Source organism: Anastrepha ludens, chromosome 5, assembly GCF_028408465.1.
Source record: "Anastrepha ludens isolate Willacy chromosome 5, idAnaLude1.1, whole genome shotgun sequence".
Classification (NCBI taxonomy): Eukaryota; Metazoa; Arthropoda; class Insecta; order Diptera; family Tephritidae; genus Anastrepha; species Anastrepha ludens.
Window position 1 is genome coordinate 104,682,472 of NC_071501.1, and position 51,079 is coordinate 104,733,550.

Genomic DNA, 51,079 nt, shown 5'->3' on the forward strand with positions numbered 1-51,079 from the left:
ATTCAGCAAATCACACCACAACTGGTTATGGTTATCCTTATCCTTATCAATTATTGGTGCCACAGCTATAAACAGCTGATATTTACATATACCATCACATTTGTGCAGCTCGAAGTGCAGAAACTAAAGAAAAGTTAACAGCAAGTATACCACGATGCAACACAACTCAACACCATGCAACTGGTTATGGTCACGGCGAAAAACCAAAATTCAATTGGTCTATATCGTTGTGGTTATGACTACGGAATTGTGGCATGGCACCTCTAATCGTTTACAGTGTTGCCCATAGGTTGGTTCGATCAGCAAATTTATGGCGTTATGGTTATGGCGCCTCTACTTTGGGTTTTAATTTAGCCGCCGTAGCCGAATGCGTTGATGCGTGACTACCATTCGGAACTCGGTGTACGTAGGTTCGAATCTGCGTGAAATACAAATTTGAAGAAAAAGTTTTTTCTAATAGCGGTCGCTCCTCGGCAGGCAATGGCAAACCTCCGAGTGTGTTTCAGTCATGAAAAAGCTCCTCATAAAAAATATCTGCCGTTCAGAGTCGGCTTAAAACTGCATTTGTGGAACAACATCAAGACCAAGACGCACGCCACAAACAGGAGGAGGAGCTCGGGCAAACACCCAAAAAGGGTGTAAGTGCCAATTATATATATAACCTAATAACAACTTATATAAAGCACTTTTATACATAAGTTGTATATATTTTCATATAACGCAAAAATCTAACGATTGAAGAAACTTTGTTCTTAAGAAAAATATATCCGTTAAGAATAGAATATCGAAGAATAACAAATTACAAAAGGATTCGATGCTCCCTTTATAGTTGATTATGAATGAATTTTATTTACCTACCGCAAAATCATGACAAAAAAAGAGGTTGTCTGTAAAGTCGGTTTACTGACGATAGTTTAACGTGACAACGTCATAAGAAAATACTGATGGAATGGTTGCATTTTTCAAAAGAAAATTTTAATTTGATTTGGTTGATAGATATTTTGGATGGATATAGAGAAGAAGGTAAATGGAATCGCAATAGAATTGATCACATTACATTTACACAAACGTGAAAAAATTCGGAAACATTTATTAAATTCATGAAAGATATGTTCAATTTCGATTGTGCATCAGACGTTAATAAGTCAACAACACTAAGAGGCACCATCATCGATTTGCCTTTTTCAAGACACATTGCACTCGAAACACCCTCTTTCATTTCCTACTTTTCCTATCATCGTCCTATTCTCAACAGAGAAATGGTTCATTACCATGCACACAGGAAGAAGGCATATGCAAATACAAATATGTGAATTTATATACAAATGCGCATATACATACATATATATGCTCACTCAAGTAGGACAGAGCCAGATGTCGGACGTTGCCGAACGCGGGGGCCGATTGTGCTCTTTGTCGCTCGTTCCGCGCTCTCGCTTGTAGTTCAAGCAAGGTAACGCCACATGAGCAAGATAACGCCGCATGAGCAAGGTAACGCCTCATTTTTTGGTGCGTGCAGCCGGCTACATCGAATTATAAGACGTAATCACGTCAAAATATTTTTTGCATGCTGCAATATAAACACAACATCAAAGAAAGCATTTAAAGTTCCTATTTTGCCCGTATGCTGAAACTTATCTATGGCTGAAATTCGCCTTGGTTTGCGCTGTCCGTTGTGGAGTAAGAGTCACATATATAAATTATGAAGACTGCAAAGAGAGGACGGCACTCTCTCATATATGATACAAGCAATGCTTTTGTGTGTGCGCATGTGTATGAATTCACGACAGCAAGAGAAGTGCTTTTATCAGTTCTTTTAAATGAGTGAGTATTAGATGTCCATGAGTGTGTCTATCAGATTTTAAAAGTCCTGTAAATCGTTTTCTAAAAAAACACCTATCCACTTTTTTAGGCATCAACAATGTGGCCGTTGAAAAATATTTATGGTATGCTGAATATTTCACAATTTCATGTCCGTCTGTCCTGTACAAAAATGTAGCCAAAAATGACACTTCAAATTGTGTAATTAAGTATAGAAGTATATATAATGTTCCTCGTACAGTAATCTTTATTATACTTTAATTGCAATTACATATATTTTAAAAAGTATAATTTCCTACATTTTCCTTATCTGTTTTTTTGCTAAGTTCCGGGTGTTTCTTTCGCCACATTTTGTTCTCGTCGGCGCATTTTGTGGTTATGGCAGCACGTACTTCCTTTGCAGACACTCCACTCCTAGTTGTGACCGCAAATATAATATCGTCTACAATTAGGGGATCTAGCGCTTCTTTAAGTGGTTTGTCTTTAAAAGCGGGCGATCTCCTTCCGGTCAATGAGTGCGTAGCTAATGTTTCACGATCAAAACAGATCACTAATAGTTTTCGAGTTGCCACTGAAGCATTAGTAAAATCAATTGATTCGTAATATTTTTGTGGTACGAGAGTTTTGTTAGGACCAATCGATACGTAAGCCACTTTGTCATTTGTGTTATTGGCATCTATTTGCAATGGTTGGAGTGGGCACTGTGACACTTCTTGGGATAGTCCAGGTCTTATCCATCTGCATCTACGCTTACTACTTTGAGGAGTGGGCCGTTTTGTAGCGACTGCCCTTTTTGAATGTGGTTGAACTCTTACGTGCTCCTGTGAACCATTTTGCTCTGTATCACTCTCATATTCCATAACATTTGCTTTCCGTTTCTGTTCGTCCGGAAAATATATCGCCATGTCTCCGGCAGCTACGGAGCAAAGCAAGTCTAGATTATTTCCCTGAAAAGCCTCTCCTATTTCTGGATGTCCGTCGTTTGTACAATTTGCATGGCGCGGTGTTTCCTCTTCGGCACGAATTGTTGCAATAGTATTACGAACTTCCTCTTCAGACACTCCACTCCTAGTTGCGACCGTAAATATAATATCCTTTAGAATATTTTCATCTCGCACTTTCTCATGTGGTTGTTTTTTTAAAGCTCGCGATTTCTTTCGGGCCATTGAGTTTGTTTGATTATTGATGATTGTTTCAGAATTTATAATGCGCGGTTCTGTCACTTCTGCGATGTTTTCGCCCATATTCGAGTTTGCTGGAACAGTATGGTATTTTTGAGGTGATGCCTGTATATCTCCATGCACTTTTTGTGCCATATACTGAACGTGCGTATTATTGGGCTCCAGGTGTTGTTCCGGTTGTCCTTGCAGGTCGCTATGCAGGCAAGTGACCTCTTCGCGTTGCTGAGTATTTTTTGGACTTAGCACATGATATGACTGCATTTGAGGTGGCGTGTCTTGTTGGTGGAAGTTATCCTCCTGCTGGGAATGACGCTGTTGTGGGAAATAATGTTGCTGCTTACTACGCCTATCCTTATTCTTCAATTTCAGTATCACTTTTGTTTGGTCGTTTAGTTGTTTTTCAAGCTCAGCAACTTTTTGCTCACATTCTTTGTAGCTAAAAATCATTTCACTCAGTTCTTTATTAAGGTAAATATTATTTTGCTTAAGCTCAGCATTATTTTGTTTAAGCTCAGCATAATTTTGTTTACTTTCTTTGTTTATAATACTCATTTCATGCAGTTTTTTAACAAGGAAAAAATTATTTTGCTCAAGCTCAGCATAATTTTGTTTACTTTCTTTGTTGATTATAATCATTTCACTCAGTTTTTTATTAAGGTAAAAATTATATTGCTTAAGTCCAGTAATTTTTTGCTTATTTTCTTTGTCGCTAATATTCATTTCATTTACTTTTTCAGAAAGGTAAAAATTATCTTGTTCAAGCTTAGCACATTTTTGCTCAATGACATTCTGCGTACAAGCCATAAACACCTCTTTGTTTTGCTCATTTTTACATGATGAAGTGGGCTAAAATAGGAAATAGAAGAGATAAGTTCTCAGTTAATATTGATACAAATTGAGTGTTTCATTTAAATTTTTATATAATTGTATAATTTTAAAAAATCACTTGGTCATCTATAGCCATACCATTTACAAATAGCTTTACCCTTTATTAATCGCTTTAATTTTGATCACAAGTAAAACACATTGAAAGGCATTGCTTTTCTTAAAGCGAACCCATTTACAAAAGCAAAGTTTCTTCTCTTAACTTACCAATTGTTTATTATCCATATTTCGCCAAACATTACTTGAGATAATATTAATAAAATTTTACAAATAGTACTTCGAGCTGCTTCTACTGGTTCGTCCTGATAGATCTTTCTGACAATAATAGTCCTTGCTCAGACGGTTAGTTGGTATTTATAAGAATGTCTCTCGTACTCTGAAATACGGGAAGGTAAGAGTTAATTCTAATGCAGTGCGACCTCCTCTCTTTGCGACCTCATATACACACATACGTACACACATAAGTGTACAGATGAAACCAAACTCTCACAACAACAATACACATCAAATACAATGCTAGAAATACCTAGCCAAGTGATAACACACATACAGTGCACTCGCGATAACTCGAACTAATTAAAACAGGCGCTGTTCGATTTATCGAATTGGTTCGACTTATCAATTGAGTGTGCTATGTTAAAAAAACAGTCATCGATATCGATTTTTCGATCGATTGTTGAAAATGGAAGCCAGTAGAAAATTTCTGTAGTATAGTTTCGTTATACGAATTACATTTTGGTCCATTGGCTGGATCAATGGTGTCACATTCGGCGGCATAAACATAGTTAAAATTAAACCATCCTCGGACTTTAATTCGATTTCGTTGGGATGTGATGGGGCATTATCAATTAGAAGAAGAGCCTTCTCAGGTAGTCCCCCATCTTTCAAATATTTTCTTACCTAAATATTAAAGTCATTTAACTTGGTTAAAAAAATTGCTTTAATGAATCTGGATTTTACCTGCGGCACGAACGAATTATGAAACCAGTCTTTGAAAATCGCCGAAGTCATCCAGGCTGATTTGGAATTTTTGTACTCCACCGGACAGTTAAAATTTTTGAAAACACGAGGATTTCTTGCTTTGTCAATAACGAGAAGTTTAAGCTTATGGTTGCCGGTAGCGTTAGTGCAAGCCATAAATTGCCTTATCTTTCTTTTTTATAAGACTTATGGTGGACTTGGCTACCCCATATTCCTTCGCTAGAGAAGTAACACTACGTCCACGTTTAATTTTGTTAAGGACTTCAGCCCTCTCTTTTAATGTTAAACACTTCAACCTTTTACAATCCATTACTCACGTGCACTGATACACTACAAATGACAAATTTAAAGCAATTTGGTCAATGCAAGATGTTGTTCCCAGAAAACTAACGGGATATTAACGCCGAAATATTCATATGGACAATACACTAGTATACATATAATTTATATACATATACTATTACATATGTATCTATGTACAAAATGTACATGTTTGAAAAGAATGTGTGTACAAATAAATTTGTTTTTTTGTTCGAGTTATAGCGCTTTCTTATTGTTCGAGTTACAAAGAAGTCAATAGGGGAAAAAATGTGTTCGAGTTAGCACGTCGTTCGACTTAGCGGCTATTCGAGTTACCGCGAGTGCACTGTATTTATGTATATAAGCCAACGTTCCTGTTCCACTTGGAATGAGGTGGGCAAAATTGACTTTGAGAGTGTGTTGGTGAGCACAATTTAAAAAGACCAACAATGAAAAATTAATACTATTGCTCTCCACTATAATATTCACTTACGGACAAAATTATTCACACAAAAACTAATTTTTCATTCGATAAGCTGTATCTTGAGAAAAAAATGTTGTCCTAGGAAAAATGCACAAATTTATTGTTTATTTAAAACTAACATAAACTTAACAAAACTTTACTCCATGAGTGAAAAATTAACGAAAATTAATAACGCGAAAGCAATACTTGGAATGACAAAAAATTTGAGTTTCGAATGATCATATTCATAACGGGACTTAGTGCAAAGCATAGGTCGCTTTTTTCGAAAAAGGAAATGAGTTAAAATTTAAAATTCATACTTTGTGTGAATAATTTTTTCCCTTGGAAGCATAAGGAATCGTATGATTTTCGTCGTCTGCAGCCTACTTAACGAGAAAAACTTACTCGTATTGGGGCTCTTCTTTTCGCCAAAACTTAGCAAGTGGCGAACAGATGAAGCAAATGGTACAAATGAACATACATATGTCGGCAAAGCGGGAAAAGGACTGCCTTAAATGACATGTGCGGGTAAGGCGGCTCAATTTTACTTTAATATTTCTTTATTACTAAACTCTCTATTGATATTCTTGTTTTTTACTATGTCTTTTAAATCAGGTTGAATAAAGCACTGAAAATTGCTGGAAGGCTTGGTATGGAGTTCTAGTTTAAACATTTTTACAGTAGGAATTATTAGCTTCCACTTCAGGACAACTTTCACCTTGCGCTCTCAATTTCCCCTACATTGTAAATCCTTTGCAAATGCTAACGCCAAAACCTAATTGTTGTCATAATTTTCAATAATAATCAGGTAATCTTTCCATGAATTTCAAAACAAAAAAAGGACGAAGCGCGAAAGTTTGTTCGAGCATTGTAATGCAATTCATGGTAACATTTACTCAGATCAGATAAAGAAATTCACGATGAGGTCACTCTCAAGGACAATAGAATACCCCATAAGCTAACGCCAAACCCCAATTTTTGTCTTCATTTTCAATAATAAGCAGGTAACATTTTCATGAATTTCAATATAAAAAAAGGACGAAGGCCGAAAATCTGTTCTTCAATTGTATTACAATTTATGGGAATATTTGCTCAGATAGAAATCGTGAATATTTGCTTACAAGGAAATTTACGATGAGACCCAATAGGTGCAGTCTCAATGACAATAGAATACCCCATAAGCTAACGTCAAAACCTAATTGTTGTCATAATTTTCAATAATAATCAGGTAATCTTTCCATGAATTTCAAAACAAAAAAAGGACGAAGCGCGAAAGTTTGTTCGAGCATTGTAATGCAATTTATGCTAACATTTACTCAGATCAGATAAAGAAATTCACGATGAGGTCACTCTCAAGGACAATAGAATACCCCATAAGCTAACGCCAAACCCTAATTTTTGTCTTCATTTTCAATAATAAGCAGGTAACATTTTCATGAATTTCAATATAAAAAAAGGACGAAGGCCGAAAATCTGTTCTTCAATTGTATTACAATTTATGGGAATATTTGCTCAGATAGAAATCGTGAATATTTGCTTACAAGGAAATTTACGATGAGACCCCATAGGTGCAGTCTCAATGACAATAGAATACCCCATAAGCTAACGTCAAAACCTAATTGTTGTCATAATTTTCAATAATAATCAGGTAATCTTTCCATGAATTTCAAAACAAAAAAAGGACGAAGCGCGAAAGTTTGTTCGAGCATTGTAATGCAATTTATGCTAACATTTACTCAGATCAGATAAAGAAATTCACGATGAGGTCACTCTCAAGGACAATAGAATACCCCATAAGCTAACGCCAAACCCTAATTTTTGTCTTCATTTTCAATAATAAGCAGGTAACATTTTCATGAATTTCAATATAAAAAAAGGACGAAGGCCGAAAATCTGTTCTTCAATTGTATTACAATTTATGGGAATATTTGCTCAGATAGAAATCGTGAATATTTGCTTACAAGGAAATTTACGATGAGACCCAATAGGTGCAGTCTCAATGACAATAGAATACCCCATAAGCTAACGTCAAAACCTAATTGTTGTCATAATTTTCAATAATAATCAGGTAATCTTTCCATGAATTTCAAAACAAAAAAAGGACGAAGCGCGAAAGTTTGTTCGAGCATTGTAATGCAATTTATGCTAACATTTACTCAGATCAGATAAAGAAATTCACGATGAGGTCACTCTCAAGGACAATAGAATACCCCATAAGCTAACGCCAAACCCCAATTTTTGTCTTCATTTTCAATAATAAGCAGGTAACATTTTCATGAATTTCAATATAAAAAAAGGACGAAGGCCGAAAATCTGTTCTTCAATTGTATTACAATTTATGGGAATATTTGCTCAGATAGAAATCGTGAATATTTGCTTACAAGGAAATTTACGATGAGACCCAATAGGTGCAGTCTCAATGACAATAGAAAACTCCATAAGCTAACGTCAAAACCTAATTGTTGTCATAATTTTCAATAATAATCAGGTAATCTTTCCATGAATTTCAAAACAAAAAAAGGACGAAGCGCGAAAGTTTGTTCGAGCATTGTAATGCAATTTATGCTAACATTTACTCAGATCAGATAAAGAAATTCACGATGAGGTCACTCTCAAGGACAATAGAATACCCCATAAGCTAACGCCAAACCCTAATTTTTGTCTTCATTTTCAATAATAAGCAGGTAACATTTTCATGAATTTCAATATAAAAAAGGACGAAGGCATCACAAAAAATTATAAAGCCAATAAAGATGCAGAAATAATCGGAAAAGAGTTTCAATTAAATGAAATATCATTGGAAAGTCTTATGAACGAAACGCAAAACATATTTATTAAAAATTGGTTTGCTTCGAATTAATGGCCACCAATACAAATTTTATAACGCGGCTTACAAAATACATACATATAAAGAAATAAAATGCGATAAATGAAATAACACGCAAGAAAAATATGAAACTTTAAGTACTAACTACAATATGTACGCGTAATGCAGTTTATAAAATGAAATAAAAATAAATTTAAACATTTTAAGGAAATTTAAACTTAAGTTATAGCTTTTGAATGATCAATGGAAGATTGCACTTGCTACGTGAAAATAATTTTAAAGGAACCAAATATTTGCAATAAAGTTTTTGAAATAACTTATGATAATGGATTGCAATCTTACTTATTCGCCGAATTGATGAGTGGTTTTCTTCCTGATGAGTGGTTTCCTTCGAGCCATTCGCAAGCCATACCCGGCACGTTTCAAAGCCCTGCGAACTGTTTTCGGACGGATTTCTTTATTAATCCCTTCAAGTACTTCTGCTACCACTTGCGTTGATGTAATTTTTGATTCATTTTATTTTTCTTATTAGATGGCGTTCATCACTGAGGGTCAATTTGCGAGGTCTTCCCGTATGATCTCGGCTCTTAAGATTTGTTTCCTCTTTGAAGCGTTTTGTTATGTTATAAATAGTAAAACAACTGCGATTCGCCGTTTGCCCTCATTATGCATATGCGAAATTATTCTTCTTTCAGCTACAGTAGTGTCGGTTTGTTTCCGACCCAAGATGTATTAATAACGCGAACGCAATCTCCAAACCATAACGTCGCCACCATTTATATGGTCTACTTAGATGGTCTCGCGCAAACTGCAATCTCTTACTTCTATTCTTTGCACTATTCTGCCATTTAAGTTTCTGCCAGTTTCTGGATGGCAAGTCTTACGTAAATCCTTTTCGGCCATTTCAGTTAACTTTGGAGCGCTTGTTGCTGGATTTTTCTTCATATGCCGTACGCACCACTGCCACTCTTTCGCTGTGAAAGTTTTATTTGGCACTGTCGCGCCTTATTTACAACACGATTTTCATGCATAAAGCGATAAATAATGCACAATTTCAGCTATTTTACGACACCACTTCCTTTTTCGAAATGCTCCAAAACTAAGTCACGCTTTTCTGTCGAAGTACGCGGACCCATGGTTACATAAAATTTAATATTGCTTTATGTCAAACTCATTCTGTAAGTGCAAATTCTCGCATACCAAAGATACGATTTCGGATGGTGAAAATGCGCCGGGAATAGCAGTTCTTTTAACTGCATCATTGAAGCTGCGGCGCGAGTTTTCTGTATGTTTTTCTTTTTTATATTACAATGAAATGAGTGAACACGTTTTTGTATTTTATGTTGGGAAATGAAATAAAATAAAATATAAAAAAATCGTATCTGTATCAAATAAGGTGGGACTGGCTGTATGTACATGCAGATATGCAACAGCAATAATATTAAGATTCTCCCAAATCCGCAAGAAATTCGTTTTTTCGTCAACAAATTTGTTGCATGTAATTCTCTGATACAAATTTTTAGGTTTTTACTATGAATTGTTACATTATTATTTGGTATTTGAATTGTTATATTAAAGACGAAATATTTGTATGTATTAAAGCTTTGAAATAAAAGGTGATTTGGTCCCTGTTGTTATGAACACTACTGTGTGTGAATACAACTCACAGAAGCTTCAACGATTTCATCAATATTAAATATTTGGTACTTTGGGCTACATCCGAAGGCTGAATGTATGTACAGTAACATCCAAATAAGTCGCACTCCTCTTTCAGAGTAATTTTCTAACTTTGGGGCAATATACTCATATGTATGTACATATGTTTTTGTGCACTTTTTATTAATTGAGAGCTTTCGTAAATGGATGTACGAGTACTGTAGAGCATTTAGAAGGCATGTTTACATACATACATATATGAATGCATCATATCACAGTTCACCAAATGCTCAATCTGCACGGATATGGAAAAATATGTCGATCACGTCTTGTTCCAATGCCCACGCTATACTCCCGAAACCCTCAAAATTTTAAGCGGAGAAAATATTGTGGATTTTATGCGGAAATTATTGACTATTTTCGAATGGACAACATTTCGGCATCTTCCCAATTAAAGGGTGATATATCCATAACAGGTAAAAATCCCACACAACTTAGGGCACCCGATTTCAATACTCTAGATAAGCCCGAATGAGAGCTGTGGTGATAGCCACGGTATACAGTAAGATTAATATTGTTGAGAATTCGTTACGTTTTTATTCAAATAAAATCTCTCACAATAATTGCTCTAAGTTCGATAACTGGATTACTAAACCAGAGTCTTAAACATTGTTTACTCGCTTACGCGTTTAACTTACGACTGAATACCCTAAGCATTTCTAGCATTTTATTTGTTGTGACGGTCGATGGTTTTACTGTAAATTTATGTACATTTATATATATATGTACATATATGAAACGCGAAACGAAAAGGCAGAACTGTATTAGAATTAATTTTTAGCTACTGTTATTTCAGAGTACGATAAATATTCTTAAAAATATTAACTAACAGTTCAACAAGACGAACGAGTGAAAGCAGCTCGCAATACTTTTTATAGACTTTTATCAAATTATTTTATCTCAAATCATGGATAATAAACAATTGGTAAGTTTACAGAAGAAAATAGGCTCGCTTTAGTAAAGGCAGTGCCTTTCAGTGTGCCTTACTTGTGATCAAAATTAAGAAAAGCGTGATTAATATAGGGTAAAGCTATTTGTAAAGGGTATGGCTACAGATGACCAAGTGATTTATAAAAAATTATACAATTATATAAAAATTTAAATGCAATATTCATTTTGTATCAATATTAACTCAGACCTTATCTCTTCTATTTCCTATTTTAGCCCACTTCATCAGACAATCGTCATTCCCAGCAGCAACTGGCCGTAAATGCCGCAGAAGCGACAAAACCGCGCAATCTAAATTGCACAACAACCATGAACAATCAACCATCAGCTCCACACGCAACAACTGAAGAGGAATCGCCGCCTTTTGAGGAAGAACCACATGAGAAAGTGCTGGATGAAGATATTATAAACGATATTATATTTGCGGTCACAACCAGGAGTGGAGTGTCTGAAGAGGAAGTTCGTAATACTATCGCCGCAGTTTGCGCCGAACAGAGAAAATTGTGGGAAGAAGAAAATAAGGGAAATAAGGACTAGAAGATAGTGAAATGGGTACCAAAAACGAAAAAAAACTATCAAAAGTTAAAATTATATATTTTAAAATACAAGTAACTGCAATTAAAGTATAATAAAAATTAATGTACGAGGAACATTATTTATATTTCTTCTACTTAATTATATAATTTGAAGTACCATTTTTGGCTACATTTTGGTACAAGAAAGACGGACATGAAATTGTGAAATTTTCAGCATAAATATCTTTCAACGGCCACAGTGTTGGTGCAAAAAAACAAAAAAAAGAATGGATAGGTGTTTTTAGAAAATGAGATACAGGACTATTGAAATCTGGTAGACACACTCATGGACATCTAACATACACTCATTTAACTCATTCGAGGCAGCACATATTTTTGTCGATCATCCCCAGAAGTTAACACGACACACGCCACAAATAGGAGGAGGAGTTCGGCCACACACCTAAAAGGGGTGTAAGCGCCAATTAATTATATGTTGCACATATATACCCAGAATCCAAAATTTGTTTTTGCTTTATATTGGCCATTTGTGAAAAAAAAACGTATTTGCAATAGTTCTTTGTAAGAGGTAGAGTCTATGAATATTTTTGTGACGAGGGAAGGATTGGATTCATTTTACAGAAAAAAAAAACGATCGCGCTGGTAGAGCGGCAGCAGAGTTTCGTTTGGAGTTGTGGGAGGGAAAGCTGCCGACATGATAGTAGAAATGGTAACAATAACGGAGTTTTACGGATTTCCTCCAACTGTTTATTACTAGCAGCCATTTGCGTAATTAAATTAGTTATTCCTTCTCCTTCTAAATCAGCTGTCGTTAATAATAGTTAGACAAACCAAAAACACTGAAATATTCCACCAAAGCAATTCCTATGTAGAAAAACCTTTCACAACAGTATTGACAGCTGATTGTCAATTTTGCAGATAATCTGCCATATGTGAACGAGTAGATTAAATTTGTGGTTTTATTGCTAATTGCTGCATATGTGAACGTACTTTAAGAAAGCAATAAGGCAGAGAATGCATTGGGTTAAGAAGTGGACTAAAAATACAATGGTGTAGAATGGATTCTTCCTAAATGTTTGCCCCTCGTCTATTAAGATTAGCTTGCCTTTTATCTATTAAAAATTGGTCCAGAAAAAACTGACAGCTTTTGCTGAATGCGCTCAAAAGACATTATTCGCATTTGGCACCGCTAGAATCAATTCATTATAATGATGAGCTCTCGGCGTATACTACAGGGTGACCGACGGGAATCTCACGTTTTTGGGATGGCTAGTACTCTGCCGGTGAGAGGAGTAGGGAGGCGAATTACAAGCCAGTAATCTCGCCATTCGATGCCGTTTCAGTAGCTATGGAGCGGTGGACGGTTGAACATTGCATGTTTCCGTATTACGCATTTGTGCAGAATGGCGGGTCTGTTATTACCGTGCAGCGACTTTTTCGCGTGCGTTTCAATCGTGGGCGTCGTGGAACCGTTCCAAGCCGCAACACGATTCTCAGTTGGGTTCATAATCTACGAACAACAGGATCTATTATGAAAAAGAAGCCACCAGGTCCGACTAAGACAGCAAGAACACCAGACAACATCGAGCGTGTGAGAGCCGCGCTGACTCGTAGCCCTGGGCGCTCTGCACGTAAACACGCGCGTGGGGGTATCTCAAATCACGTGTATACTCTCACAGAGCCCTCACATTGGCAGAACTGAAAGAGGCAATCAGGAAAGAAGTGGCTACAATTGATGTTGAACTGATGACTCGTGTGATGGTCAATTTTTGGAGAAGGCTGGAAAACTGCATTCAGGAGGATGGGCACCACTTACCCGACGTAATTTTTCACAAATAATATTAATCTTCAAATGGCATGTCATGACAAAGAATTTTGTGTATTAAAATAAAATATTTCATTTAAAATAACTGTGTACTGTTCATTTCAAAAACGTCAGATTCCCATCGGTCACCCTGTATAAGCTTATTTTTAGAGCTAGAGGTGGCTTACTAAAGCTTAACGCTCAACTTGTACTGTTTGCATTAAATGTCGTTGAAGATACGTTCCATTTTATCGGTGTGTGTCCTATTTCTTCAAATAATCGAATGAGAAAGTTTTGGATCTACCGCAGGTGTTGAATATCTTAAGAGAGAGTTCGCTTAGTTTTAAATTTGAAGTGCTTTGCAGACATACAGCATCAAATGCTAAATGCCTATGATTTTATTTATCCTACTCTATTTTTCATATGAATTTCCAATATTGTTAATTATATTAAAAGTATCGAATAAAAAAATATAGTAATACTACTACTATTAAAAGGTTTAGCTATTGGGATAGATTTGAAAGTTGAATGCAGTTTAAAAGAAATGGCAGCAAGACCCTCATGAACCAAACTATTACCATTTTTCAGATTAGCGATTGCGAGTTTGATATCCTCCACCGTGTCGCCGTAAAACTCTCAAGGATTTCCAATGACAACAGTTCAATTGTATGGTTATTATTTGAGTCATACTTATCGTACACTTTTTGATACAAATTTGCGAATAGATTGCAAGATTCAATGGGATTGTGCGATGCAATATTTCCATAGACAAAACTAGTTGGATAACCGTTTGCTTTACGCTTGGAGTTGATTCTAAATTTATCAAATGCTACTGAAATAAAGAAATTCTTCTCTTAATCGAAGAAAGTTGAGATGGTCAATATCTAGCGTATTATGATGAAATGTTTTATTTGATATAGGAGCTATGCATTCCTTAACTCGGCAGAAATAAATACTAAATCCAAGATTTTATTTCCATTACGGACGACAGAGTTAATTTGGTTAAAGCCATGTGACAATGGCCTAATAGAAAAGCAAGTTAAGATCAGACTTTAAATTTGATGGCAATAAAACATTATTATTATTCACCCAAGTAATATTAATATACCATGATTAAAATCACCAATATAAAGTACTTCTTCGGTGTTATTTGCGCTTTAACTTACATCTATCAAATTACGCAAATATTTTTCATATATGTAGTTAACAGAGGAACTTTGTTATGAAATACACTTGGAGGTTTGCCATTGCCTGCCGAGGGGCGACCGCTATTAGAAAAAACTTGTTCTTCATCTTGGTATTGCACAGATATTCGAACCTACGTGCTCCGAATTCCGAATGGCAGTCACCAACCAACCCATCGGCTATGGCGGTCGCCAATTTCATCAAGAATAGTTAATGGTATAAGCAAATTGGTGAGATGCTTTCAGTTTCCTTCTCAAATTGCCATTGAGTATGAGGCGCCTTAAGCAGTTGTTGTACTGGCTAAACTTGACAAAACTAAGTCACGCTTTTCTGTCGAAGTACGCGGACCCATGGTTACATAAAATTTAATATTGCTTTATGTCAAACTCATTCTGTAAGTGCAAATTCTCGCATACCAAAGATACGATTTCGGATGGTGAAAATGCGCCGGGAATAGCAGTTCTTTTAACTGCATCATTGAAGCTGCGGCGCGAGTTTTCTGTATGTTTTTCTTTTTTATATTGCAATGAAATGAGTGAACACGTTTTTGTATTTTATGTTGGGAAATGAAATAAAATAAAATATAAAAAAATCGTATCTGTATCAAATAAGGTGGGACTGGCTGTATGTACATGCAGATATGCAACAGCAATAATATTAAGATTCTCCCAAATCCGCAAGAAATTCGTTTTTTCGTCAACAAATTTGTTGCATGTAATTCTCTGATACAAATTTTTAGGTTTTTACTATGAATTGTTACATTATTATTTGGTATTTGAATTGTTATATTAAAGACGAAATATTTGTATGTATTAAAGCTTTGAAATAAAAGGTGATTTGGTCCCTGTTGTTATGAACACTACTGTGTGTGAATACAACTCACAGAAGCTTCAACGATTTCATCAATATTAAATATTTGGTACTTTGGGCTACATCCGAAGGCTGAATGTATGTACAGTAACATCCAAATAAGTCGCACTCCTCTTTCAGAGTAATTTTCTAACTTTGGGGCAATATACTCATATGTATGTACATATGTTTTTGTGCACTTTTTATTAATTGAGAGCTTTCGTAAATGGATGTACGAGTACTGTAGAGCATTTAGAAGGCATGTTTACATACATACATATATGAATGCATCATATCACAGTTCACCAAATGCTCAATCTGCACGGATATGGAAAAATATGTCGATCACGTCTTGTTCCAATGCCCACGCTATACTCCCGAAACCCTCAAAATTTTAAGCGGAGAAAATATTGTGGATTTTATGCGGAAATTATTGACTATTTTCGAATGGACAACATTTCGGCATCTTCCCAATTAAAGGGTGATATATCCATAACAGGTAAAAATCCCACACAACTTAGGGCACCCGATTTCAATACTCTAGATAAGCCCGAATGAGAGCTGTGGTGATAGCCACGGTATACAGTAAGATTAATATTGTTGAGAATTCGTTACGTTTTTATTCAAATAAAATCTCTCACAATAATTGCTCTAAGTTCGATAACTGGATTACTAAACCAGAGTCTTAAACATTGTTTACTCGCTTACGCGTTTAACTTACGACTGAATACCCTAAGCATTTCTAGCATTTTATTTGTTGTGACGGTCGATGGTTTTACTGTAAATTTATGTACATTTATATATATATGTACATATATGAAACGCGAAAGGAAAAGGCAGAACTGTATTAGAATTAATTTTTAGCTACTGTTATTTCAGAGTACGATAAATATTCTTAAAAATATTAACTAACAGTTCAACAAGACGAACGAGTGAAAGCAGCTCGCAATACTTTTTATAGACTTTTATCAAATTATTTTATCTCAAATCATGGATAATAAACAATTGGTAAGTTTACAGAAGAAAATAGGCTCGCTTTAGTAAAGGCAGTGCCTTTCAGTGTGCCTTACTTGTGATCAAAATTAAGAAAAGCGTGATTAATATAGGGTAAAGCTATTTGTAAAGGGTATGGCTATAGATGACCAAGTGATTTATAAAAAATTATACAATTATATAAAAATTTAAATGCAATATTCATTTTGTATCAATATTAACTCAGACCTTATCTCTTCTATTTCCTATTTTAGCCCACTTCATCAGACAATCGTCATTCCCAGCAGCAACTGGCCGTAAATGCCGCAGAAGCGACAAAACCGCGCAATCTAAATTGCACAACAACCATGAACAATCAACCATCAGCTCCACACGCAACAACTGAAGAGGAATCGCCGCCTTTTGAGGAAGAACCACATGAGAAAGTGCTGGATGAAGATATTATAAACGATATTATATTTGCGGTCACAACCAGGAGTGGAGTGTCTGAAGAGGAAGTTCGTAATACTATCGCCGCAGTTTGCGCCGAACAGAGAAAATTGTGGGAAGAAGAAAATAAGGGAAATAAGGACTAGAAGATAGTGAAATGGGTACCAAAAACGAAAAAAAACTATCAAAAGTTAAAATTATATATTTTAAAATACAAGTAACTGCAATTAAAGTATAATAAAAATTAATGTACGAGGAACATTATTTATATTTCTTCTACTTAATTATATAATTTGAAGTACCATTTTTGGCTACATTTTGGTACAAGAAAGACGGACATGAAATTGTGAAATTTTCAGCATAAATATCTTTCAACGGCCACAGTGTTGGTGCAAAAAAACAAAAAAAAGAATGGATAGGTGTTTTTAGAAAATGAGATACAGGACTATTGAAATCTGGTAGACACACTCATGGACATCTAACATACACTCATTTAACTCATTCGAGGCAGCACATATTTTTGTCGATCATCCCCAGAAGTTAACACGACACACGCCACAAATAGGAGGAGGAGTTCGGCCACACACCTAAAAGGGGTGTAAGCGCCAATTAATTATATGTTGCACATATATACCCAGAATCCAAAATTTGTTTTTGCTTTATATTGGCCATTTGTGAAAAAAAAACGTATTTGCAATAGTTCTTTGTAAGAGGTAGAGTCTATGAATATTTTTGTGACGAGGGAAGGATTGGATTCATTTTACAGAAAAAAAAAACGATCGCGCTGGTAGAGCGGCAGCAGAGTTTCGTTTGGAGTTGTGGGAGGGAAAGCTGCCGACATGATAGTAGAAATGGTAACAATAACGGAGTTTTACGGATTTCCTCCAACTGTTTATTACTAGCAGCCATTTGCGTAATTAAATTAGTTATTCCTTCTCCTTCTAAATCAGCTGTCGTTAATAATAGTTAGACAAACCAAAAACACTGAAATATTCCACCAAAGCAATTCCTATGTAGAAAAACCTTTCACAACAGTATTGACAGCTGATTGTCAATTTTGCAGATAATCTGCCATATGTGAACGAGTAGATTAAATTTGTGGTTTTATTGCTAATTGCTGCATATGTGAACGTACTTTAAGAAAGCAATAAGGCAGAGAATGCATTGGGTTAAGAAGTGGACTAAAAATACAATGGTGTAGAATGGATTCTTCCTAAATGTTTGCCCCTCGTCTATTAAGATTAGCTTGCCTTTTATCTATTAAAAATTGGTCCAGAAAAAACTGACAGCTTTTGCTGAATGCGCTCAAAAGACATTATTCGCATTTGGCACCGCTAGAATCAATTCATTATAATGATGAGCTCTCGGCGTATACTACAGGGTGACCGACGGGAATCTCACGTTTTTGGGATGGCTAGTACTCTGCCGGTGAGAGGAGTAGGGAGGCGAATTACAAGCCAGTAATCTCGCCATTCGATGCCGTTTCAGTAGCTATGGAGCGGTGGACGGTTGAACATTGCATGTTTCCGTATTACGCATTTGTGCAGAATGGCGGGTCTGTTATTACCGTGCAGCGACTTTTTCGCGTGCGTTTCAATCGTGGGCGTCGTGGAACCGTTCCAAGCCGCAACACGATTCTCAGTTGGGTTCATAATCTACGAACAACAGGATCTATTACGAAAAAGAAGCCACCAGGTCCGACTAAGACAGCAAGAACACCAGACAACATCGAGCGTGTGAGAGCCGCGCTGACTCGTAGCCCTGGGCGCTCTGCACGTAAACACGCGCGTGGGGGTATCTCAAATCACGTGTATACTCTCACAGAGCCCTCACATTGGCAGAACTGAAAGAGGCAATCAGGAAAGAAGTGGCTACAATTGATGTTGAACTGATGACTCGTGTGATGGTCAATTTTTGGAGAAGGCTGGAAAACTGCATTCAGGAGGATGGGCACCACTTACCCGACGTAATTTTTCACAAATAATATTAATCTTCAAATGGCATGTCATGACAAAGAATTTTGTGTATTAAAATAAAATATTTCATTTAAAATAACTGTGTACTGTTCATTTCAAAAACGTCAGATTCCCATCGGTCACCCTGTATAAGCTTATTTTTAGAGCTAGAGGTGGCTTACTAAAGCTTAACGCTCAACTTGTACTGTTTGCATTAAATGTCGTTGAAGATACGTTCCATTTTATCGGTGTGTGTCCTATTTCTTCAAATAATCGAATGAGAAAGTTTTGGATCTACCGCAGGTGTTGAATATCTTAAGAGAGAGTTCGCTTAGTTTTAAATTTGAAGTGCTTTGCAGACATACAGCATCAAATGCTAAATGCCTATGATTTTATTTATCCTACTCTATTTTTCATATGAATTTCCAATATTGTTAATTATATTAAAAGTATCGAATAAAAAAATATAGTAATACTACTACTATTAAAAGGTTTAGCTATTGGGATAGATTTGAAAGTTGAATGCAGTTTAAAAGAAATGGCAGCAAGACCCTCATGAACCAAACTATTACCATTTTTCAGATTAGCGATTGCGAGTTTGATATCCTCTACCGTGTCGCCGTAAAACTCTCAAGGATTTCCAATGACAACAGTTCAATTGTATGGTTATTATTTGAGTCATACTTATCGTACACTTTTTGATACAAATTTGCGAATAGATTGCAAGATTCAATGGGATTGTGCGATGCAATATTTCCATAGACAAAACTAGTTGGATAACCGTTTGCTTTACGCTTGGAGTTGATTCTAAATTTATCAAATGCTACTGAAATAAAGAAATTCTTCTCTTAATCGAAGAAAGTTGAGATGGTCAATATCTAGCGTATTATGATGAAATGTTTTATTTGATATAGGAGCTATGCATTCCTCAACTCGGCAGAAATAAATACTAAATCCAAGATTTTATTTCCATTACGGACGACAGAGTTAATTTGGTTAAAGCCATGTGACAATGGCCTAATAGAAAAGCAAGTTAAGATCAGACTTTAAATTTGATGGCAATAAAACATTATTATTATTCACCCAAGTAATATTAATATACCATGATTAAAATCACCAATATAAAGTACTTCTTCGGTGTTATTTGCGCTTTAACTTACATCTATCAAATTACGCAAATATTTTTCATATATGTAGTTAACAGAGGAACTTTGTTATGAAATACACTTGGAGGTTTGCCATTGCCTGCCGAGGGGCGACCGCTATTAGAAAAAACTTGTTCTTCATCTTGGTATTGCACAGATATTCGAACCTACGTGCTCCGAATTCCGAATGGCAGTCACCAACCAACCCATCGGCTATGGCGGTCGCCAATTTCATCAAGAATAGTTAATGGTATAAGCAAATTGGTGAGATGCTTTCAGTTTCCTTCTCAAATTGCCATTGAGTATGAGGCGCCTTAAGCAGTTGTTGTACTGGCTAAACTTGACAAAACTAAGTCACGCTTTTCTGTCGAAGTACGCGGACCCATGGTTACATAAAATTTAATATTGCTTTATGTCAAACTCATTCTGTAAGTGCAAATTCTCGCATACCAAAGATACGATTTCGGATGGTGAAAATGCGCCGGGAATAGCAGTTCTTTTAACTGCATCATTGAAGCTGCGGCGCGAGTTTTCTGTATGTTTTTCTTTTTTATATTGCAATGAAATGAGTGAACACGTTTTTGTATTTTATGTTGGGAAATGAAATAAAATAAAATATAAAAAAATCGTATCTGTATCAAATAAGGTGGGACTGGCTGTATGTACATGCAGATATGCAACAGCAATAATATTAAGATTCTCCCAAATCCGCAAGAAATTCGTTTTTTCGTCAACAAATTTGTTGCATGTAATTCTCTGATACAAATTTTTAGGTTTTTACTATGAATTGTTACATTATTATTTGGTATTTGAATTGTTATATTAAAGACGAAATATTTGTATGTATTAAAGCTTTGAAATAAAAGGTGATTTGGTCCCTGTTGTTATGAACACTACTGTGTGTGAATACAACTCACAGAAGCTTCAACGATTTCATCAATATTAAATATTTGGTACTTTGGGCTACATCCGAAGGCTGAATGTATGTACAGTAACATCCAAATAAGTCGCACTCCTCTTTCAGAGTAATTTTCTAACTTTGGGGCAATATACTCATATGTATGTACATATGTTTTTGTGCACTTTTTATTAATTGAGAGCTTTCGTAAATGGATGTACGAGTACTGTAGAGCATTTAGAAGGCATGTTTACATACATACATATATGAATGCATCATATCACAGTTCACCAAATGCTCAATCTGCACGGATATGGAAAAATATGTCGATCACGTCTTGTTCCAATGCCCACGCTATACTCCCGAAACCCTCAAAATTTTAAGCGGAGAAAATATTGTGGATTTTATGCGGAAATTATTGACTATTTTCGAATGGACAACATTTCGGCATCTTCCCAATTAAAGGGTGATATATCCATAACAGGTAAAAATCCCACACAACTTAGGGCACCCGATTTCAATACTCTAGATAAGCCCGAATGAGAGCTGTGGTGATAGCCACGGTATACAGTAAGATTAATATTGTTGAGAATTCGTTACGTTTTTATTCAAATAAAATCTCTCACAATAATTGCTCTAAGTTCGATAACTGGATTACTAAACCAGAGTCTTAAACATTGTTTACTCGCTTACGCGTTTAACTTACGACTGAATACCCTAAGCATTTCTAGCATTTTATTTGTTGTGACGGTCGATGGTTTTACTGTAAATTTATGTACATTTATATATATATGTACATATATGAAACGCGAAAGGAAAAGGCAGAACTGTATTAGAATTAATTTTTAGCTACTGTTATTTCAGAGTACGATAAATATTCTTAAAAATATTAACTAACAGTTCAACAAGACGAACGAGTGAAAGCAGCTCGCAATACTTTTTATAGACTTTTATCAAATTATTTTATCTCAAATCATGGATAATAAACAATTGGTAAGTTTACAGAAGAAAATAGGCTCGCTTTAGTAAAGGCAGTGCCTTTCAGTGTGCCTTACTTGTGATCAAAATTAAGAAAAGCGTGATTAATATAGGGTAAAGCTATTTGTAAAGGGTATGGCTATAGATGACCAAGTGATTTATAAAAAATTATACAATTATATAAAAATTTAAATGCAATATTCATTTTGTATCAATATTAACTCAGACCTTATCTCTTCTATTTCCTATTTTAGCCCACTTCATCAGACAATCGTCATTCCCAGCAGCAACTGGCCGTAAATGCCGCAGAAGCGACAAAACCGCGCAATCTAAATTGCACAACAACCATGAACAATCAACCATCAGCTCCACACGCAACAACTGAAGAGGAATCGCCGCCTTTTGAGGAAGAACCACATGAGAAAGTGCTGGATGAAGATATTATAAACGATATTATATTTGCGGTCACAACCAGGAGTGGAGTGTCTGAAGAGGAAGTTCGTAATACTATCGCCGCAGTTTGCGCCGAACAGAGAAAATTGTGGGAAGAAGAAAATAAGGGAAATAAGGACTAGAAGATAGTGAAATGGGTACCAAAAACGAAAAAAAACTATCAAAAGTTAAAATTATATATTTTAAAATACAAGTAACTGCAATTAAAGTATAATAAAGATTAATGTACGAGGAACATTATTTATATTTCTTCTACTTAATTATATAATTTGAAGTACCATTTTTGGCTACATTTTGGTACAAGAAAGACGGACATGAAATTGTGAAATTTTCAGCATAAATATCTTTCAACGGCCACAGTGTTGGTGCAAAAAAACAAAAAAAAGAATGGATAGGTGTTTTTAGAAAATGAGATACAGGAGTATTGAAATCTGGTAGACACACTCATGGACATCTAACATACACTCATTTAACTCATTCGAGGCAGCACATATTTTTGTCGATCATCCCCAGAAGTTAACACGACACACGCCACAAATAGGAGGAGGAGTTCGGCCACACACCTAAAAGGGGTGTAAGCGCCAATTAATTATATGTTGCACATATATACCCAGAATCCAAAATTTGTTTTTGCTTTATATTGGCCATTTGTGAAAAAAAAACGTATTTGCAATAGTTCTTTGTAAGAGGTAGAGTCTATGAATATTTTTATGACGAGGGAAGGATTGGATTCATTTTACAGAAAAAAAAACGATCGCGCTGGTAGAGCGGCAGCAGAGTTTCGTTTGGAGTTGTGGGAGGGAAAGCTGCCGACATGATAGTAGAAATGGTAACAATAACGGAGTTTTACGGACTTCCTCCAACTGTTTATTACTAGCAGCCATTTGCGCAATTAAATTAGCTATTCCTTCTCCTTCTAAATCAGCTGTCGTTAATAATAGTTAGACAAACCAAAAACACTGAAATATTCCACCAAAGCAATTCCTATGTAGAAAAACCTTTCACAACAGTATTGACAGCTGATTGTCAATTTTGCAGATAATCTGCCATATGTGAACGAGTAGATTAAATTTGTGGTTTTATTGCTAATTGCTGCATATGTGAACGTACTTTAAGAAAGCAATAAGGCAGAGAATGCATTGGGTTAAGAAGTGGACTAAAAATACAATGGTGTAGAATGGAGTCTTCCTAAATGTTTGCCCCTCGTCTATTAAGATTAGCTTGCCTTTTATCTATTAAAAATTGGTCCAGAAAAAACTGACAGCTTTTGCTGAATGCGCTCAAAAGACATTATTCGCATTTGGCACCGCTAGAATCAATTCATTATAATGATGAGCTCTCGGCGTATACTACAGGGTGACCGACGGGAATCTCACGTTTTTGGGATGGCTAGTACTCTGCCGGTGAGAGGAGTAGGGAGGCGAATTACAAGCCAGTAATCTCGCCATTCGATGCCGTTTCAGTAGCTATGGAGCGGTGGACGGTTGAACATTGCATGTTTCCGTATTACGCATTTGTGCAGAATGGCGGGTCTGTTATTACCGTGCAGCGACTTTTTCGCGTGCGTTTCAATCGTGGGCGTCGTGGAACCGTTCCAAGCCGCAACACGATTCTCAGTTGGGTTCATAATCTACGAACAACAGGATCTATTATGAAAAAGAAGCCACCAGGTCCGACTAAGACAGCAAGAACACCAGACAACATCGAGCGTGTGAGAGCCGCGCTGACTCGTAGCCCTGGGCGCTCTGCACGTAAACACGCGCGTGGGGGTATCTCAAATCACGTGTATACTCTCACAGAGCCCTCACATTGGCAGAACTGAAAGAGGCAATCAGGAAAGAAGTGGCTACAATTGATGTTGAACTGATGACTCGTGTGATGGTCAATTTTTGGAGAAGGCTGGAAAACTGCATTCAGGAGGATGGGCACCACTTACCCGACGTAATTTTTCACAAATAATATTAATCTTCAAATGGCATGTCATGACAAAGAATTTTGTGTATTAAAATAAAATATTTCATTTAAAATAACTGTGTACTGTTCATTTCAAAAACGTCAGATTCCCATCGGTCACCCTGTATAAGCTTATTTTTAGAGCTAGAGGTGGCTTACTAAAGCTTAACGCTCAACTTGTACTGTTTGCATTAAATGTCGTTGAAGATACGTTCCATTTTATCGGTGTGTGTCCTATTTCTTCAAATAATCGAATGAGAAAGTTTTGGACCTACCGCAGGTGTTGAATATCTTAAGAGAGAGTTCGCTTAGTTTTAAATTTGAAGTGCTTTGCAGACATACAGCATCAAATGCTAAATGCCTATGATTTTATTTATCCTACTCTATTTTTCATATGAATTTCCAATATTGTTAATTATATTAAAAGTATCGAATAAAAAAATATAGTAATACTACTACTAATAAAAGGTTTAGCTATTGGGATAGATTTGAAAGTTGAATGCAGTTTAAAAGAAATGGCAGCAAGACCCTCATGAACCAAACTATTACCATTTTTCAGATTAGCGATTGCGAGTTTGATATCCTCTACCGTGTCGCCGTAAAACTCTCAAGGATTTCCAATGACAACAGTTCAATTGTATGGTTATTATTTGAGTCATACTTATCGTACACTTTTTGATACAAATTTGCGAATAGATTGCAAGATTCAATGGGATTGTGCGATGCAATATTTCCATAGACAAAACTAGTTGGATAACCGTTTGCTTTACGCTTGGAGTTGATTCTAAATTTATCAAATGCTACTGAAATAAAGAAATTCTTCTCTTAATCGAAGAAAGTTGAGATGGTCAATATCTAGCGTATTATGATGAAATGTTTTATTTGATATAGGAGCTATGCATTCCTCAACTCGGCAGAAATAAATACTAAATCCAAGATTTTATTTCCATTACGGACGACAGAGTTAATTTGGTTAAAGCCATGTGACAATGGCCTAATAGAAAAGCAAGTTAAGATCAGACTTTAAATTTGATGGCAATAAAACATTATTATTATTCACCCAAGTAATATTACCATGATTAAAATCACCAATATAAAGTACTTCTTCGGTGTTATTTGCGCTTTAACTTACATCTATCAAATTACGCAAATATTTTTCATATATGTAGTTAACAGAGGAACTTTGTTATGAAATACACTTGGAGGTTTGCCATTGCCTGCCGAGGGGCGACCGCTATTAGAAAAAACTTGTTCTTCATCTTGGTATTGCACAGATATTCGAACCTACGTGCTCCGAATTCCGAATGGCAGTCACCAACCAACCCATCGGCTATGGCGGTCGCCAATTTCATCAAGAATAGTTAATGGTATAAGCAAATTGGTGAGATGCTTTCAGTTTCCTTCTCAAATTGCCATTGAGTATGAGGCGCCTTAAGCAGTTGTTGTACTGGCTAAACTTGACAAAACTAAGTCACGCTTTTCTGTCGAAGTACGCGGACCCATGGTTACATAAATTCTCGCATACCAAAGATACGATTTCGGATGGTGAAAATGCGCCGGGAATAGCAGTTCTTTTAACTGCATCATTGAAGCTGCGGCGCGAGTTTTCTGTATGTTTTTCTTTTTTATATTGCAATGAAATGAGTGAACACGTTTTTGTATTTTATGTTGGGAAATGAAATAAAATAAAATATAAAAAAATCGTATCTGTATCAAATAAGGTGGGACTGGCTGTATGTACATGCAGATATGCAACAGCAATAATATTAAGATTCTCCCAAATCCGCAAGAAATTCGTTTTTTCGTCAACAAAATTGTTGCATGTAATTCTCTGATACAAATTTTTAGGTTTTTACTATGAATTGTTACATTATTATTTGAAGACGAAATATTTGTATGTATTAAAGCTTTGAAATAAAAGGTGATTTGGTCCCTGTTGTTATGAACACTACTGTGTGTGAATACAACTCACAGAAGCTTCAACGATTTCATCAATATTAAATATTTGGTACTTTGGGCTACATCCGAAGGCTGAATGTATGTACAGTAACATCCAAATAAGTCGCACTCCTCTTTCAGAGTAATTTTCTAACTTTGGGGCAATATACTCATATGTATGTACATATGTTTTTGTGCACTTTTTATTAATTGAGAGCTTTCGTAAATGGATGTACGAGTACTGTAGAGCATTTAGAAGGCATGTTTACATACATACATATATGAATGCATCATATCACAGTTCACCAAATGCTCAATCTGCACGGATATGGAAAAATATGTCGATCACGTCTTGTTCCAATGCCCACGCTATACTCCCGAAACCCTCAAAATTTTAAGCGGAGAAAATATTGTGGATTTTATGCGGAAATTATTGACTATTTTCGAATGGACAACATTTCGGCATCTTCCCAATTAAAGGGTGATATATCCATAACAGGTAAAAATCCCACACAACTTAGGGCACCCGATTTCAATACTCTAGATAAGCCCGAATGAGAGCTGTGGTGATAGCCACGGTATACAGTAAGATTAATATTGTTGAGAATTCGTTACGTTTTTATTCAAATAAAATCTCTCACAATAATTGCTCTAAGTTCGATAACTGGATTACTAAACCAGAGTCTTAAACATTGTTTACTCGCTTACGCGTTTAACTTACGACTGAATACCCTAAGCATTTCTAGCATTTTATTTGTTGTGACGGTCGATGGTTTTACTGTAAATTTATGTACATTTATATATATATGTACATATATGAAACGCGAAACGAAAAGGCAGAACTGTATTAGAATTAATTTTTAGCTACTGTTATTTCAGAGTACGATAAATATTCTTAAAAATATTAACTAACAGTTCAACAAGACGAACGAGTGAAAGCAGCTCGCAATACTTTTTATAGACTTTTATCAAATTATTTTATCTCAAATCATGGATAATAAACAATTGGTAAGTTTACAGAAGAAAATAGGCTCGCTTTAGTAAAGGCAGTGCCTTTCAGTGTGCCTTACTTGTGATCAAAATTAAGAAAAGCGTGATTAATATAGGGTAAAGCTATTTGTAAAGGGTATGGCTATAGATGACCAAGTGATTTATAAAAAATTATACAATTATATAAAAATTTAAATGCAATATTCATTTTGTATCAATATTAACTCAGACCTTATCTCTTCTATTTCCTATTTTAGCCCACTTCATCAGACAATCGTCATTCCCAGCAGCAACTGGCCGTAAATGCCGCAGAAGCGACAAAACCGCGCAATCTAAATTGCACAACAACCATGAACAATCAACCATCAGCTCCACACGCAACAACTGAAGAGGAATCGCCGCCTTTTGAGGAAGAACCACATGAGAAAGTGCTGGATGAAGATATTATAAACGATATTATATTTGCGGTCACAACCAGGAGTGGAGTGTCTGAAGAGGAAGTTCGTAATACTATCGCCGCAGTTTGCGCCGAACAGAGAAAATTGTGGGAAGAAGAAAATAAGGGAAATAAGGACTAGAAGATAGTGAAATGGGTACCAAAAACGAAAAAAAACTATCAAAAGTTAAAATTATATATTTTAAAATACAAGTAACTGCAATTAAAGTATAATAAAGATTAATGTACGAGGAACATTATTTATATTTCTTCTACTTAATTATATAATTTGAAGTACCATTTTTGGCTACATTTTGGTACAAGAAAGACGGACATGAAATTGTGAAATTTTCAGCATAAATATCTTTCAACGGCCACAGTGTTGGTGCAAAAAAACAAAAAAAAGAATGGATAGGTGTTTTTAGAAAATGAGATACAGGAGTATTGAAATCTGGTAGACACACTCATGGACATCTAACATACACTCATTTAACTCATTCGAGGCAGCACATATTTTTGTCGATCATCCCCAGAAGTTAACACGACACACGCCACAAATAGGAGGAGGAGTTCGGCCACACACCTAAAAGGGGTGTAAGCGCCAATTAATTATATGTTGCACATATATACCCAGAATCCAAAATTTGTTTTTGCTTTATATTGGCCATTTGTGAAAAAAAAACGTATTTGCAATAGTTCTTTGTAAGAGGTAGAGTCTATGAATATTTTTATGACGAGGGAAGGATTGGATTCATTTTACAGAAAAAAAAACGATCGCGCTGGTAGAGCGGCAGCAGAGTTTCGTTTGGAGTTGTGGGAGGGAAAGCTGCCGACATGATAGTAGAAATGGTAACAATAACGGAGTTTTACGGACTTCCTCCAACTGTTTATTACTAGCAGCCATTTGCGCAATTAAATTAGCTATTCCTTCTCCTTCTAAATCAGCTGTCGTTAATAATAGTTAGACAAACCAAAAACACTGAAATATTCCACCAAAGCAATTCCTATGTAGAAAAACCTTTCACAACAGTATTGACAGCTGATTGTCAATTTTGCAGATAATCTGCCATATGTGAACGAGTAGATTAAATTTGTGGTTTTATTGCTAATTGCTGCATATGTGAACGTACTTTAAGAAAGCAATAAGGCAGAGAATGCATTGGGTTAAGAAGTGGACTAAAAATACAATGGTGTAGAATGGAGTCTTCCTAAATGTTTGCCCCTCGTCTATTAAGATTAGCTTGCCTTTTATCTATTAAAAATTGGTCCAGAAAAAACTGACAGCTTTTGCTGAATGCGCTCAAAAGACATTATTCGCATTTGGCACCGCTAGAATCAATTCATTATAATGATGAGCTCTCGGCGTATACTACAGGGTGACCGACGGGAATCTCACGTTTTTGGGATGGCTAGTACTCTGCCGGTGAGAGGAGTAGGGAGGCGAATTACAAGCCAGTAATCTCGCCATTCGATGCCGTTTCAGTAGCTATGGAGCGGTGGACGGTTGAACATTGCATGTTTCCGTATTACGCATTTGTGCAGAATGGCGGGTCTGTTATTACCGTGCAGCGACTTTTTCGCGTGCGTTTCAATCGTGGGCGTCGTGGAACCGTTCCAAGCCGCAACACGATTCTCAGTTGGGTTCATAATCTACGAACAACAGGATCTATTATGAAAAAGAAGCCACCAGGTCCGACTAAGACAGCAAGAACACCAGACAACATCGAGCGTGTGAGAGCCGCGCTGACTCGTAGCCCTGGGCGCTCTGCACGTAAACACGCGCGTGGGGGTATCTCAAATCACGTGTATACTCTCACAGAGCCCTCACATTGGCAGAACTGAAAGAGGCAATCAGGAAAGAAGTGGCTACAATTGATGTTGAACTGATGACTCGTGTGATGGTCAATTTTTGGAGAAGGCTGGAAAACTGCATTCAGGAGGATGGGCACCACTTACCCGACGTAATTTTTCACAAATAATATTAATCTTCAAATGGCATGTCATGACAAAGAATTTTGTGTATTAAAATAAAATATTTCATTTAAAATAACTGTGTACTGTTCATTTCAAAAACGTCAGATTCCCATCGGTCACCCTGTATAAGCTTATTTTTAGAGCTAGAGGTGGCTTACTAAAGCTTAACGCTCAACTTGTACTGTTTGCATTAAATGTCGTTGAAGATACGTTCCATTTTATCGGTGTGTGTCCTATTTCTTCAAATAATCGAATGAGAAAGTTTTGGACCTACCGCAGGTGTTGAATATCTTAAGAGAGAGTTCGCTTAGTTTTAAATTTGAAGTGCTTTGCAGACATACAGCATCAAATGCTAAATGCCTATGATTTTATTTATCCTACTCTATTTTTCATATGAATTTCCAATATTGTTAATTATATTAAAAGTATCGAATAAAAAAATATAGTAATACTACTACTATTAAAAGGTTTAGCTATTGGGATAGATTTGAAAGTTGAATGCAGTTTAAAAGAAATGGCAGCAAGACCCTCATGAACCAAACTATTACCATTTTTCAGATTAGCGATTGCGAGTTTGATATCCTCTACCGTGTCGCCGTAAAACTCTCAAGGATTTCCAATGACAACAGTTCAATTGTATGGTTATTATTTGAGTCATACTTATCGTACACTTTTTGATACAAATTTGCGAATAGATTGCAAGATTCAATGGGATTGTGCGATGCAATATTTCCATAGACAAAACTAGTTGGATAACCGTTTGCTTTACGCTTGGAGTTGATTCTAAATTTATCAAATGCTACTGAAATAAAGAAATTCTTCTCTTAATCGAAGAAAGTTGAGATGGTCAATATCTAGCGTATTATGATGAAATGTTTTATTTGATATAGGAGCTATGCATTCCTCAACTCGGCAGAAATAAATACTAAATCCAAGATTTTATTTCCATTACGGACGACAGAGTTAATTTGGTTAAAGCCATGTGACAATGGCCTAATAGAAAAGCAAGTTAAGATCAGACTTTAAATTTGATGGCAATAAAACATTATTATTATTCACCCAAGTAATATTACCATGATTAAAATCACCAATATAAAGTACTTCTTCGGTGTTATTTGCGCTTTAACTTACATCTATCAAATTACGCAAATATTTTTCATATATGTAGTTAACAGAGGAACTTTGTTATGAAATACACTTGGAGGTTTGCCATTGCCTGCCGAGGGGCGACCGCTATTAGAAAAAACTTGTTCTTCATCTTGGTATTGCACAGATATTCGAACCTACGTGCTCCGAATTCCGAATGGCAGTCACCAACCAACCCATCGGCTATGGCGGTCGCCAATTTCATCAAGAATAGTTAATGGTATAAGCAAATTGGTGAGATGCTTTCAGTTTCCTTCTCAAATTGCCATTGAGTATGAGGCGCCTTAAGCAGTTGTTGTACTGGCTAAACTTGACAAAACTAAGTCACGCTTTTCTGTCGAAGTACGCGGACCCATGGTTACATAAATTCTCGCATACCAAAGATACGATTTCGGATGGTGAAAATGCGCCGGGAATAGCAGTTCTTTTAACTGCATCATTGAAGCTGCGGCGCGAGTTTTCTGTATGTTTTTCTTTTTTATATTGCAATGAAATGAGTGAACACGTTTTTGTATTTTATGTTGGGAAATGAAATAAAATAAAATATAAAAAAATCGTATCTGTATCAAATAAGGTGGGACTGGCTGTATGTACATGCAGATATGCAACAGCAATAATATTAAGATTCTCCCAAATCCGCAAGAAATTCGTTTTTTCGTCAACAAAATTGTTGCATGTAATTCTCTGATACAAATTTTTAGGTTTTTACTATGAATTGTTACATTATTATTTGGTATTTGAATTGTTATATTAAAGACGAAATATTTGTATGTATTAAAGCTTTGAAATAAAAGGTGATTTGGTCCCTGTTGTTATGAACACTACTGTGTGTGAATACAACTCACAGAAGCTTCAACGATTTCATCAATATTAAATATTTGGTACTTTGGGCTACATCCGAAGGCTGAATGTATGTACAGTAACATCCAAATAAGTCGCACTCCTCTTTCAGAGTAATTTTCTAACTTTGGGGCAATATACTCATATGTATGTACATATGTTTTTGTGCACTTTTTATTAATTGAGAGCTTTCGTAAATGGATGTACGAGTACTGTAGAGCATTTAGAAGGCATGTTTACATACATACATATATGAATGCATCATATCACAGTTCACCAAATGCTCAATCTGCACGGATATGGAAAAATATGTCGATCACGTCTTGTTCCAATGCCCACGCTATACTCCCGAAACCCTCAAAATTTTAAGCGGAGAAAATATTGTGGATTTTATGCGGAAATTATTGACTATTTTCGAATGGACAACATTTCGGCATCTTCCCAATTAAAGGGTGATATATCCATAACAGGTAAAAATCCCACACAACTTAGGGCACCCGATTTCAATACTCTAGATAAGCCCGAATGAGAGCTGTGGTGATAGCCACGGTATACAGTAAGATTAATATTGTTGAGAATTCGTTACGTTTTTATTCAAATAAAATCTCTCACAATAATTGCTCTAAGTTCGATAACTGGATTACTAAACCAGAGTCTTAAACATTGTTTACTCGCTTACGCGTTTAACTTACGACTGAATACCCTAAGCATTTCTAGCATTTTATTTGTTGTGACGGTCGATGGTTTTACTGTAAATTTATGTACATTTATATATATATGTACATATATGAAACGCGAAACGAAAAGGCAGAACTGTATTAGAATTAATTTTTAGCTACTGTTATTTCAGAGTACGATAAATATTCTTAAAAATATTAACTAACAGTTCAACAAGACGAACGAGTGAAAGCAGCTCGCAATACTTTTTATAGACTTTTATCAAATTATTTTATCTCAAATCATGGATAATAAACAATTGGTAAGTTTACAGAAGAAAATAGGCTCGCTTTAGTAAAGGCAGTGCCTTTCAGTGTGCCTTACTTGTGATCAAAATTAAGAAAAGCGTGATTAATATAGGGTAAAGCTATTTGTAAAGGGTATGGCTATAGATGACCAAGTGATTTATAAAAAATTATACAATTATATAAAAATTTAAATGCAATATTCATTTTGTATCAATATTAACTCAGACCTTATCTCTTCTATTTCCTATTTTAGCCCACTTCATCAGACAATCGTCATTCCCAGCAGCAACTGGCCGTAAATGCCGCAGAAGCGACAAAACCGCGCAATCTAAATTGCACAACAACCATGAACAATCAACCATCAGCTCCACACGCAACAACTGAAGAGGAATCGCCGCCTTTTGAGGAAGAACCACATGAGAAAGTGCTGGATGAAGATATTATAAACGATATTATATTTGCGGTCACAACCAGGAGTGGAGTGTCTGAAGAGGAAGTTCGTAATACTATCGCCGCAGTTTGCGCCGAACAGAGAAAATTGTGGGAAGAAGAAAATAAGGGAAATAAGGACTAGAAGATAGTGAAATGGGTACCAAAAACGAAAAAAAACTATCAAAAGTTAAAATTATATATTTTAAAATACAAGTAACTGCAATTAAAGTATAATAAAGATTAATGTACGAGGAACATTATTTATATTTCTTCTACTTAATTATATAATTTGAAGTACCATTTTTGGCTACATTTTGGTACAAGAAAGACGGACATGAAATTGTGAAATTTTCAGCATAAATATCTTTCAACGGCCACAGTGTTGGTGCAAAAAAACAAAAAAAAGAATGGATAGGTGTTTTTAGAAAATGAGATACAGGAGTATTGAAATCTGGTAGACACACTCATGGACATCTAACATACACTCATTTAACTCATTCGAGGCAGCACATATTTTTGTCGATCATCCCCAGAAGTTAACACGACACACGCCACAAATAGGAGGAGGAGTTCGGCCACACACCTAAAAGGGGTGTAAGCGCCAATTAATTATATGTTGCACATATATACCCAGAATCCAAAATTTGTTTTTGCTTTATATTGGCCATTTGTGAAAAAAAAACGTATTTGCAATAGTTCTTTGTAAGAGGTAGAGTCTATGAATATTTTTATGACGAGGGAAGGATTGGATTCATTTTACAGAAAAAAAAACGATCGCGCTGGTAGAGCGGCAGCAGAGTTTCGTTTGGAGTTGTGGGAGGGAAAGCTGCCGACATGATAGTAGAAATGGTAACAATAACGGAGTTTTACGGACTTCCTCCAACTGTTTATTACTAGCAGCCATTTGCGCAATTAAATTAGCTATTCCTTCTCCTTCTAAATCAGCTGTCGTTAATAATAGTTAGACAAACCAAAAACACTGAAATATTCCACCAAAGCAATTCCTATGTAGAAAAACCTTTCACAACAGTATTGACAGCTGATTGTCAATTTTGCAGATAATCTGCCATATGTGAACGAGTAGATTAAATTTGTGGTTTTATTGCTAATTGCTGCATATGTGAACGTACTTTAAGAAAGCAATAAGGCAGAGAATGCATTGGGTTAAGAAGTGGACTAAAAATACAATGGTGTAGAATGGAGTCTTCCTAAATGTTTGCCCCTCGTCTATTAAGATTAGCTTGCCTTTTATCTATTAAAAATTGGTCCAGAAAAAACTGACAGCTTTTGCTGAATGCGCTCAAAAGACATTATTCGCATTTGGCACCGCTAGAATCAATTCATTATAATGATGAGCTCTCGGCGTATACTACAGGGTGACCGACGGGAATCTCACGTTTTTGGGATGGCTAGTACTCTGCCGGTGAGAGGAGTAGGGAGGCGAATTACAAGCCAGTAATCTCGCCATTCGATGCCGTTTCAGTAGCTATGGAGCGGTGGACGGTTGAACATTGCATGTTTCCGTATTACGCATTTGTGCAGAATGGCGGGTCTGTTATTACCGTGCAGCGACTTTTTCGCGTGCGTTTCAATCGTGGGCGTCGTGGAACCGTTCCAAGCCGCAACACGATTCTCAGTTGGGTTCATAATCTACGAACAACAGGATCTATTATGAAAAAGAAGCCACCAGGTCCGACTAAGACAGCAAGAACACCAGACAACATCGAGCGTGTGAGAGCCGCGCTGACTCGTAGCCCTGGGCGCTCTGCACGTAAACACGCGCGTGGGGGTATCTCAAATCACGTGTATACTCTCACAGAGCCCTCACATTGGCAGAACTGAAAGAGGCAATCAGGAAAGAAGTGGCTAAAATTGATGTTGAACTGATGACTCGTGTGATGGTCAATTTTTGGAGAAGGCTGGAAAACTGCATTCAGGAGGATGGGCACCACTTACCCGACGTAATTTTTCACAAATAATATTAATCTTCAAATGGCATGTCATGACAAAGAATTTTGTGTATTAAAATAAAATATTTCATTTAAAATAACTGTGTACTGTTCATTTCAAAAACGTCAGATTCCCATCGGTCACCCTGTATAAGCTTATTTTTAGAGCTAGAGGTGGCTTACTAAAGCTTAACGCTCAACTTGTACTGTTTGCATTAAATGTCGTTGAAGATACGTTCCATTTTATCGGTGTGTGTCCTATTTCTTCAAATAATCGAATGAGAAAGTTTTGGACCTACCGCAGGTGTTGAATATCTTAAGAGAGAGTTCGCTTAGTTTTAAATTTGAAGTGCTTTGCAGACATACAGCATCAAATGCTAAATGCCTATGATTTTATTTATCCTACTCTATTTTTCATATGAATTTCCAATATTGTTAATTATATTAAAAGTATCGAATAAAAAAATATAGTAATACTACTACTATTAAAAGGTTTAGCTATTGGGATAGATTTGAAAGTTGAATGCAGTTTAAAAGAAATGGCAGCAAGACCCTCATGAACCAAACTATTACCATTTTTCAGATTAGCGATTGCGAGTTTGATATCCTCTACCGTGTCGCCGTAAAACTCTCAAGGATTTCCAATGACAACAGTTCAATTGTATGGTTATTATTTGAGTCATACTTATCGTACACTTTTTGATACAAATTTGCGAATAGATTGCAAGATTCAATGGGATTGTGCGATGCAATATTTCCATAGACAAAACTAGTTGGATAACCGTTTGCTTTACGCTTGGAGTTGATTCTAAATTTATCAAATGCTACTGAAATAAAGAAATTCTTCTCTTAATCGAAGAAAGTTGAGATGGTCAATATCTAGCGTATTATGATGAAATGTTTTATTTGATATAGGAGCTATGCATTCCTCAACTCGGCAGAAATAAATACTAAATCCAAGATTTTATTTCCATTACGGACGACAGAGTTAATTTGGTTAAAGCCATGTGACAATGGCCTAATAGAAAAGCAAGTTAAGATCAGACTTTAAATTTGATGGCAATAAAACATTATTATTATTCACCCAAGTATGTTATTTGCGCTTTAACTTACATCTATCAAATTACGCAAATATTTTTCATATATGTAGTTAACAGAGGAACTTTGTTATGAAATACACTTGGAGGTTTGCCATTGCCTGCCGAGGGGCGACCGCTATTAGAAAAAACTTGTTCTTCATCTTGGTATTGCACAGATATTCGAACCTACGTGCTCCGAATTCCGAATGGCAGTCAGCCACCCATCGGCTATGGCGGTCGCCAATTTCATCAAGAATAGTTAATGGTATAAGCAAATTGGTGAGATGCTTTCAGTTTCCTTCTCAAATTGCCATTGAGTATGAGGCGCCTTAAGCAGTTGTTGTACTGGCGGTATATTAGCAATACATTAGTTTGTGCGGTAGTTGGCGACTTAGTTGATATTATGCTCATAGATACCTCTGATTCCTCTCTACTAACGAAAGAAGTAGGAGAGCGGATAGATTTTCGGCGAGCGGCCGACATTTTTGCAAAAATGTAGTATTATATTTATTATCTGAGCTGAGCAAGAATTCTAAATCAGCTGGCAACACATCAACACAATCCATATGAAAGAATTCTTACATATGCCGCGTTGCACTTTAGCTTGGCTGCGATCAACCTTTAATCCGCACACACAAAACATTTTATACATATGTACATATAAATTAGTATAAAGTGTTTTGATAATTTTTCAAATCAAAGAGTCACTATATGGAACCCCCTTAAGAGCGCGGTAGAAATCACTTCTACACACGAACAAATGTCAAACCAGTTTCTTACATATTCTTAAGCTTATATAGAAAATAACAGTTATTTTAAAGTTGCTGAATTATTTCAGTAGTATTAGCGCTTAGCTTTAATAACTTGTGAAATAATTTATAAATAAATTATAAAACTATACAAATACCCAATAAAGGGCGTAAACGCCAATTATATACATACAAAAATATATGCCATATACAGCAAAACACTATACACAACCTTGACACTGTCCCACTTTCCTCTTTGCTTTTCGACAATTCACTACGAATATTTTTCTCTGGGTGTTGTATACAATTAAAATAACAAGAACCGTTATAATCCGTAGCATTTGTTTTGCAATTTTTTTCTTAAAATTCAGTTGAGTGCAAGAGCTGCTTGTTTGAGCTGGACACGAAGTTAGCACATATCAATAAATAATTCCTCCCACTAAATTTTTTCTAAGTATTTGAACTTTATGGTAAGTTTTTATAGTTTAGCTATTATGTTGATTGTAATTAATGTGAAAAAAAATATGTTAGACATGGCGAAAGGTTCTTGGTGCTCCGAAGCGCAGCGGAAAGTAATTCAACGTATGAATTCTTCTGGGAGCTCTGAGTCTGAGATATCCCGACTTCTAAGGTGTTCACGCAAAATGATTTATAATGCTCTTGCTCATATTAAGCGCCATAAGACATTTAAGAAGGTAAAACAACGCCCACGACGCCGAAAGACAACAGCTAGGGAGGATTTACTAATATGCAAAGCCTCGCGAACAGACCCTTTTAAGAGTTCTAATGCCATAAAATCGCAAGTTTTATCGGAATATGGAATAAATGTTTCTTCCAAAACCATTAGAAGGCGTTTAAATGAAAACGGGTTGCGTGGGTGCATAGCTCAACACAAACCTTTCGTGTCAAAAAAAAATTTGGAGGCCAGGCTGAACTTTGCGAGGGAACATATCCATAGACCAATAAATTTCTGGAAAAATATTTTATGGAGCGATGAATCGAAGTTCTGTCGTCTCGGATCTGACGGGAAACAATATGTTTGGAGACCGCAAAATAAGGAACATGATCCTCGCTACACATTAAAAACGGTGAAGCATGGTGGTGGAAGCGTCATGGTTTGGGCATCATTTTCCTGGCGAGGTGTTGGACCCATACACAAAATAGATTCGCGTATGGATCAATATGTTTACAAAAACATACTAACTGATGTCATGATTCCTTATGCGGAGGAAAATATGCCCTTAATATGGCGTTTCATGCATGACAATGATCCTAAGCACACTTCACGATTGGTGAAAAGTTGCTTGGAGGATCACAAAATTACTGTTTTGAAGTGGCCTGCTCAATCACCGGATCTCAATCCGATTGAGAATTTATGGAATGATGTCGAGAAGCATATTCGAGCCGTGACACCGAGGAATTTGAACGATTTGTGGTCGGAGATTAAGACTGCTTCGTATGGAATACCCCAGACGAGATGTGCTGCCCTAGTGGAAAGTCTATCACGCCGATGCGATGCTGTTCTCAAGAGTGGGGGATATCCAACTAAATATTAAGTTTTTCTTTCACTAATGTGTTGTTCTTTGAAAATAAATGAGAAATATCCATATGTGTGCTAAATTCGTGCCCTCCATTATTATAGAGTGCTTGTATTTAAACCAGTTTTAATAAGTAAGGAGAAAAAATCAAGGTTCTGATTATAAGGCCTCTCTTTCTCCTTTCTACAAAGACCCGCCATAAATATTGCCGCTAGATTATTTGAATATAAGCAATAAACGCAAAATGAATGTTACTGCATTATAGTGTGCTAAAATCGTGACCACCACTGTATATTTATTTCCAATGGTAAGTACCTTCTAATATCCTCTATTATGTATACTAATAAAACCTGAATAGGTACTAAGAAAATTTTAATTGTCTGTCAAACGAACAACGGATTAGCGCATCCTTCAATGCATAAATCTTGCTATACAAATGCAAATTGTTTCACCTTCCATAAATTCAGTAGGTGGCCGGGTTTTTTGCAATTTAAGTACAATAAAATAATAAAGTGTTTTTGCCTGTTTCTCGCCTATAGAATATTCAAATCAGTTTTAACAATAGCTATATTAGTTTTAACAATAGCTAGCCTATTAAACAGTGACAGCTGCGCATGTCACCGAGAAAGTGAAGATCCCGATACCCCAATCGTTGACGACGGAATTGTCGTTCCGCTACCCGATCATGACGAGGTGAGAATAGCGATAACGCGGCTAAAGAACAACAAAGCCGCGGGCGCCGACGGACTGCCGGCTGAGCTATTCAAACATGGCGGCGAGGAGCTGGTAAGGTGCATGCATCAGCTCCTATGCAAAATATGGTCGAATGAAAGCATGCCTGCCGATTGGAATTTAAGTGTGCTCTGCCCAATCCATAAGAAGGGCGATCCTGCAATTTGTGCCAATTACCGCGGGATTAGTCTTCTAAATATCGCCTATAAGGTTCTAGCGAGCGTATTGTGTGAAAGGCTGAAGCCCACCGTCAACCAACTGATTGGACCTTATCAGTGTGGCTTCAGACCTGGAAAGTCTACCATCGACCAAATATTCTCAATACGCCAAATCCTGGAAAAGACCCATGAAAGGAGAATCGACACACACCATCTTTTCGTCGACTTCAAAGCTGCATTCGACAGTACGGAAAGGAGTTACCTGTATGCCGCGATGTCTGAATTTGGTATCCCCGCAAAACTAATACGGCTATGTAAGATGACGTTGCTCAACACCAACAGCGCCGTCAGAATTGGAAAGGACCTCTCCGAGCCGTTTGATACCAAACGAGGTTTCAGACAGGGTGACTCGCTGTCGTGTGACTTCTTTAACCTGATGTTGGAGAGCATCGTGCGAGCCGCAGAACTTAATCGCTCAGGCACAATTTTTTATAAGAGCGGACAATTGCTGGCGTATGCCGATGATATTGACATCATCGGCCTTAACAACCGCGCTGTTAGTTCTGCCTTCTCCAAACTGGATAAAGAGGCAAAGCGAATGGGTCTGGTGGTGAACGAGGACAAAACGAAGTACCTTCTATCTTCAAACAAACAGTCGGCGCACTCGCGTATCGGCACCCACGTCACTGTTGACAGTTATAATCTTGAGGTTGTAAAAGACTTCGTGTATTTAGGAACCAGCATTAACACCGATAACAATGTCAGCCTTGAAATCCAACGTAGAATCTCTCTTGCCAACAAGTGCTACTTTGGACTAAGTAGGCAACTGAGCAGTAAAGTCCTCTCTCGACGAACAAAACTAACACTCTACAAGACTCTCATCATGCCCGTCCTAACGTATGGCGCAGAAGCTTGGACGATGACAACATCCGATGAAGCGACGCTTGGAGTGTTCGAGAGAAAGATTCTGCGTAAGATTTTTGGTTCTTTGCACGTTGGCAACAGCGAATATCGCAGACGATGGAACGATGAGCTGTATGAGCTTTACGACGACATAGACATAGCGCAGCGAATAAAGATCCAGCGGCTACGTTGGCTGGGTCATGTCGTTCGAATGGATACAAACGCTCCGGCTTTGAAAGTATTCGATGCGGTACCAGCTGGTGGTAGCAGAGGAAGAGGGCGGCCTCCTCTGCATTGGAAAGATCAGGTGGAGAAGGACTTGGCTTCACTTGGTGTGTCCAACTGGCGCCGGTTAGCACGAGAAAGAAACGACTGGCGCGCTTTGTTAAACTCGGCCAAAATCGCGTAAGCGGTTATAGCGCCAATTAAGAAGAAGAAGTTTAGCTAAATGTGGTACATTGATAAAAATTTTTACGGAAGGATCGGCTACCTGCTAAATTGGATTCATATAGTACACGCCTACACAGTGAAATGTGTTTTTACTGGTAAAGCGCTCTGTACCTTTTACTGCAAGTGTATAACACAGGTACTTAGTGGGTTTTCCGCTTCAATCTTTTGTAAACGAGAAAACATTAGACATTAAGAAAATGATTGCTTCAATTTTTTTTAATGCATTTATTTATAGCAATCTGTTTTTTACATTCAGGAATACTTGTACTTGGAGGATGCTTTCATATGTAGAAGTCCACTCAAGTGGGGAAAGTTATTGATCGCCATTCGCTTGGGAGTGACCAGGATGATTCTTCTGCATATGGGCAACTTCCGAGATTAGGCCAAGTATCCTCTAGGCACCAACGTGAGAAGACGAAGCATCCCAGGATTGCTGGTTGTGCGCTGAGTTTGGGACCCACCACTAGGACAAAATAAAGTACTCCCTGTCATCAAAGAAACACTCGGCGCACTCGCGTATCGGCACCCACGTCACTGTTGACCGTTATGATTTCGAGGTTGTAAAATACTTCGATTATTTAGAAACCAAAATTCAATTGGTCTCTGTGGTTGTGGTTATGACTACGGAATTGTGGCATGGCACCTCTAATCGCTTACAGTGTTGCCCATTTGTTGGTTCGATCAGCAAATTTATGGTGTTATGCTTTCGGCACCTCTACTTTGAGTTTTAACTTAGCCGCCATAGCCGAATGGTAGGTGCGTTACTACCATTCGGAATTCGGTGTACGTAGGTTCGAATTTCCGTGAAATACAAAGATGAAGAAAAAGTTTTTTCTAATAGCGGTCGCCCCTCAGCAGGCAATAGCAAACCTTCGAGTGTATTTCAGCCATTAAAAAGGCTCTTCATACTCAGCTAACGCAGCAGCATCTCCATCATGCATCCGTTAAGAATAGAATATCGAAGAATAACAAATTACAAAAGGATTCGATGCTCCCTTTATATTTGATTATGAATATGAATTTTATTTAAACACAAACAAACACAACATCAAAGAGAGCATTAAAGTTCTTATTGGCTGATTCGTTTGAGCGCTTTGAGCGTGATACTTTTAGTAGGCCCGTATGCTGAAGCTAATCTATGGCTGAAATTCATTGTGTTTGCGCTGTCCGTTGCGGAGCAAGAGTCACATATATAAATTATGAAGACCGTAAAGAGAGGAAGGCACTCTCTCATGAGTATGTTTATATATGATACAAGCAATGCAAAGCCATCCTATAGCGAGAAGGCTGCTGGCCCACGACCTGTGGCTGTGATTGGAAAACTGGGGCCTGACCATCAGCTGACGGATGCAGAAATCAAATACTGCAAAAGCCAGCTGATGCGTCGGGTTATTGCCTCCGGTCCGGAAGCCAACGCGAAGGGCTATGAGACAAAGGACGGCACCATAAAGGTGACGTACGCGTCTCTGGCCAACTTCGAGTGGATCAGGACCGCGGTCAATAACTTGCCCCCCATGGGGACCACTCGCTTCGCAGTCTACAGCAAGGAGAGTGTACCCCTCAGGAAGGCCATCTGCTGGATTCCGGATCCAGACCTGTCTACGGCGGATGTCCTATCCTGTCTACGTGCCCAGAATCCGGGCATCAACACGAGGCTTTGGCGAGTCGTCTCGTACACTAAGAGTAAAAACCGGGACGGGAAGGAAGGGGTTACTCTTGTGGTGCGAGTGGACGAGGCCAGTGTTGATGTCATGGGCTCACGGTACGGGAACCGTCTGAGTCTCTTCCTTGGGACGGCCAGCTTCCATGTCTTTCCCAAATGATTGACTCGGACGATTCCTGTAACTATCGTCCCTTGACGGTGACGCAAATTAACTTGCAGCATTCCAAAGCCGCTACTGCACTACTAAGTAGAAGGCTTTCCCAGCTGCACACATTACCCCACATAACAGCAGTGCAAGAGCCCTGGGTCTTTAGGGGCCGTCTCTGTGGCTTAAGTGCGCTGAAAGGGGCCACGTTACTATATGACAGGAGTTCTAGCAGACCTAGGACCGGTCTTATAGTATCATCCCATCTCACTGTGACGGGTCTTGAGCAATTCTGTTGCCAAGACCTGGTAGCGGCTGAGGTGTGTTATAGAGGTAGACGCGGATGGTCGAAGTTTGTGATTGCATCTGCTTACTTTTCTTACGATGCTCTGGAAGGGCCACCACCCGGGAAGGCCACTAGTCTCGTGAGGTTCTGTGAGCGGCGCAGTCTAGGCCTCATCCTATGTTGCGATGCTAATGCCCAGCATACAATCTGGGGCAGCAGCAAGTGCAATGGACGGGGCTCTCGACTATTCGAATTTATCGCGTCCTCCTGCCTAGACATACAAAACAAGGGCTCACAGCCAACGTTTGTAACGGCTAGAAGACAGGAGGTGATTGATCTAACCCTATCAAACTCAAAACTTGGGTGGTCAATCAAGAACTGGAGGGTCCTTGCCGAAGATTCGTGCTCGGACCACAGGTACATTGAGTTTCAGTGTGGCGAGGAGGCACAAATGCCATTGCCCTCTAGAAACCCAAGAAAAACAGACTGGCAGAAGTTTAGGGAGGCGTTGCGGGACCTTGGCGTTGCGCCACCAAGACTTCGAAAAGAACAGGCTATTGAGGCGGCTGTTGAGAAACTCAACGCTGCCCTAACCGAATGTTTTGAGTCAGCCTGTCCAATTCGACCTCTCCCCAGCCGGACTCCCGTTCCTTGGTGGAATCGAGAGCTCCAGATGCTGAGGCGCGAGTCGAGAAAATTTCTAAACCGGGCCCTCAAGACTAACCTTGCAGAGGACTGGGAGCGATACCGTGATGTTCAGAAGAACTACAAGAGGCTTATTCGGGAATCGAAAAGAGCCTCCTTTAGGGATTTCTGCAGCGGTATTGAATCTCTGAGTGACACGGCGAAATTGGTTAGGATCCTGAAAAGGGACCCAACGGCAAAGCTGGGGTCACTTAGGAAATCTGATGGCTCCTTCACGGAGCGGAAAAGTGAGACACTCAGCTTGCTGATGGATAGAGGCAGTTGTCAGAGCTGCTACACCTTCTCGGCATGACTGGTTCGTTGCCAGATCTGTGGTGAATGAGGCCGCCATTCGATTTGCCATCAAATCTTTTGGCGACTACAAGTCGCCCGGACTAGATGGCATATATCCTGCCATGCTGAAGGAGGGTGCAGAGTTCGTGACAGCAGCCCTGAAGAAAATCTTCTCGGCATGCCTGGCACTGGCTTACATACCACGCTCTTGGAGGATGGTGAGGGTCGCTTTCATCCCAAAGGTTGGAAAAGACGACTACACCAGCCCCAAAAGCTTTAGACCCATCAGCATGACCTCTTTCATGCTGAAAAGTCTCGAACGACTGGTGGAACTGCGCATACGTCAGAAGTCGCTGAAGGCTCACCCTCTGTCTCTATTTCAGCATGCCTATCAGAGTGGAAAATCCTGCGAGTCGGCACTGCAAAACCTTGTTGCTAGGGTAGAGCTGGCCATCGACAGGAGGGACTACGCTATGGGTATCTTTTTAGACATAGAGGGGGCGTTTGATAATGCCACTTTTGATAGTATGTGTAACTCTGCTAGTAGGCACGGCGTAGACCGGGTGCTAGTAAATTGGATTCGTTCGATGCTGGCCCAGAGAATCATTTCGGTGCGAGCAGAGGAAGATCTGCTGGTGTCATCTGGGGTTAACAGAGGCTGCCCCCAAGGCGGTGTGCTGTCTCCGTTGCTCTGGTGCATGGTAATCGATCCTCTACCCTCCACCTTAAACGATTCGGGAGTCTACGCACAAGCATATGCGGACGATGTTGCTTGTTTGGTAACAGGCTCTTCGCTTACGAACATCTGCAGGAAAGTGCAGAAAACTCTGGATCGGATTGACACTTGGTGCTGTGCGAACGGGCTGTCGGCAAATCCCGCCAAGACTGGTATAGTCCTCTTTACCAGAAGGAGGAAGCTTGATGGACTCGTTCTGCCAAAGCTAAAAGGAGTCACAATCCAGATATCCAAGGAAATCAAATATCTTGGAGTAATCCTCGATAGCAAGCTCCTATGGAAATCACACGTTGAAACAAAGGCATCACGTGGGGTCTCTCTCCTAGCAAGGTCCTATGGATCTACACGGCTATGATAAGACCCATTATCACCTATGCATCAGTGGTCTGGATGAGCAGACTCTCCCTAGTGGGAGTCAGGAGGAAATTATCGAGACTACAACGCACTGTGGCCATCTGTTGCACCGGAGCTTTTCCGACTACTTCAGGCCCGGCACTAGATGCTCTGATTGGTTTACCACCACTTGATGCTTTCATCCGAGGAGAGGCCTTGAAGGCCATCTGCAGACTGAAACACAGTGGGAACTGGTACGGCCCTTGTCCGGCATTGGAACACAGAGAAGGCATGGACATCGATCCAACGATTCTGTCCATGCCCCTTGACTCCATGCCATCAAGGGTCGTACTTGAAAAGAGATACAGTGTAGTGCTACCAGAGCCTCAGTTGTGGGGAGACTCAGAAAATGAGCCCGGCAAACACTGTTTTCGCATTTTTACGGATGGCTCCAGGACCGAGCATGGCTCCGGCTCTGGGGTCTACGTGGAATCCAGCGGGACAGAACTGCACTTTGCTCTTGGAATGCATGCATCTGTGTTTCAAGCGGAGGTGTATGCAGTTCAAGAAGCGATGAACTTTGTTGTGGAAAAACGATGGAGAGGCAGATCTATATGTGTCTGCAGCGACAGCCAAGCGGCGCTTATGGCCTTAGACAGCCCTCAAACCACATCAGGGGTAGTGAAGTCCTGTAAATCCAGGCTGAACTATGTCGGCAGACATAATAGCCTGATGCTAACATGGGTCCCGGGACACGTGGGTATCGCGGGTAACGAGACCTCTGACTCCTTAGCTAAGATGGGCTCTGAGGCCAACTTCTTTGGCCCAGAGCCCGCTTTGCCACTCCCCTCTGCGGCCATCACGGCCACGGTTAGCAAATGGGTAACTACTACCCACAAGCGAGCTTGGCAGGCTGAGAGAGGCTGCAGATGGACAAAACTGATGTTACCTGTCATGTCCGATCGACTGTCGCAAACCCTTCTGTCATTAAGCAGAGGGGAGTGCAGACGGCTGGTAGGACTGATGACGGGCCACTTTCTGTGGGCAAAGCACATGGAAAGGTTGGGCATCTCAGACAGTGTACTCTGCCCAGCTTGTGAAGAGGAGGATGAGACGGCGGACCACTTCCTGTGTGTCTGCCCCGCCTTCGCTCGAATCAAGTTTGAGGTCTTTGGCACTGATGTGTTAAGAAGCGACCATCTTGGCTCCTTGGCACCACAAGATCTACTCAGATTTCTTCGGAGATCGGGTAGATTTAAAGAAAATTAAAAGGGAATCCAAGTGTAGGACAATGGACTCAATTAATGTCTGAGTGCTGCACTTGCTAGTTGTCCCGAAAAAAAAAAAAAAAAAAAAAAAAAAAATGTGTTTGAACTCACGGCAGCAAGAAAATGCTCTTATCAGTTCTTTTAAATGAGTGAGTTTTAGATGTCCATGTCAGATTTTAAAAGTCCTGTAAATCATTTTCTAACAAAAACCTATCCATATTTTTGGGCACCAACACTGTGGCCGTTGAAAGATATTTATGGTGAAAATTTCACAATTTCATGTCCGTCTGTCTTGTACCAAAATGTAACCAAAAATGACATTTCAAATTATATAATTAAGTAGAAGAAATATAAATAATGTTCCTCGTACAGTAATCTTTATTATACTTTAATTACAGTTACTTGTATTTTAAAATATATAATTTTAACTTTTGATAGTTTTTCTTTCGTTTTTGGTATCTATTTCACTATCTTTTAGTCCAAATTTCCCTTATTTTCTTCTTCCCACAAATTTTTCTGTTCGGCGCAAACTGCGGCGATAGTATTACGAACTTCCTCTTCAGACACTCCACTCCTAATTGTGACCGCAAATATAATATCGTCTAATATTAGGGGATCTAGCGCTTCTTTAAATGGTTTGTCTTTAAAAACTGGCGATCTCTTTCCGCTCAAAGAGTGCGTAGCTAATATTTCACGATCAAAACAGATCACGAATAGTTTTTGAGTTGCCAGTGAAGCATTAGTAAAATCAATTGATTCGTAATATTTTTGTGGTACGAGAGTTTTGTTAGGACCAATCGATATGTACGTCACTTTGTCATTTGTGTTATTGCCGTTTTGTAGCGACTGCCCTTTTTGAATGTGGTTGAACTCCTACGTGCTCCTGGGAACCATTTTGCTCTATACAACTCTCATATTCCATAACACTTGCTTTCCGTTTCTGTTCGTCCGGAAAAAATATCGCCATGTCTCTGGCAACTACGGAGCAAAGTAAGTCTAGATTATTTCCCTGAAAAGCCTTTCCTATTTCTAGACGTCCGTCGTTGTCAATGCGATCACCATGAGCGATTGTTGCACAATTTGCATTGCTCGTCTTTGACACTTCTGCGGCATTTACGGCCAGTTCCTGCTGGGAATGACGTTGCTGCTTTCTACGCCTATCCTTATTCTTCAAATCCAATAGCATTTGTGTTTGGGCGTTCAGTTGTTTTTCAAGCGCAGCAAGTTTTTGCTTACTTTCTTTGTCGCTAATACTCATTTCACTCAGTTTTTTATTAAGGTCTACTATATTTTGCTTAAGCGCAGCAGTATTTTGCTGATATTTTTTCCATTTGTTTATGTTAATACTAATTTCACACAATTTTTTATCAATCTCAGTATTTCCTTGCTTAAATTCTTCCATTTGTCTCGTCATCCATGCCATACACATCGTTTTGTTCTGCTCATCTATACATGAACAATTTTCAAACAAAAAACAATTAGCACATAGAGTCCGTCCATTGCCTGATGAAGTGGGCTAAAATAGGAAATAGAAGAGATAAGGTCTGAGTTAATATTGATACAAAGTGAATATTGCATTTAAATTTTTATAAATATAATTGTATAATTTTTTATAAATCACTTGGTCATCTATAGCCATACCCTTTACAAATAGCTTTACCCTATATTAATCACGCTTTTCTTAATTTTGATCACAAGTAAGGCACACTGAAAGGCACTGCCTTTACTAAAGCGAGCCTATTTTCTTCTGTAAACTTACCAATTGTTTATTATCCATGATTTGAGATAAAATAATTTGATAAAAGTCTATAAAAAGTATTGCGAGCTGCTTTCACTCGTTCGTCTTGTTGAACTGTTAGTTAATATTTTTAAGAATATTTATCGTACTCTGAAATAACAGTAGCTAAAAATTAATTCTAATACAGTTCTGCCTTTTCGTTTCGCGTTTCATATATGTACATATATATAAATGTACATAAATTTACAGTAAAACCATCGACCGTCACAACAAATAAAATGCTAGAAATGCTTAGGGTATTCAGTCGTAAGTTAAACGCGTAAGCGAGTAAACAAAGTTTAAGACTCTGGTTTAGTAATCCAGTTATCGAACTTAGAGCAATTATTGTGAGAGATTTTATTTGAATAAAAACGTAACGAATTCTCAACAATATTAATCTTACTGTATACCGTGGCTATCACCACAGCTCTCATTCGGGCTTATCTAGAGTATTGAAATCGGGTGCCCTAAGTTGTGTGGGATTTTTACCTGGTATGGATATATCACCCTTTAATTGGGAAGATGCCGAAATGTTGTCCATTCGAAAATAGTCAATAATTTCCGCATTAAATCCACAATATTTTCTCCGCTTAAAATTTTGAGGGTTTCGGGAGTATAGCGTGGGCATTGGAACAAGACGTGATCGACATATTTTTCCATATCCGTGCAGATTGAGCATTTGGTGAACTGTGATATGATGCATTCATATATGTATGTATGTAAACATGCCTTCTAAATGCTCGACAGTACTCGTACATCCATTTACGAAAGCTCTCAATTAATAAAAAGTGCACAAAAACATATGTACATACATATGAGTATATTGCCCCAAAGTTAGAAAATTACTCTGAAAGAGAAGTGCGACTTATTTGGATGTTACTGTACATACATTCAGCCTTCGGATGTAGCCCAAAGTACCAAATATTTAATATTGATGAAATCGTTGAAGCTTCTGTGAGTTGTATTCACACACAGTAGTGTTCATAACAACAGGGACCAAATCACCTTTTATTTCAAAGCTTTAATACATACAAATATTTCGTCTTTAATATAACAATTCAAATACCAAATAATAATGTAACAATTCATAGTAAAAACCTAAAAATTTGTATCAGAGAATTACATGCAACAATTTTGTTGACGAAAAAACGAATTTCTTGCGGATTTGGGAGAATCTTAATATTATTGCTGTTGCATATCTGCATGTACATACAGCCAGTCCCACCTTATTTGATACAGATGCGATTTTTTTATATTTTATTTTATTTAATTTCCCAACCTAAAATACAAAAACGTGTTCACTCATTTCATTGTAATAATAGGACTATCAATAAGTTCGTGCGGTTTTACAACAGATGGCGTAACTTGATTATTATTCCATCGATCCACATTTCCAAACATTCATTGGAGAGCTACTGTCGTAAGGCACAAACGTCAGTATAAGTTTTTTATTTGAAGCGTAAACAACAATATTTTTACCACACTTGAAAATGTTGAATTTCGTGCCAAATAATGTGTTTTTGCGGGGAATTCTTCTTCATTATTTTAATATGAAGAAAAAAGCAGCCGAAAGTCATCGTATCTTGGTTGAAGTTTATGGTGAGCATGCTCTATCTGAGCGAACGTGCCAGAAGTGGTTTGCACGCTTTAAAAGTGGTGATTTTGGCTTGGAAGACGAAGAACGCGAGGGTGCGCCGCCAAAGTTCATGGATACCGAATTGGAGGAATTGCTCGATCAAGATCCGGCTCAAACGCAAGAAGAGGTTGCAAAAACTTTGGGAGTTGATCAATCAACCATTTCCAAACGTTTAAAAGCCATGGGAATGATCCGAAAGGTAGGCCATTGGGTGCCGTATGAATTGAAGCCAAGAGACGTTGAACGCCGTTTTATGGCATGCGAACAACTTCTTCAACGGCACAAAAGAAAGGGTTTTTTGCATCGAATTGTGACTGGCGATGAAAAGTGGGTCCATTACGACAATCCAAAACGTCGGGCAACGTATGGATACCCTGGCCATGCTTCAACATCGACGTCGGCGCAGAATATTCATGGCCTGAAGGTTATGCTGTGTATCTGGTGGGACCAGCTGGGTGTTGTGTATTATGAGCTACTGAAACCGAATGAAACGATTACGGGGGATGTCTACCGACGACAATTGATGCGTTTGAGCCGAGCACTGCGAGAAAAACGGCCGCAATACGCCGATAGACACGACAAAGTTATTTTGCAACATGACAATGCTCGGCCACATGTTGCACAAGTGGTCAAAACATACTTAGAAACGCTCAAATGGGATGTCCTACCCCACCCGCCGTATAGTCCAGACCTTGCGCCATCCGATTACTATCTCTTCCGATCGATGCAACATGGCCTGGCTGACCAGCACTTCCGTAATTACGATGAAGTCAAAAAATGGATCGATTCGTGGATTGCGGCAAAACCGACCGAATTTTTCACAAAGGGAATCCGTGAATTGCCAGAAAGATGGGAAAAAGTAGTAGTAAGCGATGGACAATATTTTGAATATTAAATTTGTAACCATTTTACGTCAATAAAGTTTCAAATTTCGAAAAAAAACCGCACGAACTTATTGATAGTCCTATTATAAATAAAAAATAGTTTAAAAAACTAAAAAACACGCTTTTATTGCTAATCGAACTAAAAAGTAGAAAATAAATTTTAATGACAAAGAGACCTATAATGAAGTAATAGCAAATCGAACGATCAGTCATAGTCAACTACCTCACAACAGAATTATAACAAAAATTAAGATACAAATAGAATAATTCAAATTAGAGTTAAAAGCGTGGGATGCTTGATATAGTAAATATTACAATCATTCTATGGGCAACTACCTATGTACAGAGGGTTATGAAAGTGAAGCAAAATGCATCCCACGCTTTTAACTCTAATTTGAATTATTCTATTTGTATCTTAATTTTTGTTATAATTCTGTTCTGAGGTAGTTGACTATGACTGATCGTTCGATTTGCTATTACTTCATTATAGGTCTCTTTGTCATTAAAATTTATTTTCTACTTTTTAGTTCGATTAGCAATAAAAGCGTGTTTTTTAGCTTTTTAAACTATTTTTTATTTTCTACTTTTTAGTTCGATTAGCAAAAAAGCGTGTTTTTTAGTTTCTTTAAACTATTTTTTGTTTATTATGAATGAAAATTATTGTTATCATTGCAGTCAGTGAATAAATGATTCGATATATTCGTGTTATATTTAATTCCTTTCTTATCGACTGTGAGTCTAAAGCTATGCAGTTATCGGCCGTGATAAAGAAGTAATCGGGATGAAGAACTTAT

The 51,079-nt window shown here is 37.7% G+C and overlaps 7 protein-coding genes across 8 annotated transcripts; 5 read left to right on the top strand and 2 right to left on the bottom strand.

Annotated features, from left to right (window-relative positions):
* Nucleotides 1-2,043: 2,043 nt before the first annotated feature.
* On the bottom strand, nt 2,044-9,100 carry LOC128864404 (uncharacterized). Its single transcript, XM_054104042.1, has 3 exons — nt 8,801-9,100; nt 4,095-4,263; nt 2,044-3,848 (listed from the first exon to the last, which is right to left on the bottom strand). Exons 2-3 carry the CDS (start codon nt 4,110-4,112, stop codon nt 2,100-2,102), a joined length of 1,767 nt encoding a protein of 588 aa, XP_053960017.1. The 5' UTR covers nt 4,113-4,263; nt 8,801-9,100; the 3' UTR covers nt 2,044-2,099.
* Nucleotides 9,101-10,981: 1,881 nt separating this feature from the next.
* LOC128864408 (protein insensitive-like) lies at nt 10,982-11,777 on the top strand. Its single transcript, XM_054104046.1, has 2 exons — nt 10,982-11,099; nt 11,339-11,777. The coding sequence occupies exons 1-2, from the start codon at nt 11,082-11,084 to the stop codon at nt 11,657-11,659; spliced, it is 339 nt and encodes a 112-aa protein (XP_053960021.1). The 5' UTR covers nt 10,982-11,081; the 3' UTR covers nt 11,660-11,777.
* A 4,608-nt stretch (nt 11,778-16,385) lies between these two features.
* LOC128863251 (protein insensitive-like) lies at nt 16,386-17,182 on the top strand. Its single transcript, XM_054102331.1, has 2 exons — nt 16,386-16,504; nt 16,744-17,182. The coding sequence occupies exons 1-2, from the start codon at nt 16,487-16,489 to the stop codon at nt 17,062-17,064; spliced, it is 339 nt and encodes a 112-aa protein (XP_053958306.1). The 5' UTR covers nt 16,386-16,486; the 3' UTR covers nt 17,065-17,182.
* A 4,608-nt stretch (nt 17,183-21,790) lies between these two features.
* LOC128863250 (protein insensitive-like) lies at nt 21,791-22,587 on the top strand. Its single transcript, XM_054102330.1, has 2 exons — nt 21,791-21,909; nt 22,149-22,587. The coding sequence occupies exons 1-2, from the start codon at nt 21,892-21,894 to the stop codon at nt 22,467-22,469; spliced, it is 339 nt and encodes a 112-aa protein (XP_053958305.1). The 5' UTR covers nt 21,791-21,891; the 3' UTR covers nt 22,470-22,587.
* Nucleotides 22,588-27,129: 4,542 nt separating this feature from the next.
* On the top strand, nt 27,130-27,924 carry LOC128863441 (protein insensitive-like). Its single transcript, XM_054102599.1, has 2 exons — nt 27,130-27,246; nt 27,486-27,924. The coding sequence occupies exons 1-2, from the start codon at nt 27,229-27,231 to the stop codon at nt 27,804-27,806; spliced, it is 339 nt and encodes a 112-aa protein (XP_053958574.1). The 5' UTR covers nt 27,130-27,228; the 3' UTR covers nt 27,807-27,924.
* Nucleotides 27,925-32,486: 4,562 nt separating this feature from the next.
* On the top strand, nt 32,487-33,281 carry LOC128863442 (protein insensitive-like). Its single transcript, XM_054102600.1, has 2 exons — nt 32,487-32,603; nt 32,843-33,281. The coding sequence occupies exons 1-2, from the start codon at nt 32,586-32,588 to the stop codon at nt 33,161-33,163; spliced, it is 339 nt and encodes a 112-aa protein (XP_053958575.1). The 5' UTR covers nt 32,487-32,585; the 3' UTR covers nt 33,164-33,281.
* Nucleotides 33,282-46,343: 13,062 nt separating this feature from the next.
* Nucleotides 46,344-47,923, bottom strand: LOC128863576 (uncharacterized). Of its 2 annotated transcripts, none has more exons than XM_054102806.1 (2): nt 47,748-47,923; nt 46,344-47,504 (listed from the first exon to the last, which is right to left on the bottom strand). In XM_054102806.1, the coding sequence occupies exons 1-2, from the start codon at nt 47,763-47,765 to the stop codon at nt 46,815-46,817; spliced, it is 708 nt and encodes a 235-aa protein (XP_053958781.1). In that variant the 5' UTR covers nt 47,766-47,923; the 3' UTR covers nt 46,344-46,814. The 2 variants fall into 2 exon arrangements, with proteins under 2 accessions (XP_053958781.1, XP_053958782.1); XM_054102807.1 differs by lacking the exon at nt 47,748-47,923 and adding an exon at nt 47,630-47,727.
* Between the last annotated feature and the right edge of the window lie 3,156 nt (nt 47,924-51,079).